Genomic DNA, 72089 nt, shown 5'->3' on the forward strand with positions numbered 1-72089 from the left:
ACATCCCTCTGTTTTTGTTTACCTCAAAGATGTGCTTTATTGACGCGGCCAAAGGTGTATACCGGCTTGTTCTGTAGTCATACTTCGAGGGAGGACTCCATTCCCTCCTCGTGGTCATGGTATTCACCCGGTTTGGGCTTCGACTACTCCTTCTGTACCTCGGGCTTGGAGATCTGTCTCTCTTCCTTGCTTTATTTCTCTGACTTACTTGCGCAGCTGGTTGTACTTCTGCCAGAGATTGTTCTCTGGCTTTGAACGACTCTGCCAAAGCAAAGACATCCGCTAGAGTAGCTGGGTCTTTTCCTTGCAAGTGCTTTCAGAAGTCTGAACCAACCCTTAGTCCTGCAATCAGAAAGCTCTTTAAGGTTTCGTCTGAAGCCCCCCTTACGCTGGTAGATTCTGCATTAAACCTCTTAAAGTACGACGTCAAGCTTTCATCCTCCCTTTGCTTGACGTTGGCGATGGTTATAACAGTGGGAGCATATCTCACAGCCGCTTGGAACTTGGTCAAGAAAAGAGTCTTCATTTGATCCCAGGAAGTGATTACTCCCAACCCAATCTTTTGAAACCATTGTTGGGCACTTTCTCTAAAAGTCGCTGCCAGGATCCGACATCGAGCCAAGTCTGGGACTTGATATACATCCATCTCTATATTGAATCGGCCCAGAAATTCCACGGGATCTGAGCTTCCGTGGAAACGGAGATCGCTAGTAGTGTTGCGATATCCGGCCGGCAACTGTGCCTCTCTTACAGCCACCGAGAACGGGGAAGGGATTTCGGCTGTGGCCGTCACTCTTCCTTCCAGATGGTTAAGTAGCCTATTTAGATCTCCCACATTGAAAGTCCCCACACCTGGGATAGTTTGCATTTGAGGCTGCGGACCTTGGGCTACGGTGGGGGTACCTCTACTTGGTTCTCACCTGGAGGGGCTTGTTGTTGCTTCGTGTTCTGGGCATCTTCTGGTATCACAATTACTTCGGGGTTCCGACCTTGATCCCCCCCTGATTTTCTCCTTGACCCCGACCGTGGCCTCGAGCCGTCTCGCGATCATAATTCTCCACATCTCTATGATCATCATATTCAGCATAGTTATCGCTGTCTGTTCGATTATACCAGCGGGCATCAGTGCGGCCACGATAATTATCGCGGTGATACCCATCTAAGTACCTACCTCGACCTCCTCCTCGTCCCCTCGATTGGGGCCTTCTCCAGCGGTCGCTTCCATATCCTCGACCATATCGGTCCAGCGATCTGCGGGGAGGAGCTCTTTCATGATCACGGTGCCGCTACTAATTTACATGGAAATTCAGGGGCACACGTGTTGTATCATGGGGCGTCACGTCTCCACGATCAGCTTCCTTTTGCCATTCAAGTAACAACATTCTCATATCATTATCGCCTAAGCGGATCCCCAAGCGATCCTTTGAAGCCGCAAAGCCTTGTCGCTCATTCTATGGCATGGACTCCGCCTGTCGGCACTCCTCAAGACTACGCCCATACTGGTGCGGATATGCAGCCCTCTATTTATCTGTCCACGGGATTTCTCGACCATCAGCATCTTCTTCTACCAACTCGATGATTGGGGACGTAACATTGGAATAGTTCAGGCGTCGCGGGGTTATCGGCACAGATCCCCCTCCGGTGTGACCGTGGTCGGCCGAGGCATCTTTATTAGTCATGGGTGCTTTCCCAGGTACGTGAGTTGTACGACCGCGGCGAAGGCCCCTTTTGGTCTTGCGCCGCTCCACGGTGCTCAACCTTGAATCGAAGCTGTTCAGAGCATCACCCATGCGATACAGTTGTTCCAGCAAGTCAGTGTTGCTGATGAGCACAGGCGGCTATCCCCCAACGCCCGGTGTGGGGCGATCAGTCATTGATGGAACGTAAAGTTCATGTTCATAGCCATGATCAGATTCTTCCTCAGAGGTTCCATCATAAAAACTTCCATCATGATATTGAGACATCTTTCCTCCTAGATGCAGATCTTGATTAGCCCCTCCTTCTAGCGCCAATTTGTTGACGGAGGAATTTGGTAGCAATAAAGACTGAGGTTCGTAGCCGGAAACAAGATCTGTGATGGCGGTTCTTCGTCGGAAACGTGAATAGTAATCGATGGATCTGATGAACAATATTCGTCGGAAAAGATGAACAATATTTGGTGGTGGTGTTTATTGGTGGCTGAGATTGCTTAGGATTAGTGGTGGCTCCTATGCGCTCTCGCTTCTGACCCCTAACAATTTGCCTACGTATCCCTATTTATAGGGAATCAAGCCAACGTAGTTTTTGGGACACAAGAAACCTAATGGGCCTAGATTTCTTATCCCGAGGCCCAATAGGAAACCCACTGGAAATCGTCTTCTACTAGCTTTACGAATGTCCGCCGATGAGGCCCAACCACAAATGCCCAAGGCTCGTCCGCGACTTCGAGACTTCACGGATAAGGCATCTCCCTGGCCAAGGATAACCCTCCGCTACCAGCTGTTTCTCTAGTCCATGGACGCAGGTATAACCGTGGTTGACCCAAAATGTTGGACGCATCATGGTCCCCCGATAAGGAGCCCCTACCAGATTACAGGACAAGTGATCCCAAGGTTTTGGGTGCAAAGTGCAGGACACTCCGAAGTCTCCCAACGAGGACACCCGTTGACTATAGAGACAGAGCTCCCAAAGCACACACCAGATTTCACCCAACATCCCAAATGAGGACACCCATTGACTACATGAGGAGGTTTTCAATCATCAGGCATACCCCTGGAGGTCTCTGACCACGGACACCGTCTTTCTTGTAGATATGCTACAGGAAGGAGTTCTTCGATAGAGTACCTGCATCAAATAGGTTAGTACAATAATCTCCATCTTCCTCAAATCCTCCAAAGAGCTCTTTTAAATATCCATGTCAAAAGTCTTTCTCAAACATTTCATTTAATCAAGGCGCGCCCAAAAGGTTGCCTCAAGTAAGGATCTAACCAAGGAATTCCTCATCCTTTTCTTCATAAATGGGCGCGTCTCCTCTCCTTCATCAGGGCGCGCCTCTCATACATAGATAACTGTAACATTCCATCAGTCATTTTCATCATAAGGCGCGTCCTGCTTATTCATAGGGCGCGCCTTCTTTCCTTTTATGGAAAGGTAATCATATCCGCTCATCAATCTTAGGCGTTTCTTCTTCAATTTTGACTATTTTATCAATTTCAATTTGAATATTGTTTATACCAATTTTTGGGTATAATAGACCGAAAATAATGAACTTTATTTCAACCTAATTGGTGGCTAGCTGCTAATATTTAGGGATTTTCCCGAAACAGAGATTACAACGGCAATCCCTTGCATTGCATGTGAACTAAAATTTAATCTATATAAATTTATTGAAGTGATTTACAAAAGGAATAAAATACTACACATGTATTGAAAAAACTACATGATTGAATACTGAGCAATCCAATCCAACTGTGACGGAAAACTGATTGAATTGTGAATCTTCGTTGCATGGTTCATATCGACACCACTTACACATGTTCAAAATGGGAACAGGTGCGATGAAATGAAACACAAAGGAGAGGAGCTGTTTCATACTTTTTGGAACTTGTTACAGATTTTGAAGGCCGATAATTAATTAAGTGGTGTCATAAATATCCTATTCAACGAATCTATACTGTGGTCAAATCAAGTCTAGCAAATGCAGAACATAATGTACAATACTACTCCGTATGGCACATGGTATTACATACAAACGTAACAGTGTATCTCAATGCGAGGAACCTCAGCCGCATGTTTGCCAATGTTTTCCCATTTCATTTGACTTAGGATGTATTCAATTAAAATTTTATAGGATTTTTTTAATTCTTGAAATTAATAGATATTTAATTTGAATTTTTATTTTATTTTTGAAATCTGGTGATATTAAATATAGATTAGAAAAAATCTTTTAAAATCATAGTGTATCCAATTTTAAATTTTAAAAAGTTTACTGAGATGGTATTCAATTTGAATTTTTTAAAGTCCATCAAAATCTTGTGGTATTCAAAAATTCGTGAATTTTTTTTTATTTGAAAAAGTTGTGAATTTTAATGGATTTACTAGTTCATTTTTAATCATTTGAAATCTCTTTAAAATACATGAGATTTTGAAAGATTTGTGGAAAAACTTATAAAATCAGCAAGATTCTGCAAGATTTTTCTATCAAATCCGTCAAAATTCACGAACAATTAAAATTAACTAAAATCTTCCAAAATCCATGTATTATTATCAATCCTTTAAAATTTGAAATGAATACACCCCCTAAATTTATTTTCGGAATAATTATTATTTTTACCGTTATTTGCAAGCTAAAAAATATCTAAAATATGTACATATGAGCTTCTCTTATAATATATTATATTCCGTTCATCCGTTTTAGGGGTCATTTGGTTCGAGAAGTGGTATGAGGTTGAAATCAGGAATCTGGTTGAGGTGGTATGGGGTTGGGGTATCATTTATGATATCATGTGTTTGGTTGAGTGCTGGAATGAATATTTTAGATTTAAAATATTTTTTAAGTTATTAATTTTAATTAATTTAAATATTATTTTAATTATTATTTTAATAAATTTTAGTTCATTAAATTATTTTTGTATTAAACATGTACATTTGATTGCTTAAATAAAATTGAAATACTATAAATAAAATTGATCCCCCATACCCCTTCCGCATACCCACCTCTCACTTTGGGTATCAAAAACTTATACCTTAGGGTATGAGTAATGGGTTTGGTGAAAAAAAATTCTGAACCAAAAATCAGGTATGGGGTTGGAATAAACGAAACACATACCTGATACCAAAATGTTTCCGACCAAACGACCCCTTATATCTATATTAGTCATTTAACGTATTTTGCAATTAAGCTAAAGTTACCTAACTTAATTCAAATCTTAATATATTCGGAGAAGATTAACACTTTAATATAGAAATATGGACAATATTTTTGAAGCAAACGAAAAAAAAATTGTGCTTATTATAAGCGGTACGGGTAAATGTATAAATTATTTATACTACATACGGATTACTTTATACATAATTATTTATGTTTAAAATATATAAATAAAATAACTTATTTCTTTGTAAAAATTTAAAATTGATATCTCAAATCTCAAATGAAACTTATTTTATTAACATTAAACTTTATTATTCTAGTTGATGTGGTAATTTTGTGCTTGAAAGTTTCATATATATTTTTTTAATTTTCAATTATGAAAATGATACTTCATTTCAATTTTTGCAATATGGTTTTAATAATATTACTAATAGTTGAAAAATACGATTACTAATAATACAGAATGACGTATTTGCCCTGACGACTAGATCATTTTACATCCCATATTTTAATTATATGTATGATATAATTTCATGAAAACTAATATATAAAGTTATATTCAACCTCCTCGTACCTCCTTGTATTATCCAAAGTCTTTGAATTTTTTTATCGGGTTTCTAATGTGTGTCCAAGTGCACAAAATAAATAATAACTTCCATGAGTTTGATGCATTTTGAATATTGGTCCTCTAATCATAAATATTGATGGACTTCCTGCATTTACTACAACTCAACCAATAAAAATGCACCAAACTCATAAAATATAGTGCTTATTGTGTGCACATGGCCACACATTAAAAAGACCGACTAAATAGAAAATTGTTTAATTTTGAGAAGCACATCTAAATATTAGCTAATCATTATTACATGATATTTTAATTAATGATTGTGAGGAAATTGTAGAAAACCACATGTTTATGTGTATATATATAAGTATATGAATGAGACAACTTCTCGTGACAAAAACACATGATATATATTTTAAATAATGTATGATAAAATGAATGATTACAAGTAAATATAAATCAGTTAACTTGTAGATCGTGTGCTCTCTCGTTGGCTTAGGACTCTAACCTTCCAGAAATTCATTCTCATGGCCGTGATCACATATTGTGGGACAATCTTGATACATCCAAGGTCAAAACCTGGCACATATGGAATTCAATTCGAGACTCAGGGCCCGTAGTCTCTTGGCACAAGGCAGTTTGGCATAGGCTCCGTGTTAATAGATATGCTTTTCACCAAATGACTTTCTTGCCGAGATCGGCTTAGCACCTTGGTTCGACTCCACAGATTCGGGATATCAACTACTCAACAGTGTTATCTGTGCATCTTGGGGAGAGAAACCACTACCCACATTTTTCTGCATTGCTCTTATAGTCACTGGATTCTTGACAGGCTATTCTCCTTGATTGGGCTGGTTCCCCATTCCGGTTTTTGGAGGGTCTGATCTCTACGGAGGACTCATCGAAGGGCACTATTGCTCTCTGTCTTGCTCAAGTTTTTTGTTACCACATCTGGAGGGAACGTAATGCGGGGGCCATGGCATTGGGGTGTTTGGTCCTCACAAGCTGCTTCAAGGAATTCTGGTTGATGTTAAAGCTCGCCTTAGCACTTCAAAATGGTTCGACTCTGTTATTTGTTATAGACCTGATTTAAACATTTGTACTTTTTGTTGACTTGACTTTTTGTTGTAGTTGCTTTCTATCTCCCATCTTCTGTAGATTGGTTATAGATAGTCTTTTCTATGGCCTGTCATAGAACTTAGGGTGAATCCCTTGTACATTCTTTTCTCTCTTCTATAAAATCAATTTAGCAAAAAAAAAATATATAAATCAGTTAGTGAGTACATAAATAACTAGACCTATAAAATAGTAACTACTCTTGTTTTTTCTCTAGTACTTCTGTTTATTAATGAGACCACGATTTATTTTTTAGGGAATGCATGACCTAGTCATACATGTACAAGTTGATCTAAAACAAATAAAATAAAATTTTAACAGAATAAAATAAGTTTAGATTAATTTTTCAATAGAAATTAGATGAAAATGCTTTGTATTGTTTTGTTAGATCTATTTCTGAAATTGTTCCTAAACTAATAATTATCCAACATTAGTTAGAGGTACAAATGTGAGCGCGCACATGCATTTAAGGATCACATGAAATTTATGAATAGCCCTGTTGAGTAAGGGTACCTGTAAACTTTCAAAAGGATGACAATCAAATACATATCAACATCATACAAAGCGAGTTTTCTCTATATATCGTCTTATGCTCAGTGTTCCAGAAATCGCTAGGCGTGCCAGAACGGTGAGGGTACCTTCGAGAGATTAATCGGCAAATCGGAGATTAATCGGACCGATTAATCAGAACATTAATCGGAAGAATATAAATACTATTTTTAATTTTTATAATTATATAATGATTAATATGTCAAATATTTGTTTGAAAAAAGAAATTAGAATGATACCCCTTCTGTCCCAACCATTTCTTTACACTTTTCTTTTTAGAATGTCCCGTCCAATTCTTTACATTTCAAAATTTACCAAAAATAGTAAATGGGTCCTAGCACTTTCTCACTTTTTTTTCCTTTTTACACTACTTTTACTCCACTATCTCCTTTTTATACATTAAAAATTAATGGGTCCCACTACTTCACTCACTTTTCTTTCTCTTTTTCACTACTTTATACATATTTGTTAACCTCCGTGCCCAAACCAAATGTAAACAAATGGCCGGGACGGAGAGAGTATTAAACAATATCTACACATTTGACATGCGTTATGCACTAATTATTGAGTTTACAATATTAACTATATTTTAATTCACACTTTTAAATTAATTATAATATGTTAATTTTATATTTTAAGTGAGAAAGTAAATATATTTGATTACTTTTTACTTCTTACCAAGACTTTATATTAGAAATTGACATGATATTGTGTGAAATTATGAAATTAATGAATTAAATTATAAAAAGGTAAAAATAATATTTTTTTTAATTATTTTCCGCCTAGACCGTCTAGGACCGATTTTTAACTGTCTAGCCCGCCTAATCCCGATTTTGACCTGAATTTTTGAAAAAACGCATAAATCACCGTCTAGGTCTGAGTCGGGGCGTTTTACCACCGCCTAACGCCTAGGCGGCCGCCTAGACCGATTTTTAGAACACTGCTTATGCTCGTAACGTTAATCTGAACACTAATTAATATTTGAAGACCTGCAGGTCAAATCCCTTCAGATGACTAGCGAGCCCTAACTCTAGGTGCGCTCCGGTTACGCATTTTAATCTCATTATATGTAGCCTCGTATCAAATGCCCCTCAAAGGGATCACATGAGTAATGTTAGAAGAACATTTTCAACCGTTTCTTTAAACAAGTTTTTAAATATAAAATAAAAAATATTGTCAGAGCCTTTACAAATGAACTATGAAAAATGGTAAAATTTGATAGACATGACTAATTTATAGAGATACCTCATTTTGTACAATCTAACTGTTCAGAAAAAAACTCTAAAATTTTAAATTAATACGAACTATTTATTAAAAAATGACCTTTTATTTATAACATTACTATAAATTAACTTAATCAATCACCATTTTTTTTCACAAATGACTAATTAATAGTGATATTGACATCCCTACTGTTATATATTTAAAATTTTTAATCTTCATTTTTTATGATGAAATCGTAATATAACCCCAAAGTTTCAATCAATAAATGCATAATTTTCTTCTTAGTTTCGTAAAGGGTGGTTGTTTTTTGAATTTTCTTTCATCAACCTGGTTTTTAAGTTGACTGAAAAGGTAAGTACGTAGGTGGCATTTTAAATTATATTTTTCACTACTAATTTTTTTTTAATTTTATTTGTTATATATTTTTTGTTTTAAAAATTATTTTCATCAAAAAATCATTGTGAATGAAATTAAAAATTCTAATTTTCTACATACCTAATAACTTCGAAGTAATATCGCCATCAGTATAGTTACGTCTAGGGATGACAAAATAATCCGATCCGACAGATACCCGATCCGAAACCCGAAATTTTGGATTTACCGAATCCGATTTTTTGGATTTGGATATGGATTTGATTTTTAAACTTGAAAATTTTTGGATTTGGATTTGGATATTAGGTATACCGATCCGAAACCCGATCCGAAATCCGAAACTCTATCCGAACCCGATCCGAACCCGAAATCCGAAAAAACCCCGAATTATTATTATATATATATATTAATTATATATATATATTAATTATATATATATAATATTAGAATTTTATATATTACACATTATAATATTGTAATATATATATATTGTTAGATATATTTGATAATGTCATGGCTAATATGTTTTATGTTTAGATTTCAGATCTTATTTGAACAGAACAAATCAGTACTTAACTGATCAGTACTTATACTGGAAGTCAGAACTTAAGGGATATCAGTACTTATGTTATCAGGAGATAGATATCAGAACTTAAGTGCTGAAGGACGATCAGATAAGGACAGTAGCTGATTAAAGTTAAGAAGATCAAGATAAACATAAGAAGAGATATGCATGAAGAAGGAATTCCGTGAAGAATGGAATACTTGGAATAGAAGATATCTGATTGATATATTTTAGGAAGCAGAATTATATTCCATATCAATTAGCGAATATCTTGTAACTGTGTAGTATATAAACACAGAAATAGAGTTTACACTATATGTGTTATCATTATCGAGAATATTATTTAGTATAACTCTAGCAGCTCTCGTGATATTTTGTTCATCACTGAGAGATAACAGTTCCAGATTGTAACAGAGTTTATTGTTTAAATAAAGTTTGTTTTCTGTTACATAAGTTCTTAAAGTTTGATTTGATTGTGATAAACACTGTATTCACCCCCTCTACAGTGAAAGTGTGACCTAACAAGTGGTATCAGAGCTATCTGTTAACACACATACAGTTAAAGATCCAAACACAGTCATGTCTGACACAGAAACTCCAACTAAGCCTACCAAAACTGAGGAATCATCAAAGACATCAATTCAGAGTCGATATGAGACTATCAGAGTTCCCATATTGAGACCATCTGAATATCCCATATGGAAGGTAAGGATGACCATGTTTCTGGAAGCAACAGATCCAGAATACCTTGATAGAATCAGGGAAGGGCCTCACAAACCTACCAAGCTCGCTGTTGTAGTTCCAGGTGAAGCAGCAATGACCGTACCAAAGGAAAAGAATGATTACACTGCTGAAGATATAGCATCTATTGCTAAGGATGCCAAGGTACGTCACTTATTGCATAGTGCCATTGATAATGTAATGTCAAACAGGGTAATCAACTGCAAGACTGCTAAGGAGATATGGGATGCACTGGAGACAAGGTGTCAAGGAACTGAAACAGTTAAGAAGAACAGGAAGACAATACTCACTCAAGAGTATGAACACTTTGACTCTAGGACTAATGAGTCATTGACTGATGTGTATGAAAGATTTGTCAAACTCTTGAATGACTTGTCATTGGTTAATAAGGAGTATGATCTTGAAGATACAAATCTCAAATTCCTGTTAGCTCTTCCTGAATGTTGGGATTTGAAGGCAACAACAATAAGAGACAACTACAATCTTGATGAAACAACTCTTGATGAAATCTATGGAATGCTCAAGACTCATGAACTTGAGATGGAACAAAGAAGCAAGAGAAAAGGAGGAAAGTCAAGGACAGTTGCTCTCAAGGTTGAAGAGGAATCCCCCAAACCACCTTCCTCAAAGAAAGATAAGGGTAAAGCTCTTATCATAAAATCTGATACTGAGTCATCAAGTTCTGAGAGTGATGATGACTCAGATTCTGAAAGCTTGCCTGAAACTGATGCTGATGAGGAGATGATGAAGCTGTGTGCTCTTATGGTGAAAGGAATCACAAAGATTGCATACAGGAAGTTCAGGAAGGGAAAGAAGTTTTCCAGGAAAGGCATAAGTTCTGATAAGAAGAATTTCAGAAGATCTGAAGGAAAAGGAGGAAAGTCTGACAGAGGAGATTATGCTAATGTTAAATGTTATAATTGTGGTGAGAAAGGCCACATATCTCCTGAGTGCAAGAAGACCAAGAATGACAAAGGCAAAGCTCTTGTCACAAAGCAGAAAAGCTGGACAGACACCTCAGATTCTGAAAGTGAGGAGAACTATGCATTGATGGCAAATGCTGAAAAATCAAGTTCTGAGAGCAGTTCTGAAACTGCTGAAACAAAGGTACCTCAGACTACTTATGCTTTTCATACTGATGATATTAATGAGTTGAGAAGATATCTTAAAACCATGTTTGTTAGTTATAGAGATCAAACTTTAACATGTGAAAGATTAACTTCTGAAAATCTTGCTTTTAAGAAAAGAAACAATTTCTTAGAAAAAGAGTTAGTCATGTTTCATCAAACTCAGAAGGATAGAGATGATGCTTTTTATGTTAGGGATGAAGTGCTAAAAATGAATGAATCTCTAAAAACTGAGTTAGAAAAGGAGAGAGAGATTATCAGAACTTGGACTAACTCTGGCAAAACAACTCAAAATTTGCTGAGCAGTGGAAACTGGAAAGAGGGCTTAGGTTATGAAGAAAATAATGAAAAAGGAACTGAAGAAATTAAGCCTGTTGATAAGCAAAAGCCGAAGTTAAAACCTGTTAAGTTTGTAACTGAAAAATCCGAAACTGAGAAATCAGAAGTTAAAAAGGAATTAGCTTCTGACAAACTAAAACAGGAAAAGACAGCTGAAGTTAACATAGGCTTAATGACAAAGAAGCAGCTTAAGCATAAGCTGAAAGATGTTAAGAATGCAAACAAGGTAAAATCACCTAGGAAAAACAGGAATGGAAAGGAAGGTGTGAATAAAAGCAATAACTATAAATCTATTCCTGATGCTCCTAGGAAAGCATGTTATAACTGTGGAAGTTCTAACCATCTGGCTTCTTTTTGCAGGAAGAATAAGAATATTAACTCCTTATCTACAAAGTCAGGAGTTAAGAGTCAGTCTGTTAGATACAAACCACAAAATCCTTGTTTTCATTGTGGTAGTTTATGGCATTCCATTTATACTTGTAAGGAATATCATAGTTTGTACTATGATTATTATCAAATAAAACCTTCTTTAAAGAAAGTTTCTGTTGTTCCTTCTAGTATAAGTTCTGATAAGAAAACTGTTAACATAAAATCTGATGTTAAATCCGCTGCAAATGTTAACAAACCTAAAAAGGCCAAAGGATCCAAGCAAGTCTGGGTCCTTAAAACTAATAATTAGTGGTCTTTTTGATTGCAGGGCAACAGGAAAAATATTTTAGTTCTGGACAGTGGATGTTCAGGACACATGACTGGAAATAAGGCCCTGCTATCAGACTTTGTGGAGAAAGCTGGCCCAAGTGTTTCTTATGGAGATGGCAACATTGGAAAAACTTTGGGATATGGCAATATCAATCTTGGGAATGTCATCATTAAAGATGTAGCTCTAGTCTCAGGACTTAAACACAACTTACTGAGTATAAGTCAAATCTGTGACAGAGGTTATCATGTTGATTTCTTTGCAGAACATTGTGAAATAGTTAGTAAATCTAAAGGAAAAATTGTTCTGAAGGGATTCAGGCGTGGTAACATTTATGAAGCTAAGCTTTCAACAAGTTCTGATGGTTCTGCAATCTGTTTAGTGAGTAGAGCCTCAACTGAAGAAAGCTGGAATTGGCACAAGAAACTCTCTCATTTAAACTTCAACAAGATAAATGAACTGATCAAGAAAGATCTTGTGAGAGGACTGCCAAAATCAGTGTTTGTTCCTGATGGTCTTTGTGACTCATGTCAGAAGGCTAAACAAAGAAAATCTTCATTCAAGAGCAAGACTGAATCATCAATTCTTGAGCCTTATTATCTACTTCATGTTGATCTATTTGGTCCAGTGAATGTCATGTCTATTGCAAAGAAGAAATATGCGTTGGTCATAGTAGATGAGTTCACCAGATACACATGGGTGTATTTCTTGCACACAAAAAGTGAAACTGCATCTATCCTGATTGATCATGTCAAACATCTGGATAAATTGATCAAAGATTCTGTGAAAATTTTGAGGAGTGATAATGGCACTGAATTCAAGAATTTGATAATGGAAGAGTTCTGCAAAAATCATGGAATAAAGCAAGAATTTTCTGCTCCTGGAACTCCACAGCAAAATGGAGTTGTTGAAAGGAAGAATAGAACTCTAATTGAAGCTGCACGAACAATGCTTGAAGAAGCAAAGCTTCCAACCTATTTCTGGGCTGAAGCTGTGCAGACTGCTTGTTTTACTCAAAATGCAACACTCATTAACAAGCATGGAAAAACACCATATGAGATGGTGAAGAACAAGAAGCCAAATCTCATATACTTTCATGTATTTGGATGTAAATGTTTTGTTCTCAAGACTCATCCTGAACAGCTATCCAAGTTTGATCTAAAAGCTGATGAGGGAATCTTTGTAGGATATCCACTTTCTACAAAAGCCTTCAGAGTCTATAATTTGAGAACAAAAGTGGTCATGGAATCTATCAATGTCTCTTTTGATGACAAGAAGATCACTGGACTTGAAGATTGCATTGATCATGATAAGCTGAGATTTGAAAATGAAGATTCATATTCTGATATCTCAAGTCCTGACAGTCTAAGTCCTGATACTGTAAATTCTGATGGATTAAACTCTGATGTTATTGAAACTGTGGTGACTACGTCAAAGGAAGATGCACCAATGCAGGGGGAGCATACTCAAGATATTATCACATCTCAAGAAGCATCAGAACATACATCTGGCTCTTCAAATTCTGATTTGTCAAGTTCTGATAAGCCAAGTACTGACAGTGCTGAAAATCTAAATACTGAAGGATCCAACTCAGAGAGCATAGTTTCAGGGGGAGCATCAGAAAATGAAACCGAAGACAGCATGAATCATGGGGGAGCATCCAGTTCTAGAGAAAATCTTCCATCTGCAAGGAAGTGGACAAAATCACATACACCTGATTTAATAATTGGAAATCCTGAGGCAGGTGTCAGAACTAGAACAGGTACTTCGAATGAATGTCTTTACAATTCTTTTCTCTCTCAGTCTGAGCCAAAGAAAGTGGAAGATTAATAGTCTATGGTTAAAACATAATGGCACTCGTCCTTGAACAGTTCACTCTTGTTACATGTGCACATTCTTTTTCCAATGACTGTTATTCTTTTTCAAAGTCTAGGGAGACGAGGTAGAATTACTTCTACCTGTCAGCATTCAATTTCTTTGCGTCTCTTGGCATTCTCTTGCCTATATATGCAGCCACTTCACATTAGTCTTCTCATCACACTTGTATCACAAATTCAGTCTTGTTTTTCATTTACTATCACAAATGGCTGAATTTGGCTGGTTCTACAATTACGGTGATGAGACGGTGCATGTCTTTTTGAATGGAATTCCAACTCCCTACCCTATCACCAACATCCCTCACAATCTCTGGATTCAATTTCCAGAGGTTATCAAACGTGATCTGGTGGCCGTTCGAAGAGACCTTCACCTTCGTCGTATCCGTCAGCAAGAGCGAATCATACGACTCGCTATCTTGTTTGTCGAAGATAGGAAGAGGAAGATGACTTAATCTCGTCTTCTTCCTGTTCTTCTTCATCCTCAGCTTTGTCAGGCTTCTTAGCTAGGACTAAAACTGTTGATGTTAGGATTAGAAGCTTAGGGAAAATCTTGTATTGATGTAATTTCTATTTCATATATGTATTGACTTGATATATTAATGAAAACTGTCTTTACTTCAAGATTTTGTCTCTGAGTTATTTTATCTTGTGTTGATAAATCCTGATTGATATTCTGATGACCATTTAAATTTTGTTTTTATTTAAGTTCTGATTCTCTGTCAGCACTTATTCATAGAAATTATCTCGGTCATTTTTAACATGATTCATTTTCAGAATATTAATGTTGCAGTGAAAAACAATCCAATCAGTGATAACGGGTTAAAATTTGAATTGTTTCCCTTGATAAAAGGAACAGTTTTTTTTCTTCTTGAAACTCGGCAAATGGGTAAGTCATGATTACTGTTTTCTCGAGCCCAGTAACTATCCGTTATTACTGCATGTCTGACAGGTGTCCAACGGTAACATTTTTTTTTGTATAAGTACAGCAGAGAGAAGATTTCTTTAATCTTTTTAATTTCTTCATCTTCTATCTCTCTTCTTACTTTTACTCTCTTTCACTTTACTATTTCCGTTGTTTTCATACAGATATTATCTCAAACACCTAACAGGCATACTTCAATTTCAATATTTTTTCACATGGCACCAAAGGATTTAATCATTGATGGAGCAAAGTTTGTTCCAAACAACTATGCTGCGATTCTTGATCATGCTGAAGCTCCATCTGAATTGCATTTTGTGCAAGATCTTCTTGCACATAGTGAGGTTGGGTACGCCTTAACTCAGCCTGAATTCTTTTCAAGTCAACAAGTTCTGAGGTTCTGGAGGACTGGCGTTTTTGATGATGGTGGTAACCGTGGAACTCCCAGTATTATTTTCCAAGTGGGTGATTCATCTTTTGTAGTCACTCCTGGTACAGTACGCAGGGCTTTACATCTTCCAGAGGATTGTACTTTCTCAGTTCCAGAGGACTCAGCCCTTCGGGAGTTAATGGCTGAATTGGGATATGAAAAGAGTCTGACAAAACTTGGACAATTGAAACGGGCTAATATCAGAAGAGAATGGAGTTTCTTCTTCGATTGCATCACCAAGGCCTTTGGCAACAAGTGTTCAAATTTTGATGCCATTCCAATTCTAAGTCAGCACATCGGGTATGCTATTATCCATCAAACTCATTTTGATTTTGCAACTGGAATAATTGGTTTTATTGGGGATAGGATGACAGAGGATCGAGATGTTGTTTATTTTGCTAGATTCTGTCAACTTATTTATACGTATTGTACTGCTGAACCCCAGTTAGTCAGCACTCAAACCCCACCTTTTAAGTTTGCAAAAAGGTACTTTAACGACCTGATAAATGCTGACACAAAGAAATCAATGGTGAGACAATTACAGATTCCTCAGTCTGTGAAACAGATTCTGGTAAATGCTGATCCAGCTACTTACAAATCTGTTTACTCAAATGTTCAACCAACTCACCATAACCAAAATCCATCAACCTCAGTCCCTACCTCTCATTCTACTCAACCTACCCTCAGAACTTATCTCAAATCCTATCTCTCCACTTCACAGAATGCTCAACCTTCTTCTTCAGCACCTACTGTGAAGCCTACATCCTCTAAGCCAAAGAGAACAAAGACTGTTCCTCAAACATCTCAGAAGAAGCGGAGGATTACTTTGAGAGATGAATCAGATTCTGAGGATCAGATTCCATCTTCAGAACCTATGATAAATGAAGCTGAGAAGGCAACTTCTCAGAAGGATTCTGCAATTGGGGGTTCTAGGCTTCTCAACAGGCTTAGACGTATGACGGTTCCTGCAACTCCCAAGGAATCCACATCAACAAGGAAGTACAAGAAACAGAGGGCACAGAGGCCAGTTTCAGATGATGAGGAGGAAGCAGCTAAGGAAGGGGATCAGGAATCTCTGATCTCGCAAGACAAGGAATTTGCTCCAGTCACTTCTTCTCCGTCAACTCAATCTCAGGAACCTGAATCTGACAAGGCTAATTCACCTTCTATATCTCTTGTTGATCCAGGCACAAGTGCTGAAATTGATATTCAGAACTTGGTTGTGCCTGAAATACTTTTGTTAGAAGCTCCAACAACAAATAATCCTTCCACAACACCTGTTACTGATGCTGTTCAAACTCCTGAGTTATCACTATCACCTTCTCTGCATCAAGATGATGATCAGATTTTAGGTGAGCATCAGGATATGGCTGTTGATCAGAACCTAGTATCCGATCAGCAATTAGAGGATGTTGAAGCCTCCATTGCTACTCACACAGTTGTCTTATCAGAAGATACTGATTCTTTAAGTTCTGATGCTGCAAATGTTGGAGATACTGGTGAAGCTGCTACAACTGTAGATGCTGATGCAGCAGGTCCTTCAGGACATACTCCTCCATTGACTCTTCCTAAGTCTGAACTGCTAAAGGAGTTTGTTATCAGGGATGCACCAGTACCTTGGAGTGAAACTCCTGCAGGTCAGGAGTGGACTAAGGAATGGAACTCAGTTTCATGTGTTCCAAATGCTTTACATCTTGCTGAGCACTTGACTAAAGCTGATGAAATGTTAAATTCTGATGATTTTAAAACTCAGCTTAGAGTCACTGCATTGAGTACTAAACATCTACAAGGTCTTCATTCCAATACTCATGCAGAGCTACACAAGATTCAGGAGAACTTTATTAAACAGGAACAAGTTTGGAAACTTGATAAGAAAAAGTTCTTCCAACCTACCATTGACAGGGTTGCTTATATTGAGAAAACTCAAGAGCAGCAACAAGCTCAGATTGATCAAATTCTGACAAATCAAGCTTCTCAGCAATCGCAACTTACTGAAATCCAGACCTCAGTGGAACTACTTATCTCTCTTTTATTACCTGCTGATGCCAAAAAGGGGGAGAAGGTAATTAAGTCCAAATGCAAAACCAACAAGTCACTGCAAGGAAAGGATGATGGAAAAGATGACCAAGGAAACTCTGGAATGGGTAGTGGTCATAGTCAAGGTAGAAGGTTTACATCAAGACAAGCTAGTCACAGAACAAGTTCTGATACTGGGAAAAGAATAAGTTCTGCTGCTGGTAAAAGGATAAGTTCTGATGAACTTCTAGATCTTGATGAGGAAATGTCAAGACAGTTATTTCTTCAAGAAAATCCAGGGATGGACTTGGAAAGTTTAAAGGAAGAAGAAGCCAGACTTAAATCAGAGAAAGTCACATCTAAATCTGAAGCTTCTGGTAAAAAGTTACTTCCAAAACCTAAAGGCATTGTGATCAAAGAAAGGATACATACTGAAGAAACTTTGGCTAGATCACAACCACAGATAGATCCAAGATCCAAGGGTAAAGAAAAGGTTGGTGAACCTATCAAGCCTTATGTACCTCCTGAGGAAGAAGAAATTACTGATGGAAAAGATAATCTTGCTCTGACTTCAAGAAAAGTTCTTAAAACAACCTCTGACATGGCTCAAGTTGTTCAGAGTCAAGAAATTGTAAGTTCTGATATTCAGAAGAAGCAAGTAACCTCTGACAGTGCTCAAGTTAACTTGATATCAGAAAATAAATCTAAAACACTCCTACCAGGATTCACTAAAGCAAAACAGACTCAATCTTTGAAGACTACTTCAAGTGGTTTTGAAGCAAGAGTAGTTACTGGAAAGGAAGCTAGAGATAAAACTGGATTGGGAAGTGCTGATGAAAGAAGAGTACACAACACTACTGATGATCCAACTTCCTTGTGTGAACCAGGTATTGGAGCAACTCCTGAAAGATTGAATCAACTAGAATCTGTACAGATGGTTTACCATACCTACTTGAAAGAATACATCATGTTGTATTTCATGACAGATGGTAGGGTTTATCATATAAGACAAAATGCCATTCCGTTGAAGTATTTTGAAGAATTGGAGCATGTATTGTTCTTACTTCAAGTGGATGACAGAATAACAGAGACTGCTGCAAACTACTTAAAGGAACAGATTCAGAGACAGAAAAGACTTTATTCTGTTAAGTCTGACAGCAGATATGTTCCAAAGTACAGAAATCACAATGGTGATATTGTTGATATGAAGCCTAATACTGCACAGATCAGAACATATCTTGGTATTAAGGGGCTTGAATTCAATCTAGAGTCTAATAAAGCTTATGTCATAAGACTAGATCGGGAGTTGAGAAAAGCAAAGATTAATGATCTCAGAGCTGCAATATTTCAAGCTGGTGAAGATACTGCAGAGCTTAAAGATGTCAAACGGAGAATGATTGATGAACTCAGATATGCTGAGAAATGTTTGTTGAAGAATTATCTCAGAACAACTCCTGACATCAGAGAGATCAGAAAATGATGAAGCCAAGTCGAAGATCTACAACTGCTTAAATTCTGATATTTATACAGATTGAAGTTGTTATCAGAAGTTGAATTGGTAAAAACTTGAAGGACTGTAAGTTGTAGTTATCTTGTCTATTTCTCATGCATTTGTACTTAATGTTTTTGACATCATCAAATATCTGTTAAACTTGTATATTTTGTTAATTTACAAGTTGGGGGAGATTGTTAGATATATTTGATAATGTCATGGCTAATATGTTTTATGTTTAGATTTCAGATCTTATTTGAACAGAACAAATCAGTACTTAACTGATCAGTACTTATACTGGAAGTCAGAACTTAAGGGATATCAGTACTTATGTTATCAGGAGATAGATATCAGATTTAAGTGCTGAAGGACGATCAGATAAGGACAGTAGCTGATTAAAGTTAAGAAGATCAAGATAAACATAAGAAGAGATATGCATGAAGAAGGAATTCCGTGAAGAATGGAATACTTGGAATAGAAGATATCTGATTGATATATTTTAGGAAGCAGAATTATATTCCATATCAATTAGCGAATATCTTGTAACTGTGTAGTATATAAACACAGAAATAGAGTTTACACTATATGTGTTATCATTATCGAGAATATTATTTAGTATAACTCTAGCAGCTCTCGTGATATTTTGTTCATCACTGAGAGATAACAGTTCCAGATTGTAACAGAGTTTATTGTTTAAATAAAGTTTGTTTTCTGTTACATAAGTTCTTAAAGTTTGATTTGATTGTGATAAACACTGTATTCACCCCCTCTACAGTGAAAGTGTGACCTAACATATATTCATAATATACATTATACATACGTATTATTATATAATTTTTAGAACATATATCTTTATATTTATGTTAAAAAATAACTAATAATAAAGTTTAATTGAATATAATTATTTAATTATTTAAACGGGTGATAAGGTTTATAAAGTTAACAAAACATCTTTTAGTAATAAATCTAAAACACTGGGTATCAATTTAGTTAATTTTTTAAATATTAGCTATACATATAAATAATAACATAATTAATGATGTGGTGTAGTCGTTGAAGATGACACGTTAAAACTATTTCTCTACAAGTTGCGTGTTCGATTCCATATACTTGCAATATCGATAATTATACAAATTTTCAGATTTCAGATTCGGGTTCGGGTTTCGGGTATGAATATCCAATTCAAAAAATTTCGGGTTTCGGGTATACTCGAATCCGATCCGAAATCCGATAGATCGGGTTCGGGTATTCATTTTCAGGTATTTTTCGGGTTCGGGTCTGATGCGGGTATGGATTAAATTTTCGGGTTTGGATATGGATTATGCAATACCCGATCCGATCCGACCCGATTGTCATCCCTAGTTAGGTCATTAAAATAAAATTTGTAAAAAAATGTGTTGCCGAACCCTAATCCAACCGTCTAAAATTTCTATTATATTTAAAAAATAATTAATAATTGCTTGAAAATGTAACTAATTGATAAAAAAGATAATTAATCATTTCCCACCACTACTTGATAGGAAAAATCATGTGACATCTCCCAATCACAAGCCCAAACATTAGTCCGGTAAACAGGCTAATTTTCTACTGCATGGTAGAAAATGATATGCACAAAACTTATCAGATAGTGTGATAGAAAATATTTTACTTAAAATGATATCCTTTTAATTTGTGGGTGAAAAACTTGCTTGTAAAATGACATGAAAAAGTGGATTCGTCTTTAATTATTTCCTACCATCATCCACAGAAACATTTCTTGCAGAATACGAAAGTGATAGAAAAATATACTCTGAACTGAAAATTGGTAGAACACCATCCGCAGAAACATTTCCTGCAGAATACGAAAGTGATAGAAAAATATACTCTGAACTGAAAATTGGTAGAAAAATTGGTAAGAACATATATTCACATAACTTTCTGGTAGCAATCAGGAACATTATCGAGCTATACATGCTTATAACCAAATGTCACACAGGTCGTCAAATATCTTCACCATTACGTTCATTTGTTTGTACAATGTATATTGGTAAGAAAAATGCTACAAAATTATGCAAAAAAAGAGGTAGCTTTTGTTGAAACATGTATTCATATAAATATTATTAATTAAAGTATTACATCACATTTATCACGTCATTTTGCGACTAATTTTATACCTATGGACTACTTTAATTAGAGTTGTTCGCGAAAAAGCTCGAACTCGTCTCATTAAGGGCTCGGTTCGACTCGGTTCGTTAAAGGCTCGAGCTCGAACTCGAACACAAAAATATGTTCGTTAAGAAAATGAGTTCGAGCCGAGTTTTTGGCATGTTCGCCTCGAGTTTAGCTCGAAAAAAAGTTAAAAAAATATATTTCATTTTTATATATTTAATTTTATGAATTTTATTCAGTTTTTTATAAATATTTTTAAATTCTTGAACTATACGAATGTCAAAATATATATTTTAGTAATTTGAAAAAATTTAGATATTAATTTTTTTTTTAATTTGATTTTTTAATAATTAAAAAGTGATTTGACTACTACTTGTAACTAGTATTTATTTCCTGATTGGTGTTTCGATTTTTTGAAATTATTTATAAATGATCCAACCGTACGGATGTTAAGATCTATATATTTAAGTGATATAATAAAAAAATTTAGAAAAAATAAATATATTTTGTTTGCTATTTTAACAGTTAACTAGTAGTTTGACCCGTACTTCTATTTAGTCCCATATTGATATTTCGATATTTTTTAAGAATACTTATGAATGATCCAAATGCATGGATGTCAAGATATATATATTTTATTGATATGATAAAATTTTTAGAAAAAATAAATTTATTTCATTTTTTATTTTGACAATCAACCAATGGTTTGAACAATATTTGTAACTAGTATTTAGTCTCATATTAAATTTCAATTTTTCAAAAAATATTTATTAATGATACAACCGTACGGATGTTAATATATATATATATATATATATTTAGTGATATGAAAAAAAAATTAGAAAAAAATAAATGTATTTGGTTTGTTATTTTAACAGTCAACCGGTGTTTTGACCTGTACTTGTAACTAGTTTTTAGTCTCGTATTAATGTTTTAATTTTTTTAAAAATATTTATAAATGATCCAACCGTACGGATGTTAAGATCGATATATTTTAGTGATATGCCAAAATTTTTAGAAAAAAAAATAAAAGTATTTGCTTTGTTATTTTAACAGTCAACCGGTGTTTTGACCTAAATTTTTTAATTCAGCTTGGCTCGGCTCGGCTCGGCTCGACTCGGCTCGTTTTGATGGAGAAAACTCGTGTTCGGCTCGGTTGGACTCGTCTCGATTTTGTTCGATAAAAGCTCGTGTTCGGCTCATTCGTTAACGAGTTCGAACACGGGTTTCTGTTCGTTAAGAAAGTTTGGCTCGTTTCGTCGAAAAAAAATTAAAATTCAACTCGATTATATCAAAACTCGGCTCGGCTCAGTTCGTGAATAGGTATAATCAAAAGTTATACACCATCTACTTTAAACCTCACCCTATTATAGCAGTGTGTCCAACTGCCGAAACAAAATGAGGTTCACTTTGAAAGACACTGAGTTATACATTCTTATTTTACTCCTGTAAACATCAAACAGATTCTACGCTTCAGACGGGCGAATTCAAGTCCCATATCAGTATTTCTCTCTGTATATAATTTATTATAAGATGACAAACTACATAAACCTCTCTCTCCACTGTAGTCCATAATAATACACTGCATGCACAGACTGACAGACTGACAGTTTCCCATACCTGGACAGAGAGAGAAAAAACCCAATTTATTTTTTTTATAATATTATTTGTATTCATATATTACATACTCGTGTACAAAGGCCGAGTTAAAACTTCATAATAATTGTAATTTAAAACATTATCATAGATGTTTAGATAAAAATTCAGAATTTTAAGATTTTCCTTCTAATACATATAATTACTGTTTTTAAAGAAAAATTTACCCTAAAACTTGAGAATCAACTGATCTGGGTTCGTCCCAGTGTTCGTAAATATATGCAAGCAACTATCAAATTATATAAGGCAAGGGGAGTGGGGGATGTACCCCTACAAGAAAACACTGGCCCTTGTCCCCCGGGTAGCGCGGGGTAATTTTTATTAGGGACAGAATGGATGAAAATCTTGACGGGCTAAGAGAACGTGCGCACATACAACAGATAGATTTTACTCACACCTCTTTCTCACACTTAGGGAACTGATGTATCATTATTATAAACATTATAATGCTTAAACGAATCCAAAGAGTTTGTTTAACAGGTGAACAAGGAAAGGTAACAACGTTCCTCAAATTATCATTCTTGTTTTGGTTTAAGATGACATATATTCAAACCCTATTACCACCATGCAATTCCCCTTTTGTCGACGTATCACTTTAAAGGTACACGAATTTTAACAAAAACACTTTGTTTATATTAAGGCTCTAGGTAATTAGGTAAATTGAATGTTTTTGGAGCTTCTGAAGTCATTACACTCTTGAGTTATTAGTCACTGGAGTAGTTCCTGGACCGGGTTATCTCATAATTATTTTTTAATAAAGATATTTTAGAAATAATTTAATTCAAATACATATTAATAGTAAATTTATAATATATAATAATAACTAATGGAATAAAACTTAAAAATAGTAGCACACAAAATACAAATATTGATTATCAATTTTCTATTAAATTTATGATATAAAAATGAATTGATGAATATTTATATAAATGAAATAAATTTTATGAAAATAAAATTAGTTGATTAAAGAGAAATATTGTAAATTATAAATTTAAGAATGTAAAAGTGAGGAGGAAACAAAATAGTAGAAATAAAAAAAGGGAGAGAATAAGTAGAGTTAATAAATGAGATGATGTCATCAAATTCATGATGAGAGTTTTACACCTATAATCTATGCTATTAAAGGAAAGTTTGACACGTGATAATATCGGCTTTACTTTATTTTAGTATAATGTAGATATAACCTTATATATTAATCATATTTAATCCATTTAAGTTGGATAGTATTAATATTCTAATAATGTTATTTCCTGGTATTCGAATTCCATTAGTGATCTTACATTTCATTTCAAATTAGGAATTTCAAATTGTCATTTCACATTCTCATGTTTATACTAATATTTGAATGTCTTGGATTTCAAATGAAATCCAAATCCAGATTCCCAAATAAGTTATTTGATTAAATCCAGAATTCTAAATGAAATCCAATTTTCAAAACGGGTCATTAATGGATTCATAGCTTATTTTGTTAAAAAATGATTTATCAAAATCAATAAATTATTTGAAACTTTGCTTATAATACGTTTTTACTAATTATATATACTACACGACATCTATATAAGTAGTTGAATTTTATTTATCTTTCTTTTAAGGTTGAATTTGCAATTAAATATCCAAATTTGTGAATTTGACACCCAATAATAAATATTAGGTACTTGTCTTCAGATTTTATTTTTCCAATAAGATTTCCAAAGGTTTAGAATTAGAGTGCTAAACTTTCGATATTATATATATACTCAGATAACATGCATAATATATATTATATAAAATATTAATTTCACATATTTTATTGGCTAGTATATTTTCTCTATAGTGTGTGACCGCGCGAGAAAATAATACAGGATTGATAAAATATATTGCATTGTTAACTTCATGTTGTTCATTTCAAAGCTATAGAAACATGCTAGGCCAACCACACTACAAGTATTCAAAATTTCAAATAAGATTGGAAATGAGGATCTCGCTGCTCAAATGAATTAGCAGAAATAACCCTATTGATAATTTGTGCATCACTTTTATGAATACGTGTATGCGTGTGTATCCTCGCGTGTGTGTCCTCAAGCATGGGGTAAAAAATACATGCACCCGCAGACACACAGACATATATAATAAAATATGGTATCTAAGGATTGTCAAGGAACAGCTAATGAGGCCAAACAGAGAGATTTAAGCGGGGTGGTAAAAAAAAGAATAGTTTAAGGAAGAGTGTTGCAGAGAAGGGAGGGTCCAAGAGGAACTCAGATATATTTAACTATATTACCATATAGATGTTCATGTACATTATTTATCTCGAAAGCTTCAACCAAAGACTCACTTGTCTCAGCTGGTTTAGTTTGACCGTCAAGAAAGGCATCAAAAAGAGGTAAAAACACATGCCCATCTTCTTATTTACTAGTTTAAACTTCATATTCAATAGTTTAATGCAATGCTCTCTCTTGGTAATCTCGTTTTAATAATGCCCCACATGCACACTTTTGTCTTTTGACCATAGTGTATGACTACTCCGCTGGCTAACAATACCTAAACAAAGGCATCATGCAGAGGGGATAATATCTCATAAATGTTTCCAAACATAATTTGAATTCCAGATATTTGCAACATGAATCATCAAAGTAACACCAAACTAATTATACGAAATGAGCTTTTCTTAAATCCAACTTTGTGCTCTTTTTTTCGGGCCCAAGAACTTAGGGTACTCATTCCTTTTCATTTTAAATGTCTATTTAGAAAAAAATAGTTTCAAATCAAGGTTCATCTCCTGAAGGTAACTTACTCAAGTAGTTATCTATACCAATAACTACATAACAATACATTATTTAGGAGTATATTAAGCTAACTAACTTTCTATTCTTAATTTGTATAAGTTTTTTAAAATAAATATATAAAATGGGATGGAGAGGATATTGTTTTAGAGAGTCATTGTTTAAGTCAAATTAAAAGCCCGTCCCAAAATGCATGTTTTGGGGTAAGAGTAAATGTCTACTCTAGAGCTGGACCCTAGTCAAATGTATGAAATAACCTTTAGGCTTATGCTTGTCGATGAATCAAAGGTCTGATCAGAGACTTAATACACTACAACAAATCTGGCCATTTACGACGGTTTTTTTGAACTGAAATCGTCGTAATTGAGCCATTTACGACGGAAAACAATCGTCGTTTTTGGTCGAATAGTAAGTTCATTTTTCCGTCCCAAGGTAAAATTGCGTCCCAAGTTAGGAAGAAGGGGCCCACATACTCAATAAAATAATAAATCTACTTACGACGGAAAATATCGTCGTATGTTATGTATTTACGACGGAAAATATTGTCGTAAGTTAGTTACTTACGACGGCAGAATCGTCGGATTTTTTCTTGTGGGACCCACCTTTGATAAAATAAAACATAAATTTACGACGCAACTATCTGTCGTAAATTAGTAATTTCCGACAGAAAAAATGTCATATTTTGGGAGTTAAAGCCAACTTACGACGGAATATGTGATTAACAACCGTCATAAGTTTGTAGTTACAGAATAGCCAAATTTTGATTTTTCAGTTTCCAGCCATTTTCGGCTTCCAATTTAAATTCCATAAAATACAAACAAAAAGCAATCAAAACTATTGGAAGAACTCATATTATTTCACTATAATTGGAATAATATTCAAACATCATAAAGTACAAAAAAATACATAAAAAAATTAAAATTACAACTAACAAAGTCATATTGATCTGTACAATACATGACAAAAGTTGAAGCCACCAAATCCAACAAAAATATAATGTCCTTGAGCAATTGGTTGTACGTTGCACACAATTCTTTTCTTCTCAAAGCCAAATACATAAACCCATCTTTCCTTGAAATGCTACCTACAAAAATGAAAATATAATATATTACATTTACCCAACGTAAAAGGCACCAACAAATATAAAAAAGACTAACAAGTAAAAATATAAGCAAGACTTGTGTATTTATAAATTTACAAGTAAAGATAAGCCCAATTAAAAATCATATTTTTTTAAAAAGAAAATCAAATTAAATACTCATAGATCAATTTAAAGTCAAATCACTAAATGAAAAGTTCGTTTCATCCATGAAGATACATATATTCTTGAGTATTAATAAGAATCTACCTTGTCAAATGGTTGGTTACAAAAAAGTAATCACCCCTGTTATTTTCTCAATCTTACCCCTTTAATAAGATTATATATTTTTTAGAATAAATTGTTGTTATAGTATTTCTCAAATGTGTAATTACTTGACCAATCTCTCCCACAGGAAAAGTTTGATGTATAACACTTATATTGTTAAATTTGTTTGATCGTTGCAGTACACTATGAACAACTATATATATTTTTATTTGATAGTGTACAATATTGCAATAAAAATATAAGAATCAGTTATGCAATATGATAAAACATCTATTTTGAAATAAAACTTCACAAATAAGAATCTTAATTAACCACAAGCTACTGTATCTAAATATCTGGTCTAGCTTGATTGTTAAATATCCTTACCCTGACCTTATCAGAATCAGTGGTGAGCTTCAATTGAGCAATTCCATTTTATGGCAATTAGCCTACACAAAACTATTCTTTTAAAAATCACATTGGCCTGATTTTGGACAAGCTGATTTTGAAGATGCTTTACTTTCTTTCCAACAGAGGCAGAGACACTATGGCGGATACAAACTATAAAGTACTACAGAAACCTATACCGGCACTTCTCCTAAACCTAATTGTTTATGAGTGTCTCAATGACTTGAGCAGTTAAGCACCCATCAACTTGAGATTGAACTCAAGAAAAATGCTTAGCTGAAGGCCATTGTAGAATTGATTCCTAAATGCAAGAAACGGCCTTGTTCAGAAAAGCTTTTCAAGTGCCTACTGAATATCTATCAAGAGTATTTGGATTTCGAATTTCCAGCTACACTATAGCATCCGCAAACTTCCGATAAAAAGTATATGGATTCCAGAATTCGAGCCCTGAGACAAAACATGGGCTCCAAATTGTAATTATTCAGGAAGCGGGATCTAGATAGCGCGCCAAGCTTCTCTTCTCCACTGCTTCCCTTGGTAACTGACAACATCATAATTTTGTAGGTATTGAACATTTATGTAGTTAGGTACTGAACATACAAATCACATTTAGCTTCATTGGCGGAGTCAGTATGTAGCTTAGTCCAACATATTAATGATCCAGTCAAATATTACATCTACAACCCTGAGTTGATCGAAAAGAGCAAAGACTATACACCGACGGAGGAAAATGAGAATATAAGCAGACCTTTATATAACCACTTAAGAGGAAAATTACTTGGTTGAAGTTAAAAGTTGATCTATAATTTTCAACCATATTACATATGAAGCAGGGCCGAAGGTTTAACATAATATTGCTTCTAAATGAATAAGCTACATAAAAAATGCTGCAATTGATTATGATGCAAATTGGAGTTCAATGTGAAGGAATCATGTATTTCTTCTATATCTGGCAGGTGGGAAAATTTGACAAAAGGGAAAATTCTATTGCTAATTTTTTCTATCAGGAGGCACCGGTTTTTCTTTTTAAATCAGGTGATTTTAATATTATAAGAGGAAAGGACTTCGAGTACACTCCGATCACGGAGTACACTCTTATACACATATAAGAGGAAAGGCCTATCGGGCTATCCCGGTTAGTTGGATGCAAACATTTGTGGATTGATCCGATCTTAGTTCTTCCTCTGTACTATCTCGCTATTAAGAATATCACAACAAAAAAACATTCCAAAACAAACCATTATTTGCTAAATTCTTTGAATAATATAATTGAAAATTAAATTAAGTGGTTAAATCTTCAAAATGATCCCCAATGATTTAAGGTATGAAATGTCTCAATCACAGGTACCTCCCAAGAAAGATAACTATCAGATCATTTCAAAATGATAGTCTGCTAAGGACTTGCTCATTGTGCTTGATTCCGATATATAATCGAGCAACTCGCTATCTGCAATGTGTTTGCCTTGATTCTGAAAATGATAGAAACTTAAAGTTACTTTCCTATACCCTTATGTTGGGTACCCAAGACTGAAGAGTAGGAAATATTATAATTGGTTTCTAAGAACAGTGATCGGGATTAATTACAACAATATTAAAGTACATAACATGCCCTTTCTCGACATAAATATCTATCAAATTACAAAATTTAAATACTTCGTCGTGTATCAATGGTTGTATCTCAAATAGTAACTGTTTAAAGCAATAAAATATTATTCCGGAATATTGACCTATTTGCTCCGACTTTAAAGTAGATTTTGTACTGAATTATCATGTGGACTAAAGTTGATTCCAATTTTAGTTCATTTTCATGGATTTATAACACTATGAACAGGGTTGGATTGTTAGTCAACTTCAGTGAAATTGAATGCAGCCGAAAATTGTGTATATAAGCATTAAGATTAATTTGAAGGGTTAATTATGACAACATAAGAGCAATTTCTAGAAGACTAGTGATTCTATAATCCCTACAAACACATGTAGCCTTGATGTTTCCTTTACATACATCCAGAAGATCAGGCCATCTATTGGCAACAGCAGCAACCGCAGCATAACATTCCTCTAAGGTCGATCCGTGAAGGAATTTGTCGAAAAGCGCAGCCTGCAATGAAGAGATTACTCTTAATACCAAAACAAAAACATATAAGAATCTGCCAGCACAAACACATCAGAAATATGGTAATTCAAGTTTTGACGGTGACAGAGTCGGGAGCTTTTTCATCTTCCTCGTCGTAATCGATAAGCTCCTCTTCGTATGCGTCGTTATCCTTGTTTACGCCCATCCTACATATACATACACATATACATAGATATATATAAGCTCGCGAATTGAAATCGAAATCAAAATCTGAGAACTCTAGGATGAAATTGAAGAGACGATATATATACAAAATAATTATGTATAGAATAATTGAACCTTGTGCGTAGATCTGAGAGTGTTGAGATAGCTAGGGCTTGGCGGCGGCGTCTTCAGATAAAAGAGAGAGAATAGAGAGAGAAAGAAAGTGGGGAGAGATTGATACAACACCCATGATTTTTTACGTTTTTGACCGCCCGATTTATTCCAAATAAATCTTTTATAATATACATTAAATTATACTTAAATCATATTTACATATTTATACCTTCAATAAAATAATATTCATTTTTTTTTATATTTTCAATTATTCTAAATTGCTGAATAATTTTAACAGTTAAGCATCAGACTAGTACATCTAACTAGTGTTTAATCCTGAACTAGTGTTTCGATTATTTTAAATCTATTTTTCAACGATCCAACCGTATTAATGTAAATACTTATATATATATATATTAGTGATATAACCAAAATTTAAATTTCAAAATAAATTTATTTGGTTTGACATTTTAACAGTCAATCATTAGTTTGACCACTACACATATCTAGTGTTGCATCCTAAATTGGTGTTTCTATTAGTTTAAAAATATTTTTCAACGATCTAACTGTATTGATATCAATATATATATATATATTTGTGATATAACCATAATTTCATATCAAAATAATTTTATTTTGTTTGACATTTTAACAGTCAAACGTCAGTTTGACTAATACAGCTAACTAGTGTTGAATCCTGAATTAGTGTTTCGATTATTTTAAAAATATTTTTCAATGATCCAACCGTATGGATGTCAATAGATATATATTAGTCATATAACCAAAATTTCATATCAAAATAATTTTATTTGGTATGACATTTTAACAGTCAAGCATCAGTTTGACCAGTACAACTAACTAGTATTGAATCCTGAATTAGTGTTTCGATTATTTTAAAAATATTTTTCAACGATCCAACCGTATGGATGTAAATAGATAAATATATTAGTGATATAACCAAAATTTCATATCAAAATAATTTTATTTGGTTCGACATTTTAACAATCAAGCATCAGTTTGACCAATATAGCTAACTAGTGTTGAATCCTGAATTAGTGTTTCGATTATTTTAAAAATATTTTTCAACGATCCAACCGTATGGATGTGAATAGATATATATATTAGTGATATATCCAAAATTTCATATCAAAATAATTTTATTTGGTTTGACATTTTAACAGTCAAGCATCAGTTTGACTATTACAACTAACTAGTGTTGAATCCTGAATTAGTGTTATGATTATTTTAAAAATATTTTTAAACGATCCAACTGTATCGATGTCAATATATATATATATATATCAGTGATATAACCAAAATTTCATATCAAAATAATTTTATTTGGTTTGACATTTTAAAAGTCAAGCATCAGTTTGACTAGTACAGCGTGTTGAATCCTGAATTAGTGTTTCGATTATTTTAAAAATATTTTTCAACGATCCAACCGTATGGATGTTAATAGATATATATATATATATATTAGTGGTGTAACCAAAATTTCATATCAAAATAGTTTTATTTGGTTTGCCATTTTAACAGTCAAACGTTAGTTTGACTAGTACAACTAACTAGTGTTTAATCCTAAATTGGTGTTTCGATTATTTTAAAAATATTTTTCAACGATCCAACCGTATGGATGTCAATAGATATATATATTAGTGATATAACCAAAATTTCATATCAAAATAAATTTATTTGGTTTGTCATTTTAATTGTCAAACATTAGTTCAACTAGTACAACTAACTAGTGTTTAGTTCTGAATTTGTGTTTTGATTATTTTAAAAATATTTTTCATCGATTCAACCGTATGGATGATAATATATATATATATATATATTAGTGATATAATCAATGTTTCTTATTAAATTATTTAATCAAAATATTTAACTTTTTCTGAAATTCTTGAAATGTCACCCAAACAAATAAATGTTGACATTAATATGGTTAAATCTTGAAATAATATTTTTTAAAAATTGAAATTATCAAAAATCATGTGCTAATTTACGATGGAATTCGTCATAAATTATTATCTGCAAATTTTTTTAGAAAAGTCAAATTTACCGCCAAAATTTTGGGGAAAAGGTTAAATTTCGCTCTTTTTATAACTTACGACGAATTTTAACTTCCGTCGTAAATTGGATGTTCCAATATTTTCCGTCACAAATATTTCGTCGTAAATTTAGATGACATATTTTTTTATTTAATTTCAAGTTAAAATTTTAATAAAAATATTTAACTTACGACGAAATGTTCAAATCGTCGCAATTTCAAATGATTTTTATTTTCCCGCCAATTTTTTTTTGGTAAAAAGTTAAATTTCCCTCTTTGATAACTTACGACGAATTTTAATTTCCGTCGTAAATTTCACCATCCAATTTTTTCCGTCGCAAATATTTCATTGTAAATTTAGATAAAATATTTTTTTATTCAATTTCAATTTAAAATTTTAATAAAAATAATTAACTTACGACGAAATGTTTAAATCGTTGCAACTTCAAATAATTTTCATTTTTGAGATTCGATAAAGACCCAATCCGAACTACTAAATTTATATATTTATATATTATTTATATATAAATAAAATTTAACTATAATTAATTAATATAATTAATTATATATATATCAAAATTCTAATTTTTTAAATATTTTATTGTATTTTCAAACAAATTATTATTTCCTCATGTTAATATTTTTTGTACACACACCATATGTCATCAGAAAGATGAATAAATCATGTGTGTCAGAAATTATTTTCATACATAATATTTTATTTGAAATTCATAAAAAAAATTATTTTAATTTTTGAAACTAAAATATATAATTAATTTCCATATATTTCTCAAATTACATTATTTTATTTTTATTTATTTATTTCATAATTATTTTAAATTGAACTATTTTCACATATTTTCAGATTTTTTTTATTTTCACAACATCTCTCACTTAAAATAACTTTTTGTGCTTAAGTTTTTTTTATTATTGAACGAAGTTAAATTAAAATTATTCACCTTAAAAAATTTAAATGGATCTAGAGATCGGATCCAATAGTCCGAGATTGTAATGGATTTGGATATGAATTATGTTATTTAAAATCCGAAATCAATCGGATCAAAATCCTATTCAATAAATTTAAATGAATATAAATATAAATTTAGTCAAATCCGATTCAAATTCAAACCCTCGACAACCTTATCTAGCTACATTGGTGAACATAATTACCTACGAATCAACTCTGACAAAATATAAAGAACTTTTTTTTGAACAATTAAATCTTAAATCCATTTAGACATATTTATTTTAACCTAAAATATTGCATTACATTATATTACAATACATAATTTGATCTCGCGGTACATTTATGTGATGTAACATTGCAAATGTAGTGCATGAATTGGTTTAATGTCATTTAAGTGCTCTATATCTTAAAAAATAACTAACTTATTACTTAAAATAAGTAAATGATTTATAAGTATAAATGATAAATTGATAAATATTTATAAGTTATTTGAATAATTTTACTTATATAAGTAGAAATTTTTACTTAAGTGAAGTAAAAAAAAATTAAAAAAAATAATTATCTTAATTCATGAATTTTAAATAAAAAATATATTTTAAAAACAAAGTTAATTAAAAAGCAAATAAATTAATATAAGTTTAGAAAAAGTACTCTGGCACGTTTAAAACACAGACATGATTGAAAACGAGTGTTAGGAAATATATTATTTAACCGATAACTCTTTTTGAGAGATGTCAAAATAAGTTATAGATTCAAAAGGTATTGCCAAAATCTTTACACTTATCTTCTTTCTTATATCTTATGATGACTCGTCATCTGTTTCCAAACGCTTCTCCACGTTTTAAGTTTATCGATAATCTATGTCGTCGACTCGTAGCAGCCTCAGAAGATTTCACAATAGACGTTTGTAGCTGAGAGGAGTTCTATGCAGCTCAACAAAACTGTCTTAAATGAATACGCCTATTCTTAATTTACTCGTTGGTACTATATCGAATAGTTCAACACAAACTCGATATGAGCTCTGGCGTCCTTACATAACTATAATCACACCTACACACTATCATTTTTAGTTTACTATAACCTTGGCTTTGATACCAACCTGTAACGCCCCCAAATCGGGGATACCACATTGAAGGCGATAAAAAATTGTATTCGATGCTTAATTGTCAATGTTCTATTATATTAATGGTATATATTGAAAATAAGATGAACAATTAATAGAAAGTTGAACTCCCTACACTTTTAACTTATGTAAAATTAAGAGCGATTTCAGTTAGTTTAAATATGTATCCAAGCCGTCAATAATAGGCTAAAATTGTAGTCCGACCCACTTAAGCTCGTTCTACCAATTCCTAAAAATCCACTAATATTGGGGAAAAACGCTGGACTTTCACAGTTTATCGAGATAAAGTAAATATCAAACAAATGCCAGTATCGGTATTTACACAAGATTTAACGATCGATTATTGCGACCGGAGTCAATATTGGTTGAATGACCATTGACATGGCATGCGTGTCATCTTATTCCTAACGATTGTCGGTCGGTAATTGATAAGAGATAAATGACTGATTATTATGACTACCAGTCAAGACTTGGTGACCGGCTATTTATATGCCTCCACGTCACCTAAAACCGATTAGAGTACCAACCGATTACACGGTCGGTTTAGATAGCTGTTTTCAAGATATATGGTTTTCCTCCCGGCCATGGAAAAAGAAAAGCATTTATTGTTTTAACCAAATACCTGACCATTAACCTTTGATCATCCTATGTTTATATACATATATGCATGTAATGGTGATTTCTAATATATCTACACTATAATTTCTTCTAAAATTTATAATCAAATCAGTTCTTGTTCTTGTTCTTGAGATAATATATATATATATACTTATTTCTTTTTATATATATATATACTTATTCTTGTCCTAGTTGTATATATGCAATTCTGAGATGCAATTAGATTGAACAAAAGATGGGACGTGAGTTGTGGTAAACAACGACCGAAACCAACTGGTACACCAAAAATATGCGAGATGCAGATGGAGGTGGAGGAACTCAAAGAGCAGTTGAAGGAGGCGCGGATGGAAATTTGGCATTTAAAGAAACTTTACAATCATGGCGATGACTTTTCATAGATTTATGTAGTTATATATGTTGGTTATCTAAATTTTAATTAAGAAATGTTACTTTTATGAATCTTCTACGAATTTTATGAAACTGTAGATTTTTTTGTGAAAAAGTCCTACGGTTTTTAATAATAAAAATGAGGATGAAGAATAAGATGTATATGTAGTATTTTAAAAATCTTAATTCTTAACTATAGGTTATTCTTATTAATTTCTAATCTAAATTTTAGGCCCTTTAGTCTAATAACTAAACTTAAATGCTAATCTTTATCAAATTTTAATCTTTTTATTCTATTATTATTCTTAAGATTATGGGGAATTATACATATAGTTAAGAGTACAATTGCAAGATGTATAACCTTATACAAATTTTGTGCACAACTTACCACCGCGAATTTTAGTGGAGTATGGAGAGAAGATTCAAGGAACCATTATTTTCGAGTTTTCCAATGGTTAAAGGACCCGTGTAAGATTTAATAATGAGGATGTATTTTTTAAGGATGTCGAGTTATTTTTCATATAAAGTCAGAGTAAATATGGTATAAGTGCAGTGTTTACCTATAACGGTAACCATCTATTTATTATTAATCTTCTATATGAATATAAAATTTTGATATTGTATGATCGTCTGACCTATGGTAAGTAATAATTGTATTTAAATTATAATTTTTTTATTTAATTAACTCTTTGTTAACTAGTAAATTGTGTTTTTGATTTTAGATGAACGTACGTAAGTTCAATATAATGTTATTTCTCAATGTTTTTTTTATCTTTAACAATTATTTTTAATTATTAATCATTTTTTTGGAAAGCGCGAAAAGGGGTCTAGTAGTAAGTTCGAATTCACATATACTTTTAATGCTATGTGCTTTCATTATATGTTTCACTAGTACAAAATTAGACTTTTACGTCACGCTTTTTACGTCGCACTTAAAAGAGTCCGACATATATAACACTTTATACTTCAGATTTTTAAGAAGGCGATGTATATATATGACGGTTCACAAAAAGATCGACGTATATAGTTGATATATATGTCGGTTCCAAAAAATGTCGAGGTATAAATACTTAATTTACTTCAAATTTGTACAACCTGACGTATACACTTATTACTCATGCTTGACATATAGGTCGGTTTTCTTAAACCCGACATATAAGAAGGTAATATATATGAGATCTTGATATATGGTGACAATACATCGTGTACCCAGTGATAAAGGAACGGTTTTCTCTGATCCAACGTATTTAAATTCTATTAATAAAAATGTTATAATTTAGACGTAATAGTACTTCAGTCACTTTTTTTTATTGTAGAGAACCCGCAGCCGCTACCCTTCGGGTGCACACTGGGTAAACCCCACGGGTTCACGCAATAGTCTGCAAATTACATGAATCAAGGTAAACCGAATTTAAGCGACATACTTCGGCTCATGAGCCATAATCATAAATTCTTCTCCCGTGAGGTTCGAACCTTTGACCAAGAGGATATTTATCCCTTTTTTAACCAACTGAGCCAACCGCGCTACTTAGGTCACTTTTGACTCTCCCCAATCACACTCCCATCGTAACCTCTCTCTCGCCAAGGCCCTACTCTCATGGAGATTCCAAATAAAATTCTTGACATTGACATCTCTATGGATATTAGACTGCCCTAATTCATCTCGTAGACCCGAGGTATGAAAAACGGGTCACATTGTATGTTTGTATACACATTGAATGTCTTGTTAGTTTTCTCACCCTATGCACCTAATTGGATTTCTATACGCTTCTTTGCTAAGCCACGTCTCTCTGTGGGTAATCTCTCTATCTCTCCCCTTCTCTCTCTCCCCCCTTAACAATGTCTTCCGCTCATTCTTATTTTTTTAATTACTATTTCCTTAAATTAATTCTGTTATCAACAACATTATTTGGGATTTGATATAATTTATTTTCGGATTGTTTTCCTTAATTTTATTGCCCTTGAAGTAACATAATTATATTAGTTTTAGTGTAATTGATAATCTCGGTTCACATGGGTGTTACATTAATATGTAAATTTGTTGATTTTAAAAATTTCAAGTGCAGGATGAATTGATAAAATTTTAATGATTGACATAATGATTTATTCATTTTACTATATTATATTACAATTGTGCTTGTATTTTTATTATTATTAAATTTGTGAATTATTTTTTTAGTATTTATGAAGTTTTTGATAGGTTAAATATATATTTCTGTATTTTTGGATTGTTTAGAAAGTGTATTTTGATGTTTAAAGTGGGTACCATAGATTTATGAATGGGGATGGCCAATTGTAGTACAAAAAAAATATTTTGTTAGTAGAGAATTTTGACTGCACTACATAAGTAACGACCAAAATAATCATTTTTGGGCAATATTACCGACCAGATTCAACAAATATCGACCATAATGAGAAAACGATCACCTTATTAAAAACGGTCGTCTAAGCTAGTCGTCATTGATCATAACCCAAAAAAACTTCTGGATCAATAACAAACAATTCGATCCCTTTCTTGTATATATTGTAATGAAAAAATTAAAACGGAATAGTTTTTTTAAGGAATGTGTTAGATATATTTGATAATGTCATGGCTAATATGTTTTATGTTTAGCTTTCAGATCTTGTGTGAACAGGATAGATCAGTACTTAACTGATAATATAAGTAATGATATCCTTAAGTCCTGACTTCCAGTATAAGTACTGATCAACAGTTAAGTACTGATCTATCCTGTTCACACAAGATCTGAAAGCTAAACATAAAACATATTAGCCATGACATTATCAAATATATCTAACAATCTCCCCCAACTTGTAAATTAACAAAATATACAAGTTAAACAGATATTTGATGATGTCAAAAACATTAAGTACAAATGCATGAGAAATAGACTAGATAACTACAACTTACAGTCCTTAAAGTTTTACCAATTTCAACTTCTGATAACAAATTCAATCTGCATAAATATCAGAATTTAAGCAGTTGTAGATCTTCGACTTGGCTTCATTAACTTCTGATCTCTCTGATGTCAGGAGTTGTTCTGAGATAGTTCTTCAACAAACATTTTTCAGCATATCTTAGTTCATCAATCATTCTCCTTTTAACACCTTTAAGCTCTGCAGTATCTTCACCAGTTTGAAAGATTGCAACTCTGAGATCATTAATCTTTGCTTTCCTTAACTCCTGGTCTAGTCTTATGACATAAGCTTTGTTAGATTCAAGATTGAATTCAAGTCCCTTAATACCAAGATACGTTCTGATCTGTGCAGTATTAGGCTTCATATCAACAATATCCCCATTGTGATATCTGTACTTTGGAACATATCTGCTGTCAGACTTAACAGAATAAAGCCTTTTCTGTCTCTGAATCTGTTCTTTTAAGTAGTTTGCAGCAGTCTCTGTTATTCTGTCATCCACTTGAAGTAAGAAAAGTACATGCTCCAATTCTTCAAAATACTTCAAAGGAATGACATTTTGTCTTATATGATAAACCCTACCATCTGTCATGAAATACAACATGATGTATTCTTTCAAGTAGGTATGGTAAACCATCTGTACAGATTCTAGTTGATTCAATCTCTCAGGAGTTGCTCCAATACCTGGTTCACTCAAGGAAGTTGGATCATTGGTAGTGTTGTGTACTCTTCTTTCATCAGCACTTCCCAATCCAGTTTTATCTCTAGCTTCCTTTCCAGTAACAACTCTTGCTTCAAAACCACTTGGAGTAGTCTTCAAAGATTGAGTCTATTTTGCTTTAGTGAATCCTGGTAGGAGTGTTTTAGATCTATTTTCTGATATCAAGTTAACTTGAGCACTGTCAGAGGTTACTTGCTTCAAGAGGTACATAAGGCTTGATAGGTTCACCAACCTTTTCTTTACCCTTGGATCTTGGATCTATCTGTGGTTATGATCTAGCCAAAGTTTCTTCAGTATGTATCCTTTCTTTGATCACAATGCCTTTAGGTTTTGGAAGTAACTGTTGATCAGTACTTATACTGGAAGTCATGACTTAAGGATATCAGTACTTATATTATCAGGAGATAATCATCAGAAGATAGATATCAGAACTTAAGTGCTGAAGGACAATCAGATAAGGACAGTAGCTGATTAAAGGAAAGAAGATAGAGATAAAACATAAGAAGAGATATGCATGAAGAAGAAATTCCGTGAAGAATGGAATACTTGGAATAGAAGATATCTGATTGATATATTTTAGGAAGCAGAATTATATTTCATATCAATTAGCGATTATCTTGTAACTGTGTAGTATATAAACACAGGCATAGGGTTTACACTATAAGTGTTATCATTATCGAAGTTATTATTCTTTATAACCCTAGCAGCTCTCGTGATATTTGTTCATCACTGAGAGGTAACAGTTCCATATTGTAACAGAGTTTATTGTTTAAATAAAGTTTGTTTTCTGTTACTCAAGTTTTTTAAGTTCGATTTGAGTGTACTATACACTGTATTCACCCCTCTACAGTGTGTATGTGACCTAACAGAATGAAATTAAGGGGTTGGAGTTTACACTAATGTCTACCCGGGATGTTAAAAGATATTTTAACGGTCATATTTGATTTGTTCATTTTGATGATCAGATGTTACGGACGATGATATCTTTGTTTTATATTAATATATGAAAGAAATTATCTTGACATTATGTACGTATCATGAAATTTATAACGATTACTATGTTGACTTAATTATTTCGGATATATCAATATCCGATTTATATTTTAAAATAAAATATTAAATTTTGTCATATGATAATTTACATGGTAGATGATTAATGGAAACTCAAATTAATATGATTTTTTTTAAAAAATAGTTTTTTACAAATGCCAAGTATTTTTAATATAAAAAGTTGATTAAGTAGATTTTAATTAATATTATATATTTGGTATTTAATATATTTAAATTTTAATATAATATCTGGTTTCAAAAGTAATATATTTATAAAATATATACACTAGCAATTGAAAACTTCGTGTGCCTTTTATCTATCACGTGCTTTAAAAATATTAAAATATTAATTTGAATGATTGTATTTTTTTTCTAATAATTGTAATTGGGACGATAATGTGCATTTTTTTATTGTCATTATTCATTCATTATTCCATATTGACTAGAATTAGGAATAAAATACTTTTTGTCCTTATATATAATGTATTGTCCACAATGTGTTAAACTTGTATTCCAAGAATTGTGGCTTATATCCCACATTGGTAAAAATGTGAGAAAAACAATATTCTTAACCTATAAGAGATAAAAGGTTGTGGGAAATGAATCTATATACTTGGGGGTTTTGAGTTGCAGGTGTGAAAGCTTATAGCTTTATTTTTGTCCAACATTGACGAAGAAGAGTTGAGGGAATAACAATTAGTCTATATAAGTAACTAGATGTGTAGAATTTCTTCAACATATGGGAGTTGATAAACGACTCATTAGTTAATAGTGTTTCTTCTCTACACCCACATCGAAAGGAAATGAAAAAGAGAGACCCTCAACCCATTTTTAAAGTAATATGGTCTCAAAATATTTAGGTAGTATGGATTTGGAGCTTTTGCATGTTTTGTCCGCAATCTTTTAAAGCAACACAAATTTTACTTAGTGAAAAGTTATTAACTAAGTGGCTCCTTCACGAATTAAAGAGTATAACTGAAGTTTTGAATATATGAAGTTGAATAATAATAGGTAAACTCATCTCCAAGGTTAGAGGTTAGACTCCAACATCGAATAAAAGGAAATAATGCAAAAATTCATATCTATGTTGTAGGATAAGTTGCACAAGCAACTCAAAAGAGAAACTAAGTTTACCTCCCACATCGAGGTGAATATGGAATTAAAATTATTGTTACTCTATATAAGAGTACACTAGAACTTGTAGGGGCATGCAGTAATTGTGTTTTGGGAGTTCTTAAGGAACAAACACTGGTATAAAATAAACTTTATATGTCGGTTAAATAAGTAATATATGTCGGCTCACTACAAGAAATTTGCAATCAAACAACAGTTGACAGACAACGGTTAAAAAAACCGTCATCCTAAAAAATCATACAACGGTGAATTGATTTTGCAGAAAAAATAGTTGTGTGACCTCCAGAACAAACAACGGATATCCATCTTTTTTAAACTGTTGTATAAGTTGTATCCTCTCATCGAGTCAGACAACGGTTTTTTAAATATAGTGTTGTTGTAGATCTTTAACATAACGATTACAAACCGTTGTTATTATGTTAACGTATAGGGATTTAAGACAACGGTTTTGACATTACACTGTGTAATTCAGACAACGGTTTTTCAGAAAGGTTGTCCTCTAAACCATCAAACAACAGAATGAAACAGTTGTTTGAGGAATTTTAATGGGTACCACATATTGAGGTGGCAGCACGTGACAAGTGGTAAATCATTCACAAGGATTGCTGAGGTGGCGAAATGAGAGCCCTTCATTGATATGAGATTTGATATCGGCCCTTAGATCGAAAAATAGCTGAATTCTTATACAACAGTTTTATGTTCAAACAAAAGTGTTGTCTTAGTTGGTCTCATACAAGCTTTTAGATATTACGTTGTGAAATTCACACAACAGTTTTTAGAAGGGTTGTCTTAGGAACCTTCATACAATGGAATAAAATAGTTTTCTGAAATAGTTATTTTATAATTTCAATGGGCACCACATGATGAGGTGGCACCCCATGATAGGTTGTAAACATTTTACTCGGATTGCTGAAGTGTCGGAATGACAGCCCTTGATTGAAATGAATTAGATATTAGCCGTTAGATTGAAAAAGCTGATATGCTTACACAATGATTTTATAATAAAAAAAAGTGTTGTCTTAGTTTATATTTAAATAATGGTGTTTCAAGGAAACCATTGTAAAAGTATTACTATATAAAATGAGATTCTCGGTTAACAAGTTAAATTTTTAAATGATTTTTTCGACGATCCAACCGTATGGATGTTAAGATATATTAATTTTAGTCATATGAAAAAATTATTAAAAAATTTGAAATTCATCTTGCATGTCAGGATTCGAAAAATCCAGTAAAAGTACCACTCCCGACAACGAGACTCGTTCCCGATTTATAAGATTAATTTTTAAAATGATTTTTTAAACGATCCAACCATACAGATGTTAAGATATATCAATTTTAGTCATACGAAAAAATTATTAACAAATTTGAAAATCCATCTTGCATGTCAGGATTAGAAAATCTAGTAAAAGTACCCCTCCCGACAACGAGACTCGTTCCCGATTTACAAAAATTATTTTTAAAATGATTTTTTCGACGATCCAACCGTACGGATGTTAAGATATATCAATTTTAGTCATACAAAAAATTATTAACAAATTTGAAATTCATCTTGCATGTCAGGATTCGAAAATCTAGTAAAAGTACCCCTCCCGAGAACGAGACTCGTTCCCGATTTACAAGATTAGTTTTGAAAATGATTTTTTCGAAGATCCAACCGTACGGATGTTAAGATATGTCAATTTTAGTCATATGAAAAAATTATTAACAAATTTGAAATTCATCTTGCATGTCAAGATTAGAAAAATCTAGTAAAAGTACCACTCCCGACAACGAGACTCGTTCCCGATTTACAAGATTAATTTTTAAAATGATTTTTTCGATAATCAAACCGTACGGATGTTAAGATATATCAATTTTAGTCATATGAAATTTTTTTTAACAAATTTGAAATCCATCTTGCATGTCAGGATTAAAAAAATCTAGTAAAAGTACTAGTCCCGAAACGAGACTCGTTCCCGATTTACAAGATTAATTTTTAAAATGATTATTTCGACATCCAACCTTACGGATGTTAAGATATGTCAATCTTATTCATATGAAAAATTTATTAACAAATTTGAAATCCATCTTGCATTCAGGAGTAGAAAAATCTAGTAAAAGTACCATTCCCGAAACGAGACTCGTTCCCGATTTACAAGATTAATTTTTAAAATGATTTTTTCGATGATCCAACCGTACGGATGTTAAGATATGTCAATTTTAGTCATATGAAAAAATTATTAACAAATTTGATATTCATCTTACATGTCAGGATTAAAAAAATCTAGTAAAAGTATCACTCCCGACAACGAGACTCGTTCCCGATTTACAAGATTAATTTTTAAAATGATTTTTTCGAAAATCCAACAATGTGGATATTAAGATATATCAATTTTAGTAGTATGAAAAATTTATTAACAAATTTGAAATCCATCTTGCATGTCCGGATTTGAAAATCTAGTAAAAGTACCACTACCGACAACGAGACTAGTTCCCGATTTACAAGATTAATTTTTAAAATGATTTTTTGGACGATCCAACCGTACGGATGTTAAGATATGTCAATTTTAGTCATATGAAAAAATTATTAACAAATTTGAAATCCATCTTGAATGTCATGATTTGAAAAATCCAGTAAACGTACTAGTCCCGAAACGAGACTCGTTCCCGATTTATAAGATTACTTTTTAAAATGACTTTTTCGACGATCCAACCGTATGGATGTTAAGATATGTCAATTTTAGTCATATGAAAAATTTATTAACAAATTTGAAATTCATCTTGCATGAAAGGATTAGAAAAATCTAGTAAAAGTACTAGTCCCGAAACGAGACTCGTTCCCGATTTACAAGATTAATTTTTAAAACGATTTTTTCGATATCCAACCGTACGGATGTTAAAATATGTCAACTTTAGTCATATGAAAAAATTATTAACAAATTTGAAATTCATCTTGCATGTCAGGATTAGAAAAATCTTGTAAAAGTACCCCTCCCGACAACGAGACTCGTTCTCGATTTACAAGATTAATTTTTAAAATGATTTTTTCGACAATCCAACCGTACGGATGTTTAGATATATCAATTTTTGTCATATGAAAAAAATATTAACAAATTTGAAATCCATCTTGCATGTCAGGGTTTGAAAAATCTAGTAAAAGTACCACTCCCGACAACGAGACTCGTTCCCGATTTACAAGATTAATTTTTAAAATGATTTTTTTGGCGATCCAACCGTACAGATGTTAAGATATATCAATTTTAGTCATATGAAAAAATTATTAACAAATTTGAAATCCATCTTGCATGTCAAGATTATAAAAATCTAGTAAACGTACTAGTCCCGAAACGAGACTCGTTCCTGATTTACAAGATTACTTTTTAAAATGATTTTTTGGACGATCCAACTGTACGGATGTTAAGATATATCAATTTTAGTCATATGAAAAAATTATTAACAAATTTGAAATCCATCTTGGATGTCAGGATTAGAAAAATCTAGTAAAAGTACTAGTCCCGAAACGAGACTCGTTCCCGATTTACAAGATTAATTTTTAAAATAATTTTTTCGACATCCAACCTTACGGATGTTAAGATATGTCAATTTTATTCATATGAAAAATTTATTAACAAATTTGAAATCCATCTTGCATTCAGGAGTAGAAAAATCTAGTAAAAGTACCATTCCCGAAACGAGACTCGTTCCCGATTTACAAGATTAATTTTTATAATGATTTTTTCGATGATCCAACCGTACGGATGTTAAGATATGTCAATTTTAGTCATATGAAAAAATTATTAACAAATTTGATATTCATCTTACATGTCAGGATTAAAAAAATCTAGTAAAAGTATCACTCCCGACAACGAGACTCGTTCCCGATTTACAAGATTAATTTTTAAAATGATTTTTTCGAAACTCCAACCATGCGGATATTAAGATATATCAATTTTAGTAGTATGAAAAAATTATTAAAAAATTTGAAATCCATCTTGCATGTCCGGATTTGAAAATCTAGTAAAAGTACCACTACAGACAACGAGACTAGTTCCCGATTTACAAGATTAATTTTTAAAATGATTTTTTCAATGATCCAACCATACGGATGTTAAGATATATCAATTTTAGTCATATGAAAAAATTATTAACAAATTTGAAATCCATCTTGCATGTCAAGATTAGAAAAATCTAGTAAACGTACTAGTCCCGAAACGAGACTCGTTCCTGATTTACAAGATTACTTTTTAAAATGATTTTTTGGACGATCCAACTGTATGGATGTTAAGATATATCGATTTTAGTCATATAAAAAAATTATTAATAAATTTGAAATCCATCTTGGATGTCAGGATTAGAAAAATCTAGTAAAAGTACTAGTACCGAAACGAGACTCGTTCCCGATTTACAAGATTAATTTTTAAAATAATTTTTTCGACATCCAACCTTACGGATGTTAAGATATGTCAATTTTATTCATTTGAAAAATTTATTAACAAATTTGAAATCCATCTTGCATTCAGGAGTAGAAAAATCTAGTAAAAGTACCATTCCCGAAACGAGACTCGTTCTCGATTTACAAGATTAATTTTTAAAATGATTTTTTTGACAATTCAACCGTACGAATGTTTAGATATATCAATTTCAGTCATATGAAAAAAATATTAACAAATTTGAAATCCATCTTGCATGTCAGGGTTTGAAAAATCTAGTAAAAGTACAACTCCCGACAACGAGACTCGTTCCCGATTTACAAGATTAATTTTTAAAATGATTTTTTCGGCGATCCAACCGTACAGATGTTAAGATATATCAATTTTAGTCATATGAAAAAATTATTAACAAATTTGAAATCCATCTTGCATGTCAAGATTAGAAAAATCTAGTAAACGTACTAGTCCCGGAACGAGACTCGTTCCTGATTTACAAGATTACTTTTTAAAATGATTTTTTGGACAATCCAACTGTACGGATGTTAAGATATATCGATTTTAGTCATATGAAAAAATTATTAACAAATTTTTCATATGAAAAAATTATTAACAAATTTGAAATCCATCTTGGATGTCAGGATTAGAAAAATCTAGTATAAGTACTAGTCCCGAAACGAGACTCGTTCCCGATTTACAAGATTAATTTTTAAAATAATTTTTTCGAAATCCAACCTTACGGATGTTAAGATATGTCAATTTTATTTATATGAAAAATTTATTAACAAATTTGAAATTCATCTTGCATTCAGGAGTAGAAAAATCTAGTAAAAGTACCATTCCCGAAACGAGACTCGTTCCCGATTTACAAGATTAATTTTTAAAATGATTTTTTCGATGATCCAACCGTACGGATGTTAAGATATGTCAATTTTAGTCATATGAAAAAATTATTAACAAATTTGATATTCATCTTACATGTCAGGATTAAAAAAATCTAGTAAAAGTATCACTCCTCACAACGAGACTCGTTCCCGATTTACAAAATTAATTTTTAAAATAATTTTTTCAAAAATCCAACCATGCGGATATTAAGATATATCAATTTTAGTAGTATGAAAAAATTATTAACAAATTTGAAATCCATCTTGCATGTCCGGATTTGAAAATCTAGTAAAAGTACCACTACCGACAACGAGACCAGTTCCCGATTTACAAGATTAATTTTTAAAATGATTTTTTCGATGATCCAACCGTACGGATGTTAAGATATGTCAATTTTAGTCATATGAAAAAATTATTAACAAATTTGAAATCCATCTTGAATGTCATGATTTGAAAAATCCAGTAAACGTACTAGTCCCGAAACGAGAATCGTTCCCGATTTATAAGATTACTTTTTAAAATGACTTTTTCGACGATCCAACCATATGGATGTTAAGATATGTCAATTTTAGTCATATGAAAAAATTATTAACAAATTTGAAATCCATCTTGCATGAAAGGATTAGAAAAATCTAGTAAAAGTACTAGTGCCGAAACGAGACTCATTCCCGATTTACAAGATTAATTTTTAAAACGATTTTTTCGACATCCAACCGTACAGATGTTAAGATATGTCAACTTTAGTCATATGAAAAAATTATTAACAAATTCGAAATTCATCTTGCTTGTGAGGATTAGAAAAATCTTGTAAAAGTACCCCTCCCAACAACGAGACTCGTTCTCGATTTACAAGATTAATTTTTAAAATGATTTTTCCGATAATCCAACCGTACGGATGTTTAGATATATCAATTTTAGTCATATAAAAAAATATTAACAAATTTGAAATCCATCTTGCATGTCAGGGTTTGAAAAATCTAGTAAAAGTACCACTCCCGACAACGAGACTCGTTCCCGATTTACAAGATTAATTTTTAAAATGATTTTTTCGGCGATCCAACCGTACAGATGTTAAGATATATCAATTTTAGTCATATGAAAAAATTATTAACAAATTTGAAATCCATCTTGCATGTCAAGATTAGAAAAATCTAGTAAACGTACTAGTCCCGAAACGAGACTCGTTCCTGATTTACAAGATTACTTTTTAAAATGATTTTTTGGACGATCCAACTGTACGGATGTTAAGATATATCGATTTTAGTCATATGAAAAAATTATTAACAAATTTGAAATCCATCTTGGATGTCAGGATTAGAAAAATCTAGTAAAAGTACTAGTCCCGAAACGAGACTCGTTCCCGATTTACAAGATTAATTTTTAAAATAATTTTTTCGACATCCAACCTTACGGATGTTAAGATATGTCAATTTTATTCATATGAAAAATTTATTAATAAATTTGAAATCCATCTTGCATTCAGGAGTAGAAAAATCTAGTAAAAGTACCATTCCCGAAATGAGACTCGTTCCCGATTTACAAGATTAATTTTTAAAATGATTTTTTCGATGATCCAACCGTACGGATGTTAAGATATGTCAATTTTAGTCATATGAAAAAATTATTAACAAATTTGATATTCATCTTACATGTCAGGATTAAAAAAATCTAGTAAAAGTATCACTCCCGACAACGAGACTCGTTCCCGATTTACAAGATTAATTTTTCAAATGATTTTTTCGAAACTCCAACCATGCGGATATTAAGATATATCAATTTTAGTAGTATGAAAAAATTATTAACAAATTTGAAATCCATCTTGCATGTCCGGATTTGAAAATCTAGTAAAAGTACCACTACAGACAACGAGACTAGTTCGCGATTTACAAGATTAATTTTTAAAATGATTTTTTCAATGATCCAACCGTACGGATGTTAAGATATGTCAATTTTAGACATATGAAAAAATTATTAACAAATTTGAAATCCATCTTGAATGTCATGATTTGAAAAATCCAGTAAACGTACTAGTCCCGAAACGAGACTCGTTCCCGATTTATAAGATTACTTTTTAAAATGTCTTTTTCGACGATCCAACCGTATGGATGTTAAGATATGTCAATTTTAGTCATATGAAAAAATTATTAACAGATTTGAAATGCATCTTGCATGAAAGGATTAGAAAAATCTAGTAAAAGTACTAGTCCCGAAACGAGACTCGTTCCCGATTTACAAGATTAATTTTTAAAACGATTTTTTCGATATCCAACCGTACGGATGTTAAGATATGTCAACTTTAGTCATATGAAAAAATTATTAACAAATTCGAAATTCATCTTGCTTGTCAGGATTAGAAAAATCTTGTAAAAGTACCCCTCCCGACAACGAGACTCGTTCTCGATTTACAAGATTAATTTTTAAAATGATTTTTCTGACAATCCAACCGTACGGATGTTTAGATATATCAATTTTAGTCATATAAAAAAATATTAACAAATTTGAAATCCATCTTGCATGTCAGGGTTTGAAAAATCTAGTAAAAGTACCACTCCCGACAACGAGACTCGTTCCCGATTTACAAGATTAATTTTTAAAATGATTTTTTCGGCGATCCAACCGTACAGATGTTAAGATATATCAATTTTAGTCATATGAAAAAATTATTAACAAATTTGAAATCCATCTTGCATGTCAAGATTAGAAAAATCTAGTAAACGTACTAGTCCCGTAACGAGACTCGTTCCTGATTTACAAGATTACTTTTTAAAATGATTTTTTGGACGATCCAACTGTACGGATGTTAAGATATATCGATTTTAGTCATATGAAAAAATTATTAACAAATTTGAAATCCATCTTGGATGTCAGGATTAGAAAAATCTAGTAAAAGTACTAGTCCCGAAACGAGAGTCGTTCCCGATTTACAAGATTAATTTTTAAAATAATTTTTTCGACATCCAACCTTACGGATGTTAAGATATGTCAATTTTATTCATATGAAAAATTTATTAATAAATTTGAAATCCATCTTGCATTCAGGAGTAGAAAAATCTAGTAAAAGTACCATTCCCGAAATGAGACTCGTTCCCGCTTTACAAGATTAATTTTTAAAATGATTTTTTCGATGATCCAACCGTACGGATGTTAAGATATGTCAATTTTAGTCATATGAAAAAATTATTAACAAATTTGATATTCAACTTACATGTCAGGATTAAAAAAATCTAGTAAAAGTATCACTCCCGACAACGAGACTCGTTCCCGATTTACAAGATTAATTTTTCAAATGATTTCTTCGAAACTCCAACCATGCGGATATTAAGATATATCAATTTTAGTAGTATGAAAAAATTATTAACAAATTTGAAATCCATCTTGCATGTCCGGATTTGAAAATCTAGTAAAAGTACCACTACAGACAACGAGACTAGTTCCCGATTTACAAGATTAATTTTTAAAATGATTTTTTCAATGATCCAACTGTACGGATGTTAAGATATGTCAATTTTAGTCATATGAAAAAATTATTAACAAATTTGAAATCCATCTTGAATGTCATGATTTGAAAAATCCAGTAAACGTACTAGTCCCGAAACGAGACTCGTACCCGATTTATAAGATTACTTTTTAAAATGACTTTTTCGACGATCCAATCGTATGGATGTTAAGATATGTCAATTTTAGTCATATGAAAAAATTATTAACAGATTTGAAATTCATCTTGCATGAAAGGATTAGAAAAATCTAGTAAAAGTACTAGTCCCGAAACGAGACTCGTTCCCGATTTACAAGATTAATTTTTAAAACAATTTTTTCGACATCCAACCGTACGGATGTTAAGATATGTCAACTTTAGTCATATGAAAAAATTATTAACAAATTTGAAATTCATCTTGCTTGTCAGGATTAGAAAAATCTTGTAAAAGTACCCCTCCCAACAACGAGACTCGTTCTCGATTTACAAGATTAATTTTTAAAATGATTTTTTTGACAATCCAACCGTACGGATGTTTAGATATATCAATTTTAGTCATATGAAAAAAATATTAACAAATTTAAAATCCATCTTACATGTCAGGGTTTGAAAAATCTAGTAAAAGTACAACTCCCGACAACGAGACTCGTTCCCGATTTATAAGATTAATTTTTAAAATGATTTTTTCGGCGATCCAACCGTACAGATGTTAAGATATATCAATTTTAGTCATATGAAAAAATTATTAACAAATTTGAAATCCATCTTGCATGTCAAGATTAGAAAAATCTAGTAAACGTACTAGTCCCGGAACGAGACTCGTTCCTGATTTACAAGATTACTTTTTAAAATGATTTTTTGGACGATCCAACTATACGGATGTTAAGATATATCGATTTTAGTCATATGAAAAAATTATTAACAAATTTGAAATCCATCTTGGATGTCAGGATTAGAAAAATCTAGTAAAAGTACTAGTCCCGAAACGAGACTCGTTCCCGATTTACAAGATTAATTTTTAAAATAATTTTTTCGAAATCCAACCTTACGGATGTTAAGATATGTCAATTTTATTTATATGAAAAATTTATTAACAAATTTGAAATTCATCTTGCATTCAGGAGTAGAAAAATCTAGTAAAAGTACCATTCCCGAAACGAGACTCGTTCCCGATTTACAAGATTAATTTTTAAAATGATTTTTTCGATGATCCAACCGTACGGATGTTAAGATATGTCAATTTTAGTCATATGAAAAAATTATTAACAAATTTGATATTCATCTTACATGTCAGGATTAAAAAAATCTAGTAAAAGTATCACTCCTGACAACGAGACTCGTTCCCGATTTACAAGATTAATTTTTAAAATGATTTTTTCGAAAATCCAACCATGCGGATATTAAGATATATCAATTTTAGTAGTATGAAAAAATTATTAACAAATTTGAAATCCATCTTGCATGTCCGGATTTGAAAATCTAGTAAAAGTACCACTACCGACAACGAGACTAGTTCCCGATTTACAAGATTAATTTTTAAAATGATTTTTTCGACGATCCAACCGTACGGATGTTAAGATATGTCAATTTTAGTCATATGAAAAAATTATTAACAAATTTGAAATCCATCTTGCATGTCAGGATTTGAAAAATCCAGTAAACGTACTAGTCCCGAAACGAGACTCGTTCATGATTTATAAGATTACTTTTTAAAATTATTTTTTTGACGATCCAACCTTACGGATGTTAAGATATGTCAATTTTAGTCATATGAAAAAATTATTAACAAATTTGAAATTCATCTTGCATGAAAGGATTAGAAAAATCTAGTAAAAGTACTAGTCCCGAAACGAGACTCGTTCCCGATTTACAAGATTAATTTTTAAAAGGATTTTTTCGACATCCAACCGTACGGATGTGAAGATATGTCAACTTTAGTCATATGAAAAAATTATTAACAAATTCGAAATTCATCTTGCTTGTCAGGATTAGAAAAATCTTGTAAAAGTACCCCTCCCAACAACGAGACTCGTTCTCGATTTACAAGATTAATTTTTAAAATGATTTTTTCGACAATCCAACCGTACGGATGTTTAGATATATCAATTTTAGTCATATAAAAAAATATTAACAAATTTGAAATCCATCTTGCATGTCAGGGTTTGAAAAATCTAGTAAAAGTACCACTCCCGACAACGAGACTCGTTCCCGATTTACAAGATTAATTTTTAAAATGATTTTTTCGGCGATCCAACCGTACAGATGTTAAGATATATCAATTTTAGTCATATGAAAAAATTATTAACAAATTTGAAATCCATCTTGCATGTTAAGATTAGAAAAATCTAGTAAACGTACTAGTCCCGAAACGAGACTCGTTCCTGATTTACAAGATTACTTTTTAAAATGATTTTTTGGACGATCCAACTGTACGGATGTTAAGATATATCGATTTTAGTCATATGAAAAAATTATTAACAAATTTGAAATCCATCTTGGATGTCAGGATTAGAAAAATCTAGTAAAAGTACTAGTCCCGAAACGAGACTCGTTCCCGATTTACAAGATTATTTTTAAAATAATTTTTTCGACATCCAACCTTACGGATGTTAAGATATGTCAATTTTATTCATATGAAAAATTTATTAACAAATTTGAAATCCATCTTGCATTCAGGAGTAGAAAAATCTAGTAAAAGTACCATTCCCGAAACGAGACTCGTTCCCGATTTACAAGATTAATTTTTAAAATGATTTTTTCGACGATCCAACCGTACGGATGTTAATATATGTCAATTTTAGTCATATGAAAAAATTATTAACAAATTTGATATTCATCTTACATGTCAGGAATAAAAAAATCTAGTAAAAGTATCACTCCCGACAACGAGACTCGTTTCCGATTTACAAGATTAATTTTTAAAATGATTTTTTCGACAATCCAACCATGCGGATGTTAAGATATATCAATTTTAGTAGTATGAAAAAATTATTAACAAATTTGAAATCCATCTTGCATGTCCGGATTTGAAAATCTAGTAAAAGTACCACTCCCGACAACGAGACTAGTTCCCGATTTACAAGATTAATTTTTAAAATGATTTTTTCGACGATCCAACCGTACGGATGTTAAGATATGGAAATTTTAGTCATATGAAAAAATTATTAACAAATTTGAAATCCATCTTGCATGTCAGGATTTGAAAAATCCAGTAAACGTACTAGTCCCGAAACGAGACTCGTTCATGATTTATAAGATTAATTTTTAAAATTATTTTTTTGACGATCCAACCTTACGGATGTTAAGATATGTCAATTTTAGTCATATGAAAAAATTATTAACAAATTTGAAATTCATCTTGCATGTAAGGATTAGAAAAATCTAGTAAAAATACTAGCCCCGAAACGAGACTCATTCCCGATTTACAAGATTAATTTTTAAAATGATTTTTTCGACATCCAACCGTACGGATGTTAAGATATGTCAACTTTAGTCATATGAAAAAATTATTAACAAATTCGAAATTCATCTTGTTTGTCAGGATTAGAAAAATCTTGTAAAAGTACCCCGCCCGACAACGAGACTCGTTCTAGATTTACAAGATTAATTTTTAAAATGATTTTTTCGACGATTCAACCGTACGGATGTTTAGATATATCAATTTTAGTCATATGAAAAAATTATTAACAAATTTGAAATCCATCTTACATGTCAGGATTTGAAAAATCTAGTAAAAGTACCACTCCCGACAATGAGACTCGTTCCCGATTTACAAGATTAATTTTTAAAATGATTTTTTCGACGATCCAACCGTACAAATATTAAGATATATGAATTTTAGTCATATGAAAAAATTATTAACAAATTTGAAATCCATCTTGCATGTCAAGATTAGAAAAATCTAGTAAACGTACTAGTCTCGAAACGAGACTCGTTCCTGATTTACAAGATTACTTTTTAAAATGATTTTTTGGACGATCCAACTGTACGGATGTTAAGATATATCGATTTTAGTCATATGAAAAAATTATTAAAAAATTTCAAATTCATCTTGCATAATATAAATAGAAAAAACTAATAAATGTTCTACTAAACAACAAGAAATTGATGGATGACTGATAAAATAATTTTTTTAATATGTGTCTCTTCAATTATACAAATATTAAAATATTTTGACACTAATCATTATAAAATTAAATAAAAAATAAAAAATTTATACTCAATTTGATTTTATTCTTAGTTAAATTAAAAAATAATTATTTAAGTAATAACTATTTAAAATTTAATTTTTTAATAATTCCGTACCAATATTATCTTTCCCTCGGTCAGTCAATCATTTCCCCCCTTCACAAAATTTTGTTTCCCCCCTTTACTTCTAAATCTGATAAAATGTCTCCCCCTTTTACTTTCAATCTCAGATCTCATCTTCAATTGAAACAAAGTGATGAGCTTCTGTAGTGAATTGTTGGGCGGTCATTTTCTCCCCAAAATAAAAACCTACTCAATAATATTTCTCTCTCTACCGTTGTCTTTTCTCTATCGATGCTCTCTTTCCCTCTCTCCCCCTCTCTCTATGAAAGCATGAATTTTTGGTGTTTCAAGACTCCGAAATTCTTTCTCTCCCCCCGGACATGTCTATGGCTCCGATTAAATAAAAAGAAGCAAGTGCTTTAGAAAGTAAAAACCCTAGCTCTGTTACTTTTGGTGCTCCTAGGTAAGCTTCTCTTTTCAAACCCTTATCTTTATTTTACATGCAATTTGAATTCTTGGGTGTGGATCTGAAATTGGCTTGTATTGTTTCTTACTAATTTAGAGCAAATAATTTTTTTTGTTGGTATGTGGAAATGAGATAAAGATTGATTCTTTGATGACCCATTTTAGTTAGTGTTAATCGGTTTTGTTTGTTTTTGTGTTTAATGCTTTTTAGATAAATCTTGGGTTGCTTACAGGCTCATTTTGTAGGAAAGTTTGTGTCTTTTTTCTTGGTAAGGTAGATTCTGATTGTGGTTAGTTGGTATTGTTTATTTGTTTGTTACGATGAGATTAATTGTTGGAGTATAGTGATAGTTTGGCGCTTTTCAATTTAATTAGAAGAAAATTGGGGTTTTGAAATTAAGGTCTTTATGGGGTTTTGAAATTAAGGTCTTTATTGTTGTGGCATTATGATTAGTAGTTACAATTTAAGCAGTTCTCTTTATTTTGGATATTTATGCTTAATTGTTTTTGTACAGGAAGTGGGATCAACTTCTCTTTTCCTAGGATTGGTAGTTACAGGAAGTGCTTAATTGTGTGTGTGTATATATAATTGTGTATTTGGCTTGTCTCTTATATTGCTACTTTTGTATTGTTTTAATTTAAATGTTGTTTTGTAGAAATGAGTTCAGTAAGCATGATGGTGCAAGCAGGGGTAACTCGGGAACTGCTAGTGATGACATTGCTCCGTGAGGACTTTATTCTGTGCTCCGAAATTTGAATTAGTATTTTATGTTACATAATTATAATGTTATTTAAATATGTAATTCCATTTATATATTCAGGGTAAATGAAGAGCCTGTTGTTAAAGGTGAGAAGAACGTTGATGTCGAAAAACAAACAGAGCAGGAAGATGCTGGTGAGGTCAGTAAGGAGAATCCCGTAGCTGAGCTTGAAGAGAAGGAGCCTGAGCCTAAGGTGACTGGTTCTCTAATTTTTTTTTTCAAATTCTGTTCCCTTGAACAATCACACACCATTTAGCTATTGTCTTGTTGAAGAAATAATTAAAGAAGCGGAGTGAAAATTTATGCTAAGCAAATACCTTATTGGAAAAAGGGGAATATAATTGCATATGCTAATTAATAATACTAAAGTTCATGTACAATATTTGGCTCCATGAACCTAGCATACCAAATTTACCTTTGCATAATTATTATGGTTCGAAATTTATACAAAATGTACGTGGTATCCTCTTAAAAGGTTTAATGATCTATATCTCTTTGGAAAAGGCATGATATACATATGTCTATGCTTGTGTAATACTTGTATAATAAACTATACAATACTGTAAACCATATATGCAATTAAAATAGTACGACTACATAGCATGAGAAGCATACCGCCCCCGACCATTTATAACCTAACCATCTGCTAGTTCTGTGATTTTTGAAATGACCATGATTTCGAGGTATGTACAGACTATATGTATAATTTGCACTGTTTTAATGTATCTAATTTGATTGTGCAGGGTTGATAACTTGACATGAGCAATGAAAGCAGAATCATGGCTCACATACTTTACATGATACAAAGTGAGCACTAGCTTCATCCCTTTGCTTCGTTTTGAAGTAAGATTAATGTAAAGTCATTGTCAATCTGGTTAAGTAGTGACGAAACAAGAATTTAAAAGATCAGGAACTTAAAAAGTTTATTACATAATTTCCTTTGTTAGCCGGGAATGAAGAGAAGAACTCTTCTGTTCTAGTTTGTTAAGGCATGTGCTGGAGCTCAGGTCAACCCCAATCTCTTTCTGTTAGTGAGGTAAGTATATCCCTGATCTTGTTATAAATATCTAGGCTAATGACATGAGCTTAAGACAGTTGTGAGTTTCTTAAGTATCTATTTTATAAACCTGGCCACATAGGATGGCTGCATTGATTGACTAGTGTTAATGTTGTAAATTAGTTATTGTGTACCTTTTAGAAATAGATTTTAAGTTATAGTTGTAGTTCTTGTAGAGAACCTTTGTATTATAATTTTAATTTCAATTATGAAATAACAATTGAATTATTATAATATCATTTTATTTTAAATTTGATTTATTTAATAATGAGATTAATTTTGTAACCAGTTGTGTGAAACCCACTTAAAAATGATGAAAACCGTTGTATGTCTCAGCGCACATATTTTTTTTAAAAAAACTGTTGTCTTTTGATATTCTTTGCAATGGTTTAAATCTTTTACACCATTGTCCTTTAAACAAAAAACATTCATGACAACTGTTTTAACTAGTTAAAAAGATGTTTATAAACCGTTGTTTATGAAAATATCGAATAAATTAACAACAATGGTTTTTCTACAAAACCATTATTTTTAAGTTAGGTAGACAATAGTTGAATAAAGAAACAGTTGTTTAAAAAAGTTCCAACAATGGTTTGTTTAGAATAACTGTTGTGTCTTCCATGTTAACACAAGTACTCTAACATGTTATTTAATCTCTGTTTTTACAAGGGTAAAAACAACCATTGTTTGATGTTCAATCAAACGAGTGAGTGTTGGATAGACAACGAAAAACATACTTGTCACACAACGGCAAAAAAATAGTTGTATGATTGCAAATATGTTGTAGTGGCTAAATGTCCATGCATAGAGGGGCGACGCATATAACAGAAATAAAACCGACAAAAAAAATAATATATGTCGGTTAAAACCCCAACACAAAAAATATGAACCCCGACATATAAAGTTGTCAAAACCGACACATAAAATGCAATTAACCGACACAAAATATTTAAGTTTTTGTGTCAACTTTTTAATAACCTACACATAAGATACAATTTTTTATGTCAGATTCATGAACAACCGACACATATTATACAAACTTTACGTGTTGCCTTAACCACAAGCGACACATAAAGCTAACTTATAAAAAATATTTATTCTAATTAACAATAAAAAATCTGTTTATTTATGTCCAAAATTCTGTCATAAATCTGTTTATTTATGTCCAAAATTTCTGTGATAAAATTTTTTCGGCAATTAACAAAAAACCATACACTACAAACATTTAAATAGCAGACTACATTATCAAACTATTAATATCCTTAAGGGGTTAAAAGAATTACAACCTAAGAATTCTTTATAATCTTCAAAATATTAACAATATCATTACATTGCTCTTTAAAACATGTTTAAAAAATGAAAGCTCAAATCTCTAAAAAAAATATGAATGTGCATGCCTCTACTGATCAATTGTTTCTTGCCTTGAACTACAGATTGTTCTAGCCGTATTCAATTGCTCGATCAAAGAGTAAATACTTTCTCAGTGCCATATGTTAATACCCTGAAATATATTAACATTAGTAATTCATTTATCATAATTATTAATAATAAAAACTACATATGTAACATCTCATATTGTAAATTTAAAATATAAAAAATTTAAAAATTTGTGGTACCTGATTATAGATATTCACAAGTATAAAAATCTGCCCAAAGATCTCTAATTTCATCAATTTGTTGTTCATTATAACTTCTTGTACCAAGCCCCTATGAGAACCAATATCAAATATAAAATACAGAGAGTTAAATTTTATGTAATAGATGCAATTTGTTAATTTTTTTATCACACCTGTTTCCACCTGGTTTTAGGATCTTTACGAGTTAACATGACTATGTCATACATGTATCTCATCACATAAAAACCACATTATGTACCTCCTTGTTGTTGAGAACACTACAAATTAAATCGTGAACTTTTACAAACCAAGATAAACAAGGAAGCAAGTAAATTTAAAAATGAAAAAATTTGTTATACCTTGATATCTTCGTACCAAAGCAAATTATTTTGATTATTTTTCTTGCCACCCCTTGGTACATATATCTTATATGCCCTATAATATAAGAACAAAAAAATAAAAAAAATAAATAGCACTAAAGAGTAAGCAATTAGAACAATTAAATAAAGCAACAAGGCACCACTTCTTTTAAGATTTAAATGTTTTGGTTACATACATTTGCCATCGTAATTTGACATGTAGGTGTCGCTTTTGCTTCAAGGGGTCAAACACATAAACTGCACTTTCATCAAGACAATAGAGAAGCAACATCCAATGCTTACTACAATTTCATAATACCATATTAGACTATACGCTATCATGTACAAATCATACACAAATAAATGTTAGTTATGTTCTTACTCTTGGATGTATGGTGCTAAGATGAAACTCTTCTCCTTATGAATTTTCATAACCTTACATATGTATTTCGAAATTGAATTGTGATACTGCTCTTTAGAAGCGTTGCTAATACCGATGGGCACATGAAGGCAAATGAATCATCATTCAAATCCTTGCATAATTTATGAATGTACCTGCATGTCAAATAATATGTCTCGTCAGTTACTATGCACAATTATATTTATTTTTATAAGAAAGTTACAAAAAAGATAGTCTTACAACATAAAAATCTGCAAGATAGGTATATTTAACCAACTCATTCTTAAAAACTCATCAACGTCTCCAGGTGTGACATAAATCGGAACATTGTTACTTTTAAAACACTTAAACACCTCCTCATTTTTGGCAACTTTGGTCGTCGTACCACGAGATAAATTTTGAACAATAAAATGTAAAGCTTGACACTTTTCACTTAATTTTTTGTCATTACGGAGAAGTGCTTCTTTCTTCCGGGTAGGTGTCACCGACTCTTTACTAACAACTTTTTTTTTTGAGGAACCTTCATCTTATTGCCATTTTCCTTTTCAGCATCCTAATGAGATACACATTGAGTTTAATATAAGTTATTTTTAGAATTAAACGTGTAACATGATAAAATAACTATCAAAATTTAAAATATGAACTTAAATTTATTACCTGCCCCAATATTATAAGATCTTTTGGCCATTGAACAAAACTACCAATTGCATTACGTAAAGTTGCCTCTGATGGACATAATGCATAGTGCTTATTAACATATCATGAATATGGTAACTCTCTCTCTTAATCCATATAATTACATAGTAAGTTTAGAAAACCTCCAGACGGAATGCACTGTCCGTTTCTGCTTGGTGTAGAATATAATCCAGTGATGCATATGTTCAAGTGTGATGGATGAATCTATTTGCAAAATTTCTTTTAGTTTTAGTTTTTGTTATGTAGCACTTTTTGGAAGATTGATTGATGGAGGGATGGTAGGAATAACAGTTGAATAGAATTCAGTGGAAAACACACAGTTATTGGAATGTTAAGTTTCTGTTATAGCATTTATTTGGTAAACCAGAGTTTTTGTTTCGTGTGTTGGAATGCTTTCTTCTTTTGCTAATTAAGATAAGTAATTATAGTATGTTTATTATTCCATGCATGTTGCTTGATAGATAGGACTCATAGAGTATGCTTTATTTGTTTGGATATTTTCCGATTCCTTTTCACAAGTTATAGGTTTAATCGGGACTTGTTTGCATACAATATTGTTCACTTACTAGAATGCAGTTTAAAGTTCTCCCTTTTGCCAACTCACTATTAAATTCTCCTACCTCTAAGCTTGAATATGGAATTATGTGTCGTCAGCGCTCTAACCATAATTGTAAGTCCAACATTGCGTATTCCACACGCAATTCTGTTGTTTGTAACTATAAATTCATAAAAATGTGTTTCAGCGCCGTATTTAATTCTCTTGTCCAGACTTCGAAATTAAGAAGCCTGTAATCTCAAATCATTGTTAGTCTCTTGTCCAGACTTCGAAATTATGTAAATTTGAACTACCACAGGTGTAGATATGGGTGTACGGAACACTCCAAGACTCCATTTGAAGAACTAATCTAGAAAAGCTTGTGAGTTATTAGGACTCCACTGCTTTATATGTACCTACCAATATTAACTGTAAAATTCTAGTATTAATTATTTATAATCTCCAAGGAAGCAAATATTGCAGACACTCTTTATAAGCAAGATTTTGTTCTGTTATATGTTTGGTTATTATTATGTTTAAGATTTTTTCCTATAGAAATCACTAATGCAAAAATGTTGCTTGTAAATTTGAATACTGTTTTTCTTAATTGCGTGAGCTAATTTTATTAATGGATTTTATGATTTACTATTCAAGTTCATTAACTGTTTTATGAAGAATGTTTAGTTGCATCATATTGTCTTAAGAAATAATGCATTTCTGTAGTTAAACTTGAAAAATTATAATGCTACAGGTAGCCATTGAGGTTGTTTACGTTTTTATCCAGACATTCATCTACAGCATTATCCTATTTACATTTTCAAGGAGGGAGAGAAACCAATTATAGAAGAGTCTATTACATTTGCTGAAAATGTACAAGAGGAAGATGAGTAAAGATCTTGAGGTTAAGCTCAAGAAACTGGCTAAAGAAAAACTGTTGCAAGACCAAGACAAGCTGCAGATGAGCAAAGAGGAAGGTGCAGGAGAACATGGCCTGGTTACTTAAGAAAATAGCCGACGCAAATCCAGGCATCACAATCAATCATCAAGATTTCTGCACAACCAGTGATGATGACAATTACCTCACACCAGTTACCGGAGGCTCTTCACTGGACTTATAGTATCATGGCATTGTGATTAATTTATGTATTTTTCAATTCATAGATGAACTTGTAAATTTGTAAGAATATTTAGTTTGTTGATGACTGTATACGTGTCCAGGTTTGGAGATTGCATTTTGCAGCTTTGTATTACTATAAAGAGAGTACACTTTGATTTGTATGTATTTATCGCCAAACTTTTAGTTTAATTGTTGAACTCGTCCATTTGAGGTAGTATTTTTTGTTTTTGATTTGGCTCATGATTTTTTGATTGAGTTTGTTGGTCGAATGATTCATGGTTTAGAAATTTCTTGATTAAATCGTTTTGGATTTGTTTTTGGGGACTTGCATATATGCAAGTCAATTTTTTTTTACCATTACTCAACAGACAACGGTTACTGTCACAATGTGTAAAACAATCATCTAAATAAGGTGTTCAGACAACAAGACACAAGACCGGTTGTTTGAACCTCATTTACCCAACACTACTAATAACCATTGTCTGTGAGCTTTCCTTTTAACAATGGTATGTAAAAACCATTGTTTGATGTTCAATAAGACAAGGGTTATAATAAACACTTGTATAAATTACACAACATAAGTTGAAAACCATTGTCTGATCTACAATAACTTAGCTTATTAACAACGGTTTTGGACTGTTATGTTAAAGATATATGACAACAGTGCAGTATAAGAACTGTTGTCTAGCTCGTTAAGTGGATGCCACATATACAAGTCTTTCAAAATACATCTATAACCATTGTTCTACACGTAGTCCAACAACAGTTTTTCGAGGAAAGAAAATTCACAATTGTCTACTAATTTGGGGCAACGGTTTTTTTATCGACCGTTGTTTCATAGGTGTTGTGCGATTGCAAATTTCTTGTAGTGTACCAACCATTTCATGCTCATCAGATGGTACAGGAAGGGGAGTATGTTGAAAGTCAACTTCAACATCATCAACACAAACTTTCAAGTTATTTGGCGCAATTGCTTTCCCATGGATAAAATCACCTCATTGACTACTTGATGGGAAAACTTGCCCCCTCCCCACAACAACTCTCCTTTTGGCAGATTGTACCACACTTAAGTGACATAACGTCGGAATCTACATTAAATCAAAAAAATGAGAAAGAAGATTATATATATTTAAAATTTGAAATCACTATAAAAAATGTCATGTAGATGCTTTTAGATAGATATACAAATACAAAAACCTGAATATCCGGAAAGATGTCTGGTCGATCCACGGAATGGCAACTACTACCAACCAAATTATTTTTTGGAGTATTAATCTCTTCAAACCCAAAATTTTCATCAGGAAGTAGCAAACCCATCAGTTTTAAGTAATCATAGATGCCTTGAAGAGAATGTCGGACTTGTAAGTGTTCCCAATAAGGAAGATCCCAGAAAATAGATCTCTTCTTCCAAATGCATTTATCAAAAGACTTTTTATAGAGCTTTCCAAGTACAACAATAATATCTTTAACCCGTTCAAAAACCTGTTATCCTGTTAATGGAAAAGGAGCTACTCGAGTCTCCGTATGCCTATCAAAAGACCTTTTCCTCTTACGATAAGGGTGACTAGGGGGCAGAAATGTTCGATGACCCATACATACATTCTTTCTACAATTATTTAAGCGACAAGTAATCGTACCCTCTTCACATATTGGACATGCTTTAGCTCCTTTGATAGAATATCCTGAAAGGTTTCCATATGCTGGAAAGTCAGTTATAGTGCAAAAAATCATGGCACGTAAGTGAAATCCATTTTAGTATATGCATCATATACTGTCACACCATGCGTCCACATTTTTTTTAAGTCTTCAATAAGCGGCTGAACGTAGACATCTATATTATTTCCTGCTTCTTTAGTTTCCGATATTAGTAACGCCAATATGATATACTTTCGCTTCATGCACAACCAAGGAGGCAAATTATAGATTGTTAAAAGAACTGGCCAAGTGCTATTGTGAGAGCTTAGAGTGCGAAATGGATTCATGCCAGCTGCACATGAACCAAGTCGTAGATTTCTAACTTCATCTCCGAATTTAGGAAATTTTCCATCAATTGTTCTCCATTGTGGTGAGTCACCGGGGTGTCTAAGCATCCCATCTAATTTTCTACCTTCTGCATGCCACCTCTAAAGCTTTGCATCTATGGCATTTGCAAAAAGGCATTTAAATCGTTGTTCTATAGGTAAATACCACATCACCTTGGTTGGTGGCCTCTTTTTATCCTCCTTAAAAGACTTATCCCCCCTCTCTTGTAACGAGATGCTCCACACTTGGGACATATTTGTAAATCTTCTTGTTCATTTCGAAATAATACACAATCATTCGGACAAGCATTGATCTTTTTTACATTCATACCCATTGGACAAAGTATCTTATTTGCCTCATAGGTAGAAATGGGAAGCTCATTATTCGGAGGAAATATTTCTCTTAGAAATTGAAGCAATTCTGTAAAACTTTTGTCACTCCACCCATTCTTTGCCTTTAGCTTACACAACCTCAACGTTCTTGACAACCTTGTTATCTGATTGTTGCACCCCAGATACAAAATTTTCTTAGAATCTTCAACCAAGGTGTTAAAAATGTCTGGTTGGTGTATAAAATGATCTTCAACATCATGTATCATCTCTTCTACTCTATCAATATCTACATCATCTTCGTCCTCTGCATTTTTGTTGGCCATACTATCCCCTCACTATTCCCGTATTTACTGCAAGAGGTCCTTTCAGATTGTAATCCTTCACCATGCCAAATCCACCGAGTATAATTGCTCTTAAAACCACGGCGAATTAGATGATCATGCACCATCTCAATGTTTTGATGCTTTTTTAGATTATTACAATCACGACACGGGCACAATATCATTTCTTTTTTCCCATGTTCTATGTATTTCTTTTCCAAGTCTTTCATCGCACAAATGATGAATTTATCAACACCGTCAACATATTCTTTTATTGCACGTGATATTTTGTACATCCATGTCTGACGATCCATACTTTATTACTACATATATGCCACAAAAAACACAAAAATCCAGATGTAATTAAGTGCAAAAAGCAATAATGCTCATCGTACAACCGTTATCGAAGAAAGTCGCATTTTTTTATAATCCTGGTAAAGTCATAATGCTGCAATTTTATTACTTTTATTTATAGTCATAAATATTTTAAAGTTAGTTATCACCACCCAAATTATGATTGAAAAATATTTAATTACTTGCTAACTACTGCCATTCTATAAAAATGCATTCATAAATTTAGTCACACTAGTAGAATTAAAAGTTGTATTCATGTCAGTTTACTTCTCTCATGTTAATAATATTATACATGTAGAATTGAGCCCTTACTCCATAAGAAAACAGAAACAAAATCCTTGCAGCTCCCACTAGGACAACAATAAAAACATAAAAAATTATAATTAAATAAAAGAATTTGTAACTACAGGAATAATATCATTTTTAAGTTGATATATGGAATGGAATTAGCTCGTCATCTACAGCTAATTATGCTATATATAAAAGATGTTTCGGGACACCTTATTATAATTTAAATGTATGTCTGTTTTAGTTGCCTAGTTATGTATGAATATCTAAATTATTTGCAATTAAACTCCATATAGTATAGTTAAAAATATCCATAAATTAAGCTTATTTTTTTGTAAAATTTTCCAACTACTATACCAATAACTTTATCCAATCATATTTAAAGTGCATCATGCTTGATTAATATTAAGTGTTTAATAAGTTACATTTTAAATTCAAGGAAACAGAACATTTACCTCTACTTTTTAGCCATGTGTGGGTTGGACACAAGTCTGACTCCATTGTTCACTAATTGTAGCTACTTAAACGCCCATATCAAGCTATATTATATATTAAGTTCAAGTGCTACTATTTTATCCATTATAACTTGCAATCTAACCTATGGTTTATAATGTAAAAGTTGAAAAAAAATCATGTATCAAATTTTCAGCATTCTTGGGGTATTATTATTACATTAACCAGAAGAAGAGTACTTGACATTTGTATTGATAAACTTACCTTAGTATTAGTATATCAATAAATTTGTCTTAGACTAGTAAGGTCAAAGAAAGTAGCTTCAACATACCTACTAACAACCCTCTGAAATGATGTTCTTTATTTATTTAATTTTTTTTCCTTTTCACTAAAGGCAACTTTGCAGAAAATGTTTTTATTTTTTTAAACAATATATATCCATATCTAAAGTCCTTAATTTTTTTTTTGGAAATTAGATAGCTTATAACATCTTACTACATTTCTATAAATGATTCCTTATCACTCCTTGAACTTTATCTAATAGGTTATTCTGGCAGGAACCTCTAGCAACTAGTGGAGCCAAGTTGATTTTATTGGGAAAGCCAAATAGTTTTTATTTTTTTTATAGAATATAAACACTAAGTTATAAATTTAAGATAAACTCATCACCATAAATCTCACTGAAGCTTGAAGCTGCAGACAGTGTTCCAAATGGACAATGACAGCAGCTTGAACAATGTGCATCTAGCTGGATCCTTCTTCGTGGAGATAATGTCAAAAAGGGGGAGAAGATATATCTAAATGCCAAAACAGCTAATGGATGTGGAATAAATCTAAATGTAACTCAATAAAAGAAGACCAGATGGGAAGATTGGTTTCTGCATTTAGTTAAAGTTTTGACATCATCAATCAGAACTTGTGCATAATTTCTTAATGAACAAGTTGGGGGAGATTGTAATATATAATAGATGATGTCAAAGCTTACTGGAGCTAACAATGTCATTAGCATCTCTGATCATAGTATGGAGCAAATCAGATGGACATATGATAGAGTAGAAGATTAATGAACAGTTATCTTCAGTAATCAGTTTAACTTGGGGTTAGTTTAGTTAACAGGCATGAATTTGTGATAAGCAATCTTCTCACAAATTGGGGGAGATTGTTGTGCAAGACATGCCTGTATCATAACAAGACTAAGTCATATTGACAACCCTAAGATTAGTTGTATTGTAACCTTAATCTGTAATTTATACTTGTAACACTTAATGTCTGTAAAATGTAAATGGAGCAGACTGGAGCATTTTTCCCTAAACAGTGTCAAGCCTAAGAATTCTATCTGGAAGAAGATCAAGAAGGTCATGCCTCAGAAGAATTATGAAGAAGCTTGGAGTTGAATAATTCTGTTTGGTGAAAAACATTCTAAGTCAAGATCTCTACAAGTCACAGAATTAGTGTTATAGAGAAGTCATTTAAGAACTCAGAAAAACCTATCGAGAACTCAGAAAGACCTATCGAGAACTCAGGAATAGTCTATCGAGAACTCAGGAAATGCTATTGGAGATATCGATAAGGCAGATACTCATTCGAGAACTCAGAGATATCGACAAGTATACATTCATTAGAGAACTCTGAGTTATCAATAAGCCAAAGTCCATTAGAGAACTCTGAGTTATCAATAAACCAAAATTCACTACAGAACTAAGAGTTGTCGATAAGTCAAGTTAACAATGAAGTTTCAGAGATATCGACAAGCCAACATGCCTATCGAGATGTCGAGTTCTCTATAGCTTAATTGGAGATCTCGAAGTGAAGAAATTTCTCTAAGTAAAGAATTGCAGAACAGTTCAATATCCAAGGTTGAAAATCAACAAACAATTCACGCAGTTGGATTGACAAGTCTACAAAAAGCAGCTTCAGAGATGTGAAAGATTAATGGGAAAGATTAACTGACAAAGGAAAATTAAAGTGAACACGGGATGCTAAAGATATGCTAAGCCAGAAATGGAAGATCTGCTTTTCTATAAATAGAAATGACAAGTGACAATTTAGAAAAGCTAATAGCATGTCTTATTACACACTGTGTAAACCAGCAGTTAAATGAGTTATAAAGTTAACACTGGTCCTTAGTCAGAAGTAAGAGTCCAGATAGAAAATCTTGTATTCTCTCTCAAGAAAGAAGCTAACACTACCACACAAATGGTCTTTACCAACATCGAAAAACGGTGTTGGCACAAAAAATGTTGCCTTATGTGACAAAAATTTGAATGAGAGGATGTATGGCAACATTAATTTAAAATGTTTCCATGTATGTTACCTTAGTAGAGCTATGCCAACACCTATATTGGTGTTGCCTTAAATACATGAAAAAGTATTGAAAAAATAGGAGGAAAAATCCCGCTCCTAGGAAAAAAAGCCCGCTAATGAAAACTTGAAAAGCCCGCTTAGTTCAATCTATCAATTATAACACAAAACAAAACAAATAAAATATAAAAAAACAATTATACTAAAAAAACAAAAACACTCCATCTCTCAATCTCTCATCTCTTGAAGATCTCACATCTCTCTCACAGCTCCGTTCAATCGCTCGGCTCCGGTCAGTTTCACCGCTCTCTTTTCACTCCACCTCATTTACTCCTGCCGTAGATTCACTCTATTCAACCTTTTTTCCGTATCTTGGCTCCTCTCCGCAATTTTTCCATAGCTGCATTCATTTAATTAAAGGCATGTTGTTTTCTAATTAAAGATATATTACAAACACTAACTTTGAGTTTTTATAAACTCTAATTTTTGGGGGTTTTAATTTGTTAATTTTTGGGGTTTTACAGACCCTCATTTTTAGGGGTTTTATAAACCCTAAATTAAAGGTATATGTTTATATGTATAACTTCTGGAGGTTTTGAATTCATATGTGTATATAAATGTTGACCATGTTTTTTATACCACTTTTGGGGGTGAATGGTGTTTCACTGTTTTGCTTTGGTTGATGATGCCTTTATTGAAGCTGATGATATGGAAGTAGAAAGAGACACATCTTTAATTGCTACAACTTGATATTTGAACTGAAAGGAAATTTTTAAAGTTAAAAAACATATTTGTGTTAATGGTGACACTCTAAACTTAATCGCGTGAATTGGTAGGTAATAATCTTATAATTTGAACATTCATAAATTATATTCGTCATATTGATGTGAATACAATATGTTCTAATAGTTTGGACTTTTTATTGTTATTGCTTTTAATATTCCAAAAAAATCTGAGTAATTATGTTACGATAATTATAGAAATTATTGGATAATAAAATAAAATGTAAAAAACAGGATTAGCATGCCTTAGTAGAGCCTAGTCAAATTCAATTAATATATTTGCAAGTGCTGCTAAATCTCTTTAACCTGGATAAGGTGTATCATTAGAACTACATTACTCGCTTATATCTTGGCATTTTACTCTGCTTATTAAGTTGAATAATATGGTATGTACATTAAGTTGAATGAAATTGTGAGTGCTGGTAGTGTGACAGGGGATGGTAGCATGTCAAATTCTTTTGGTGGAAATGATCAGGCCTAGTTGCTTCTCCTTGGTCTGATATATTTATTAAGGGTGCAAATGGTTGTAACTGTTATATTTAACTTAATAACTATTTGAAATGTTATAAGAGCCATGATTAAAAGTCACTGTACTTTGTTATTTTCCTAGCAATTTCGGAAAAAGAAGGGAAATCACAGCCGTTCATTCAATATGCAGATATATATATTATACACATACATACATCTTTGATGCAACTCTTTCAATGTTTTATTCTTCATCATATATTGCTTTATCTACATGAGTCAAATACTTTAGGTTCTTCCAAAAAAAATTCTTAGGTTAACATGGTTTTGATTCAGAATTTTTAAGTTTTAACCATGAAAGTTTATGTCTTTTGTTCCATAATTTTCCAGAAAATTTTTGTTTCAAATTCCGACAAGATTATGAGAGATATCAAGTGGGTCTCAGAGTTTTTCCGGAAAGTTTTTGAAACTGATCCTGATAATTATCAGAGCACATTCAGGTGAGCTATTACCTTCAATTTACCTTGATTTTGTTGTATACTTTGAAGCTTAAACAACCAAAATTTATACTTTTTTCTCTTCTTACTTTTTCAGTAGCTTTTTGCAGCAGATTTTCACGAATTTTAGAGCAGATTTAGACGTCCGTTTTGTTCACTTCTCGTCTTGTTATTTTATTTTTTCTCAAGGTATGGTACTAAACTCATTCCCTTGTCTTTTTCAATGCATTATATTGTATTTTGAGTGCTTAAAATCCTGAAAACTCGAAGCTGATTTTCTGCACAGCTAGACACCCCTGTATTTAAATCACTATAGCTTTTTGTAGAAAAATCTTTTTAATGAACCGTTTTTTGCATTAGATTCCAGAACTCGATATCTTTCTAACAGTATATGTCTTGATTCCCAGATAAATCCGTACAATAGCAGTTTATCCCATAAACCAGACCTGCTATCGCCAATTTTTTCAAATATTCTTGTCGAAAGGAACACACTCATCCTTCTTGATAATCACATAATGTTCTTAGATAAAGTGCTATGTTCATTGCCCTTGGTATGAAATAGAGTGTTCTATTTTTCCTTGGTAATTTCCAAACTCAACTCAATTAATTCTTTGTAATTTAAATTCTTGCTCTTTTTTAACAGTGCAAAATATGCAGTTGCATATAGTTCTCGAGTATGCATTTAAGGGGATGAACTTAAGATGCATTTTGCAGCATCAACTGTTACAACTGTTCAGTTTTGAAAAATGTTACAACTGCATTTTTTATATATTATTATTTTAACTTTTCTTTTTGCAGGAGGATGTTAAGAAAAATCTCAAGGATGGAAATATTGATGCTGCTAATGAATTAGTTCGTGCTGGGAAGGAACACAGCCGCTCTTATTTAGTAGGGAGGCTTATTCGAAAAAAGGAGTCAAAGGGTAATTCCCCAACACGTGCGTCTGATCAGTACTTGGCAAGCTTGACTGAAAAGATCAGGGATGAACTTAAGTAGGAGATGGAAGAGAAAATGGATCGGAATGTTCGAGAGCTTCGAGACAGTATCAAGGTGATGATGTCCAAGTTAGCGGAAAAGAATCCGGAGCTGCAGATTGATATTGAAGAGCTGAGCAAGCTGCAACTGGAACAAGCAAGCAGCCACCAAGTGATGCAACTGGAACAAGCAAGCAGCCACCAAGTGATGCAACCGGAGCAAGCAATTCCAGTCCTTGATCCTGCATATCGTAGTTATAATGATGCCTTTTGCGATATTAGACCATATATGGTACTTTTTAAAAATATTCTTGTGGCCGTAGACTGTAAATGAAGTACTTCATTTTATTTATGTAGAATCAAGTCGGAATATTGGAATTGATATTGGCATTATGTAGTGCTTGTATGACTGAAAGTATGTATTCAAGTTTTCTAAGTAGTTTTTGACTTGGCTTGTATCTGGGGATTTGGTTTTTGTGTTGTTGTGGTTGGATTTGAACTATATTGGGATGTTATAATTTAGGCAAGAACCTGTCAAATTTTTTTACTAAACATGTTGCCTTAGCCTAAAATAATGTTGGCAAAAATAAATCAAAAGATGTTGCTATTGCCAGGTAAGTGTTGGCAAAGATGAGAAATGTTAATAAAATTGGTGTTGCTATAGACTGAGACTATGTTGCCATAAGAATTAAGGCAACATCAAATTTGTGTTGCCTTTAAAAACCCAGTGTTGCCATAAACTTAAAGCCAACACCGGTTCAGATGTTGCTATTGACATTATAATGTTCCCATAGAGGTCTACAACAACACATTTTTGGTGTTGGTATTGTTCTGTAAAATGTGTTGGCAAAATATCAAAGGCCACATGCAAATTTCCAACACCCTCAAAATTGACCAAAGTGTTGCCTTAAGCTTTGTGGCAACATTTTTTAGCATTTTTCACATTTTTTTTGATGTTGCCGTAGGCCATTTATGTGGTAGTGTAAGTTCTAAATCAAGAACTTAGAGATTTTGTAGCAAAACACTGCTTGATTTTTAATATAAAATTAAGTGAGTTTTGAAGATCTTTGTTTTACATATTTGCATTGTTATTAATGTTTAACATCTATTCTACCAAATCATTGATAACAACCAACTGCTAAAGCCAAAGTCGATAAAAAATAAACATTTAAGCCAAAACACATTCACACCCCTCTGTGTTGTATTCATATCTAACAAGTGGTATCAAAGTAAAATCTGAAAGTAAACAAATTAGATCTTGGAAAAATGAATACACAGAAAATCAGTAGTATCAAGATTCCTCCCTTTGATAAGGCCAACTACACTTTATGGAAAAAGAAAATATTGCTGTTTATAAGAATGGCCAATCACCTTTACATTCAGATCCTCAAGAATGGGCCCTTCACTACTATGTTTAGAGTTGAGGAAACTACAGATGGAGACATGGTTATTTCAGCTCATTTTGCTCCCAAAGATGCCTCTGAGTATACTGATATTGAAAGAGAGAAAGTTTCCCTAGACAGTGCTTTGCAACTGATACTAATTGAGTCACTTGACAATGTGATGTATAATAACATTATCAACTGTGACACTGCTAAAAAGATCTGGGAAAAGATTGAGATACTCTGTGAAGGAATCGAGGAGGTTAGGTCAAATCAAAGAAGGATATTGATTTCTCAGTATGAGGGTTTTATGGCTAAACTAAAGGAAGGTATTACTGATGTGTTTGAAAGGTTTAATAAGCTGATAAATGACTTGCAGCTTCATGATAAATTTTATGATGTTGAAGAAGTGAATTTGAAGTTTTTGCTTACTCTCCCTGATCATTTGGAACAAAAGATATCTGCAATCAGAGAAGGAAGAGATTTGAGTAGAATCACACTGGAAGTGCTCTATGGGGTTCTGAAAACTTATGAACTTGAAATGATTCAAAAGAAATAATTAAGGGCTGGTCAAGGATATGTAATGGATGGCTCAAGTGCACTGATTGTGAATGATGGCCAGACCTCTAATGATGAGCAAAGATCCCAAACTCCAGAAATTTCTTCAAGTGAGAAAAGAGTCAATGACACTAAAGAGCAAGTCATACTGGAATTGGATGAAGAAGATGAGTTCTACACTCTTGATGAGCTTGATGAGCTAGACAAATCAATGGCTTACTTGGCTAGAAAATTCTCTAACATTAGAGTGAAGAAACCAAGATTTTTCAACAGTAAAGGACAGTCCTTCAACAAAGACAGCAGCTGGAAAGGAAAAGGGAAGTACACTCCTGATAGCAAAACTGGCTACAAAACTGGATCTGTTGATAGATCAAACATAAGGTGCTTTAACTGTGATGAGTTGGGCCATTTTGCTACAGAATGTAGGAAACCTAAGAAGGCAAAGAAAGACAAAGCCTATCTTGAATTGGAAGCAAAGTATGATGCTCTTCTAAAGAAGCAACAAGGGAAAGTTATATTGCTGAGGGCAAGAGCTGTGATGATTCAGATAATGATGAATATGAAGAAGTTGGAAACTATGCACTCATGGCCTTGGAGCAAGGAGACTCTTCATCATCTAAATCACAGGTACCAACTCTTACCACAATTGATTTAAATGTGAGTCAATATAAGGAAACTGTTGAAAAGATGAGCACAACAATTTTCCACATTCATACAAGCATGGTTGCTACAAATGAGGAAGTTAGCAGATTGAAAAAGATCAATGAAAAACTTGAGAGTGAA

At 32.3% G+C, this 72089-nt stretch overlaps 1 protein-coding gene across 3 annotated transcripts; it reads right to left on the reverse strand.

Moving 5' to 3' along the window:
• Nucleotides 1-26279: 26279 nt before the first annotated feature.
• On the reverse strand, nucleotides 26280-29751 carry LOC141687288 (DNA polymerase epsilon catalytic subunit A-like). Of its 3 annotated transcripts, none has more exons than XM_074492503.1 (5): nucleotides 29611-29751; nucleotides 29396-29477; nucleotides 29200-29295; nucleotides 28546-28666; nucleotides 26280-26528 (listed from the first exon to the last, which is right to left on the reverse strand). In XM_074492503.1, the coding sequence occupies exons 2-4, from the start codon at nucleotides 29474-29476 to the stop codon at nucleotides 28565-28567; spliced, it is 279 nt and encodes a 92-aa protein (XP_074348604.1). In that variant the 5' UTR covers nucleotide 29477; nucleotides 29611-29751; the 3' UTR covers nucleotides 26280-26528; nucleotides 28546-28564. The 3 variants fall into 3 exon arrangements, with proteins under 3 accessions (XP_074348604.1, XP_074348606.1, XP_074348607.1); XM_074492505.1 differs by lacking the exon at nucleotides 26280-26528 and adding an exon at nucleotides 27290-27738; XM_074492506.1 differs by lacking the exon at nucleotides 26280-26528 and adding an exon at nucleotides 28237-28394.
• Nucleotides 29752-72089: the final 42338 nt, after the last annotated feature.

The sequence above is a fragment of the Apium graveolens genome, chromosome 9 (assembly GCF_009905375.1).
Source record: "Apium graveolens cultivar Ventura chromosome 9, ASM990537v1, whole genome shotgun sequence".
NCBI classification, from domain to species: domain Eukaryota; kingdom Viridiplantae; phylum Streptophyta; class Magnoliopsida; order Apiales; family Apiaceae; genus Apium; species Apium graveolens.

What these genes read in the sequence shown, in the direction of transcription:
- LOC141687288 (XM_074492503.1), bottom strand. Translation starts at nt 29,476, where the DNA reads ATGGGCGTAAACAAGGATAACGACGCATACGAAGAGGAGCTTATCGAT. An exon ending in ATGAAAAAGCTCCCGACTCT is followed by an intron (nt 29,296 to 29,395) that starts GTCACCGTCAAA and finishes TCTTCATTGCAG; the next exon opens with GCTGCGCTTTTCGACAAATT. An exon ending in GATGGCCTGATCTTCTGGAT is followed by an intron (nt 28,667 to 29,199) that starts GTATGTAAAGGA and finishes TATCATTTTCAG; the next exon opens with AATCAAGGCAAACACATTGC.